The following is a 72,089-nucleotide window of genomic DNA, read 5'->3' on the forward strand; positions in this document are numbered from 1 at the left end:
CAAACTTTTGCATTTGTGATTTAAACTTAAAGCCATGTATTGTATAAATTATTGGATTTACTGCAGCGTGAAATCCGTACGGAACCTCAGATACCGTGATTAAAAACCGTATTATGTTTTTACTTTTAATCTTATTTTAGCCATAGTGGTCGCTAACAATCCAAACAACGCGACTTGGAAGAACTAATATTGCGAACGAGGCTAAAATTAAAATCAGCATAGTAAGCGTTCTTCGATTTTTTCTCACACGTGATTTTAACTGCTCGTTATTCAAAACTTTGCTTCTTAAAAAAGTTTTTTCAACCAAACAATCATTATGTAGTAAAGAAAACTTAATAATAATATTGGTATAATGTAATAAATTATCAGCAAAGTATAAGAGTATACAGTTGGATTGTTGTTAGACCATTCTTCTGAACACGTGTTAAATTTGCTTACCTGAAGAAAAGTTGCTTGAGGAACAACTAATAATATTCCTGCCAAAACATTCACAAGTACAACTAATAACAATCTAGTTTGATTCCATGCAAGACTAAATGAGTATACAATACAAATGTATCTCTCTAAAGCAATAATAACTATAAATCCAACTGAAATATTAACACTTGCATGATTTATTGCCCGAAGAAATTTACAAATATATTTGCTGAAAAACCAATAACAAGTCCATATTTGATGTGGACACATAATAGTTTCGGTGATTGCAAAAACAATATCAGAAATGGCTAGGCCCAAAATTAAATAGCGGAAGGTAGAGAGCTTTTTCCTATTACATAACCCACGACCAATAACAAGACCATTACCAATCAATGCAAGAATTGATGATAGTAGTCTTGAAATGCCTATTTCCTCATTAATATTTACCTAGCAAATAATCTCTTCAAAAGACATGGTGGTGTTGCTTTTTTCAGCTTTTGACTGAATGTTTATTGTATCTGAAAAAAATTATTAAACAACAAAGATATGTTTTCATCTCTACATTCAATGCAAAACATCATTGTTAACGGCATTAAAATAGTGAAAAAATCCATTTTTAGTGATCTCTAAAAATAAGCAACTTTAGTAAGTATAAATTTTACAAACTCGGGCCTTTAGTATGAGATCAGCTTGCATATACAGTTGATATAATTTTTATTTAGTAGTTTTTTTTTTGGTTAATTTTTATATAAGAAAAAATAACATTAAGATACAAACGACAAATGATAAAACTTGAATAGATAATCCTCATATTAAACAGTTAATCTTACATTTGAGAGTCTATATAAAAAAAACCTCTGCTAAAAAAAAAAAATTTCATAATGCTAAAATGTATTATATATATATATATATATATATAATACATTTATATATATATATATATATATATATATATATATATATATATATATATATATATATATATATATATATATATATATATATATACATATAAACCACCACAATAATATGGTAACTAACCAAGTGCTACTTTTTACTAAACTAAAGTTATAAACATAAGTGTGATCATTTAAAATCGTTATGCATAAAACTTTCAAACAGACAGTATTATTATTTAAACAGATAGTATTACTATTATTATGTCAAACAGACAGTATTATTACTTAAATGTCTCATAAAATTTGGCATACCGTAAAATTGCTTAAGTTCGGTCATCATGGAACTTTGGTCATTTAAGAAAAAATATAAAAAAAGCATTCGAAATTCAAATTTTACGAACTTCTTTTTCTCAAATAATATTTGTAATTAGTTTGTAAATATGAATCTATAAAAAGTATTGTCTATATGCAACCTGCTGAAATAATTCTGTATCAAAACAGCTATTTGAAAAAATGCATGCCATGAAAATTTTAAATAAGCAAATTATTATAATAAACAAGACCGTAGACAACTTTTTTTAATGTTTGAACTAAGCAACTTTGAAACATGAAGAAAACTCCATATTTAAGTATGTTCATATATATGAGGAATGAGGATGCTAGGCAAAAAATTGCGGTAATTGGAGACTGGGAACAACAAAAACCCAAAAACGTTAGCCTCCTTTTTGATCGGCTTTTATGACCTTATATTTTATGACCTCAAATTGAGGGGGAATGGGGGGGGGGGGGTGTAAACTTTATAAAGTCATAAAAGCCGATCAAAAAGAGATTATTGGATCAAATTTGAAATTTGTCGATGAATATAAATAAAATTTAAAATTAAAAAAAAATAACCAATTTGACTCATTGCCCTTCAATTTGGGACTGGGGGTTAACATTTTTTGGTTTTTGTTGTTCCCAGTCTCCAATCACCGCAATTTTTTGTGTAGCATCCTCATTCCTCATATATATGAACATACTTAAATATGGATTTTTCTTCATGTTTCAAAATTGCTTAGCTCAAACATCAAAAAAAGTTGTCTACGGCCTTGATAAATGATCAAATTTAATCTAAGTATTATTAAGAATCGCCAAATTAATTATATTTACAAAAAAAAAAAAAAAATTGAAAATTAACTACTTTTTTTATAAAAATTAGTGAAATTTTGAAATACTCTAACTTCGGTCATTCAAGAATAAAAAACAAAGGAGACAATTAACAGTAATATTGTGAAATATTGATAAGTGTTGCGAAGGCAAAGTTTACAGATAACTTTACTTGTAAATTTACCAGTAAATTTTGACATTTTTATAATGGATACACACCATGATATTTTACTTGAATAAAAAATTGGCTCATAATTTCAAAATTAACTTCTTTGAGTTCTAAAAAATGTCAAGCTTATGACATTTTTTTTGAGATAAAATTACAGCTCAACGACAATTTCGGAAACGTTGCGAATCCTATGACGATTGGTTAAGTGGATCTTGCTGTTCTACTATGGTCAACGATATATGCAAGAATTGCCAATGAATATACAAAGGTCATTTAAAGCAAAGTAGTGTTTTTTTGTTAATTAAAAAAACCTTTTAAATTAATTGAAAAATATATTTTTAATTTTATTAACCAGTGGAGTAGCAAATGTGATAATGGCCAAAGTAATAAAACAATTGACTAATTACAATAAAAATTAAAAATACTACTACTTATATTTAAAAATGGCCTTTTTTATGTACTCCTTCTTTTTTGCTTTGGTGCCCCAAAATACTTTTTTTTTATGAGCCCGGAGCAACGCCTTTCTTTATTACTGGTATTACCTGAACTTATTTCATAATTTTACTATAAGACAACATTTAAAAATTATTTTTCATTATTTGTGACATTAAGTTGGTGAGTATTTATATAGCGGCCGAACTTATGTGATGGTATTAAAAGTTTGGTCAATGTAGATGTTTTTATTTTAAATTAAATATTGAGTACTAGTTTTTTTTCATTTTTATCATTTCTACAATATCAATTATCAATATAATTTTCGGTATGTTTCAGGAAAAAAAAATTGAATTTTTTTGCTTATGTGTGATAAATAAATGTTCAAAGCTTAAGTGACCGAACTTAATCGATTTTACGGTATATATGGAGTTCTTTTTTTACGCATTTTTTATTTTTAACAACTACCCAAATAGCAAAAAATATTGTTATATATATATATATATATTTATATATATATATATATATATATATATATATATATATATATATATATATATATATATATATATATATATATAAAATTAAAAAAAATATCAAGTTTTGACTGTAAAACACTTGCTAGATTTTTCGAACGTCATTTTTGTGAGAATGTTTTTTTCATATTGAGATGTAATTTTTACAGTGTTGCATAAATTAGAACTACGAAAATTTCAACCTTTGATTATTGTTTGATCTACAAAAAAAAAAAAAAAAACATGATTTTTAGATGTCCGACTGAGGCCTAAATTGTTTTCAGCCGATTATAGAAATTTTCGTATTCAACCGATTCGAGATAATATAATTTAACCGATTATAGGCGATTTCATTTAAACATAATGGTCTGTGTTTTTAATTTTTTTAAAAATACAATTGGCAATAAATCAATAAAAGACAAGTTTTTTTAGCAGGCATCAAACCTAATATCTCTCAATTCTGAAGCCACCACTCCACACCACCACTAATCAATTTTGAATTAACAAAATATATACAAAAAAAATACCAGAAAAAATGTAGTTATAAAGTCGAAAATATAATACTTAGCGCAGTGAAGGAGAGGTCCGATTGATTTGTATTTCTTAAAAACAAAAATTTATGTTTTTAAACTTCAACCTTTTGTGTTTTCCGCTTATTTTCGACTATTACTGTAATATTTTTTTAAAAAGTAGATATTATGCTTTTCTTATACAATTTTTTATTTTTTATAAATCTTTTTTTAACCAAAGCATCAAGCAAAACAAAACTACTTCTAAAATGTATAAAACGCGACGGGGCAGCGTCATAAAAACAGTTGAAACAAATGTGTTAAGTATTAACATTCCAAAAATGTTTTATTCGCAAGTAAAAAGTCTCCTTGTTTACAGCTTTAAAATATTCAATAAATTACTAAAAACCTTTTGTTATATCCTAAAGTAAACAGTAAAAGCGTTAAAATCGAAGTTTTCACATTAGTCTTCAATCAAAGCACTTCCATACAGGGCCGTACCGAGCCAATTTTGCGCTTCGGGCAAGAAAAGAAAATTGCGCCCCCTCTTCCCCTCCCCCTCCTTAAAAAAAAAAAAAGAAGAAAATCAAACGAAAAAAATGATTTATTGATCACAAAATTTATCACATCAAGTTATAAGTAAAATTTGTCATTAAGGTTGCACAAACTTTAGTTCAATGCCACTTTTCTGGCTTTTCTTGAGGGAAATTCACTAATGACATCATCAAAATCAATGTTGTTTGCCACTTCATTTTCAATTGAAATTATAGCCAAACTAGACAAACGTTCTTGGCCAATTGTTGACCTCATATAGTGTTTTATGAACTTAAGTTTACTGAAACTTCTCTTACACGTAGCAACTGTGACTGGTATGGTGAGGAAGATGCGAATAGCAATTGTTGTGTTGGGATAAGCATCGGTCAAAGAATACTTATGAATGAGCTGCAAAATCTTGATCGGGCTAGATTTTTCAAAGTTGTCCATCATTGCGGCAGCTTGATATTTAAAGCTTGCCATTTCTGACTGGAAATCGGAAGAATCTAAATCTGCCTTGTCATTTTGAGATAAAATTGCAGCTTTTTTCTTGAGTTCATCCTCTGAACTTTTAGAGAGTGAATGCCCACTGAGGTAGCCAAAATCAGAGGATACAGCAGACATCAGCCTCAAACCGCCACCCTATTTGTGTAATAATGCTGTCAAACACAAGGTTGCACTGAGATCCGAATTCTGTTTCTGCTGTGAGAAGGTGAGAGTCATCTTCAGCTTCATAAAGTGCTATTCGCTTCACTTTGCGCTTCCTCTTAATTGGAAAGTCACCATCAATTCCGCTCTGGTTAGCTTTTTCTGTGGATAATATTTTCCACCCCAACATCTCAAAAATTCTGAATGAAAGCCTTCAACCATTTCATTTTTTTTACGGCAATGTCAATTGAAATGGTTTTTGACTGAAGCAGTTTGTTTTCCCGGTCAATTAGAGAAAGAATTTGACACCAGAAACCCAACAAACACAAAAAACTGAAATCAATATGAATGAGAAGTTATTTTGCACTGCTAACTGTGACAGCATTTGTCATGGAATTGTGGATAATGGATTCCAAAACTTGAAGAACATCTTTGATTTGTCTGTGCAATGGTGTAATTGCTTCTTTTTTGGTAGACCATCTTGTGTCACTATTTCCTTTTAATGAGATGGTCAACGTTTTCATCAGTTTTTCCTATCTTGGCTTGAAGCTTGAAAAAAAGTTAAAGATGGCTTGAACCTTTCCAAAAAACGTAATCATGAGTGGGGAAACCTCAGCAGCATGAACACCAACAAGATTTAAAGTGTGAGCTGCGTATGGAATAAATCTTGCTGACTCATTAAGAGAATGGATGTGAGCTTTGACGCCATTGTATTTTCCAGACATATTGGCTCCATTGTCATAGCCTTGGCCCCGGCAATCGAAAATGCTTAGACCATCCTTCTCCAATTTTTCACTTATCTCTGTTGCAAGACCTTTTCCAGTTTTTTGGTGAGATTCAATGAAGTCTACAAAGCTTTCCTTAATTGTGCAGGTTTAATCACTGATGCGGACATACCTGATGATCTGAGTCATCTGCTCTTTGTGGGAGGTATCTGGAGTGCAGTCAAACAAAACAGAGTAGTATTTAGCTTCTTTGATGTTTGACAAAATTTCTTTCCTGACTTTCTGCCCAAGTAACTCAATCAGCTCATTTTGAATTCAAGGAGAAAAGTAGGATGTTGTGGTTTTTTTTGCTTTAACGGACGCAATGTGTTCAGCCACTAAAGGATAATAATGGCTAATCAACTCAATTAAGCTCAGAAAATGCCACTATTTTGTTGACCGATGTCTTCTGTTGTTCCCCGAAGGGCAAGATTGTTCTTGGCACAGAACAAAATTGCATAAACAATCACTTTTAAGATATCTCTCCGCTTTTTCATCTCTCCACTAATAACTCTCTACAGATCAGAATTCAGGGTCTTTCCTTCCTTGAGGTTTTTTTCAAGAGTTTTCCGATCAGAATAGCATCTTTAATGTTCATTGTTGTTTTCATCCTCAGGAATTCTTGGGTTTAGTTTTTTCCAGTCACAAAACCCTTTAGAAATTTCTGAGAGATTGTTGGTTTTTGTTGTTAAAAATAACAAACAGCAAAAACAAAATAAAGAATCTTTTTTATTGCTGTACTGCAGCCAAGTTACCATTGGGATGAATTTTTTCATACCATTTTGAGCTGAAGTGTCGCATTCTGTTGTCAAAATCACGCAGCGTGTTTGGGAAAAATTCTCTTCTGTCTTGCTCTGGCCTATGCTCAATCAAAAAGTATCTTGTTTTGTCCGTTATTTTAGGCCATGTTGCTGGATCCCTATGTTGAAAATTTTCTTCCGAGGCCACTGGAATTTCTGAGATTTCTGAATGAAGTTCATCCTCGTCCTTTTCAGCTGGGCCTGAAAGCTAGGCATTTTCATCTTCCCTGTTTGGTTCTGAATCAGTTGTGCAAAATTTTTCTTGACTTTGGCTGATGAAAATCTTCTCTTCAATTAATTCCAAATGATGATCTGAACTCAATTAAAGTCAATTATAGGATCTGTTGAATTGTCATTAATTTCAATACAAATATCCTCTGAAATAATTTGTTTCTCCGCTGAGTTTGTTACCAACCACTTTTTGAAACAGTTTTGCAGTTTCTCGTCACTTTCTTGGCGCTGTTTTCTTTTCTTCTTAAATTCAGCACCAGATAACTTTTAGGTTCGACTCATAATAGAATTATAATGCTCAAAAGTTATCAAAGGTATATTAGTGTTATAGGGCGCTTTTTTATTCAGTATATGAGCTTTAATATATTTAAGAGTTTGTGTCAAGAGGCGGAATTTTAATTAATTTTCTTATCAACAGCAGCGACGCCGTAAAAATTAGTTTCATAAACTGATTATTGTTTTTTTAATTTATTGAAGTTTGCGCCCTCCCAATTTTGGCCGGCCCCGCCCTTGGTACGGCTCTGCTTCCATAATCTCATTAAAGTTTGAAAAAATTACTAAACAGAAACGTTTCAGCTTTTATATAACTTCTGCCCCACAGTATTAAGCTAAAACTTCAAACTCGTGGATAATAAAATCACCGAATATTTGTAAACAAAATAAAACAAGGAGCCTCGTGATTTTTTAAAAAAGTAAACCAATCAAAACGCATACAAAATAAAACGGCAATTTTTGAAAACGAAAAGGCCTATACGCCATATTTTTCTTTGGATCTCTGCTTAACTACGCTGAGTAGGTCAAACACACAGTAGGTTGAAAAAGTAGTAGGTTAGAAATACAGTTGGAAAAAAAAAGCCGATCAAAATCTCAGTAAGTAGGAAAATTAGTAGTTTATGTTTTAACTAGGTGTAAATTTGAAAAATTAAAAGTTGCCGATTGAAAATCAAATTCGTCATAATCTACGGTTTTAGAAATTTCAAAATTAGGTTAAGTTATAGGCCAACATTTTTACTATTTGAAACATTATATTATGCAATTAAATTAACTATATGCTAGCTGCAGTTTAATAATTCTTTAAAACATAGTTAAGAATAATAAAATAGTAAAGCAACTTGTTGTCAAACATATTTTTTTTTTTCAGCAACCATTTTGAAAATCTCAAATCCTCTAAATCAAACTGCGCTTAAGTTTAAACGACTGTAATGGAACAACTTTTGTTTTACGGTTAAATGCTCCTCTGTGCTGCTCTCTTACGAAACTATTAGATTAAGGTCAACAAATATTACCGCTTTGTACTATGTACAGTACCGTATTGAACATATCATATGGTACAATGCTTTACATCAGCTAATTGTTCATTTTAACAGGATATGTGAAGATAAACCGGTTACATTTCAGTACAATTTTTTTAAACTTGAAAAGAAATTATAAAAATACGTATAATTAAAATAACTTAGCTTCCTAAAAAAAAATTTTTTCCGGCTCTTTGTCACTTAAGAAACAGTGTCAAAGTGCCAGAAAAAGCAATTTGTTTAAAATATTTTAAACTATTATTTAATGTGATTTTAAATATCTGATAAAGATTGGTATAAATATGGAGTTCTTTTTTTATCTAATTTTTATTAAAAACAACCACCCAAGCTGCAAACAATATTAGCGCAATTTTGTTCGCAGTATGTAAAACATATAATGAACATTGCGCCATTATTTTTGCTTCTCGGGTACAACAGTTGTCTAAAAAGAATTAAGATAAAAGTTATTTTTGTCGTTGGAATAAAAAAGAATTCCACATATTGTCATTAAATAACAAGAAATGCTTGATCAAATTGCTGCGGAACATACTTTTTTACATGAATTAACCATGAAGTAATTGTTTTAACTAACACAGATGCGTCATACGATATAACATAACGTCATATTATAACACGTCTTGAGCTATGGAAATATGATACCAGTTTTTTTTATCAACATAGACTCTAAAAAATCATTTTTTTAATCTCAAAATATAGTAAAACTACCTGAATTCACTTTTTTAATTAGGAGATTTTAATTATTTTATTCCAAAACAAGGCCCGTTATTTATCAGGCTGTTAAAAAATCAAACTTGCTATTCGAAATTACTGGCAACACATGATAATAAATCTTTTGCAAATGAAGTGATAGCTACTTGTAACACGCTTGGCCTAAATTTTTTTTATAGTGATGATAAAAGGGGAAAAAATAAGTTTACACGACCTATGGAAGAATTGCACTAATGGTGGCCAAAATAATTTTTTTAATACCTGCTCAAATTTATTATTATTTTAAAAAAATTCATACAACAAAGTATGTATGTTCAAAATTTCACTTAAATTTGATCTGTAGTTCAAACGAGAAACTTAACTTTGTTGCAATAACGCTCATAAGATTTTTTCCACGGGGAGGGGGAGGGGAAATTAATGTATTTTTTTTATTTTAATAAAAAAATTGTTGTAATTTTTTTATTTTTATAAAAAAGTTGTTGCAATTTTGTTTATTTTTATAAAAAAAATATTACAATAATTTCTTTTATTTTTATAAATATTTTTAAAGTTACTTGTAATTTTCAAATAAAAATTTTTGAATTTTTCTTATTTTTTATTCTAACCATCATCAACTTCGACGTTTATATTAAAGTTTTTATTAAATTGATTAATATTGATGCCATCATCAGATGTGTCAGCAGTTGTCTTCGTAGCTTGTATTTACGTCTAACTTTTCTAGTATAAAAGGTTAGTAACTTCAGTTCGAAGAATATATATATATTTTTTGGGACTTGAACTTAAAGATAATGAACAAAAATATCTCAAAAGATTCTCCCCCAGCCTTAGTGCAAAGGCAATAAGTTACTAAAATATTTTAATATACTATCTAATTCTAAATTCAAATTCACTATCATGTTCCAAATTTTATTTGGATATCTTTTAATGTTTAAAAATTTTTGAACGAGTTTTTACCCCTATCAATATGAAGGGTTTGTAAGTTTTACAATTTACAAAGATAATTAAATAAAACTTAAAACCGGTGGATAATTTGGAAATAAGTAAAAGATAGTAAATTAAAAAATTTTATAAACTCATTTTCATGTCTAAAATATCAACGATCAGGATCTGCCACTAATTTCAACGCAATTTCAAATGCAAAAAAGATGTTTTACAAAGACCTTGCATCACTAAAAAATATTTTTTTCAAAAAAACAGATAAAAGCTACACTTTCACTAAATTTTTTTAGAGCACATTTTAGGGGCTCAGTGGAAAAGATGTCTAAGCCACAATTACTTCATTTTTAGTAAACTGAAAAAAAACTTTAAGTACTTTTTCAAAAATAACAGGAAAAAGTATCACTATCGGAAGAATAGTGTTTATCATACAGGGGAAAAAATACATTGTTATATCTATTAAAAAATTAGGACACCTTATTACTGTGCCTTGCAATATCCAAAAGGTTAAGCTCCTCCTAACAGCGCTCTTTTCTTAACTCTATAAATAAAACATTATTTTGGTGTTAAATAAATCACATTTTTGACATCTATCTAAATTAAATTTTATATTAAATATGTGTCGAAATATAAAAAGGAAAATAGGAGTGCGATCATTTTAATTGGTATTGCAAACATATTTTGCATACATCGTTGACATTCGTAAAGTTAGAGGTAGATACTGGCATGTTGGAACTAAGTAAATTAATCTTTAAAGATATTCAGTGCCTTCATTAATAATTTTATTTTGTGCAACTAATTTACCGCTGCGGTCTTCAAGAGGTATGCTATCTGTTTTTTTTCTTGCTAAAATATATGTTATTTTCCCATCAGGGATCTGCAATGTATCTTTGAAGTAAGTTTTGCAAATCTTTTTAGCATTTACGCCTGTATTAGTTAGTTTATAGGTACGACTGTTTGTCCTGTGTTTATCTTTTACAATTACAGAACTCATTACAAAGATTGTGTTAAAAAAAGTTTGATTACAGCAAGCAACAGTTATTTTACTGCTACACTCTAGATTGTAACCACAATCTCTGTTAATTTATTTTAACACACTCTTTTCCTGTTGACTTTATCAGAACGCTTTCTTTGTGTTGATCTGGATGGGCACCTCTATTACGACTATATTTGTCAGTCTTCTTTTTTTCTTCTCAAAAGAGACTGGGTTTCTTTTCATACTTCCTGGGAGAAGTTCTCTTCCTCTTCTACTTCTCCAAAAAGGTTAAATTTAAATCTACAGTAAAAATACTATTGGACAATAACAATTAGGACTCAAAAATTCCTTGGGTATTAATTTTAAGTCAATTTGTACATGCCATCAACGCCTGTAAAAAAGGCATAAGTCTGGCGTTTTCTTCAAGATATTGATCCCCATTTTAGGTTTTTTTAAGTAGAATTTTACGTTTCGAATAATCAAAAACATGATTTTTCTGTCATATATTTTTTTCTTATCTGAAAGCTGTTTTACTAATTTTACAGCTAAACGAAAAGGGAGAGATTGGGAAACAAAACAAACTCAGGAAAAAGTTATTTAACTTATCAAACGATGCTAAAACATTACAGAGTAAAAACTCAAACCAAAGTTGCTAGAAAAAGGTGTAGACCTTTTCCTGTCAAAAAATCTTGAAACTAGGAAGAAGAAGTTGTTGTTGATAATGTAAATTTGCTCCAATTATAGATATTTTAATAATGACTGATGGTTCAAGGTATGTATGATGAATATAAAAATGATGCTTTTGATACTGTTATAAATATCTAAACATCATATTCAAAAATACAATAACTTGATGTAGTTGAATCTTCTTATAATACTCTACTGTCTAGGTAGTATTGTAGATATAATCTGGGTAATCCTTTAGTGAAGCGGTCTAAAATAATTATATTTTTTTGCTTATTGCACTCCCATCAGTGGAGACTTTTTAAACATAAAGAATATTTAATGGCTTTTGTACATACATCGACTATCTTATAGTCTACTATTGCAATGGAGTGCCGCTACATCAACTTAGAGTTTGTAAGTAAGCAAAAAGATATAATTATTTTAAACCACTTTAATGTAGGGTTACCAGTTATCGAATATTTTCAAAGAACTCACTCGTTCAATGTGCCACAATGAAGAACCCCTTGTCTTATCTGTCAACTTTAAAGATCGATATGAACTTGCTGCTTTTTAAGTTTTAAAATGTTCAGAATTCGTATTTCTTAAACGTTTTTAAACTTCAAAAAATATGGTAAGCAGGTTTATGACATAAATAAACGAGTTGCTTGCACAATGCGGTCATTGGGTCATGGTCATGCAGAACTGGAAAAATTCATTTCACTTATAAATATTCCTTCGTCAATGACTAGAAACAATTACGACAAGTTTTCTAATACAATCAAAAAAGTTGTAAAAAAAGTAGCAATCAAAACTGTGGCTGGTGTGGAAATCAAACATGATTCAAAATGTTATTGTTGAGATTGGTATTTATTTCATGTGATAGAACATGGCAACGGCAAGGCTTTTTATCATAAAATAGCGTGATGACGGCAATAGCTTTTGATAGTGGGAAAGTTTTAGACGCAGAACCAATTAGTAGAATTTGTGAAGCTTATGTTTTACTGAAACAAAAACAAAAAAAAGTGAACCTTTATATTTTTCTGAGTGAAAAAACGTACATAAATGTGCAAATGACTACAATGGGTCTGCTGGAGGTATGGTGCCATTTAGTATTAAAAAAATATTTTAGCGTTTTATAAAAGAAAGCTATTTTCGTTATTTAAATTATTTAGGTGATGAGGACAGTAAGAGGTATTTGAATGTTAAGCGCGTCTAACCTCGTTTGGAAATAAAAAAAATCTGAGTGTGTTAGACATTTACAAAAATGTATAATTACAAGATAAAAAAAGTGAAAAATTTTTTAGAAACTTTGGTGATAGAGGTAAATAAACAGACGCTACAATTAATTTGATTATATTTTTGAGTGTATGTTGCGGCATCATACACTCTAAAATCTCTGGCCTCGATTCCATGAGCATATACTCTTAAAGGTTGTAAAAACTTGAAATACAAATAACTATAGCATGTAAAATATAAAAATGTTGATAAAAACAGTTTGCAACAACAAACTATTTGTGACTAATAACACAATAAGAATGATAAAGTAGAAGAAAAAGAAAGAAAGTTGTATAAAGCAGGAGGTTTCCAGTACTTTTATTAGATTTTTTTCAACTATAGTATGTTTTTTCCTCAAACTTAACCTGTTTTAAATCTGATCTTAAGATTTTTTTATTTTTGTTATTTAGAAAAGCATTTGGTAAAAACACAGTGTTTAGATCTTTAGAAAAGCATTTGGTAAAAACACAGTGTTCAGATCTTTAGAAAAGCATTTGGTAAAAACACAGTGTTCAGATCTTTAGAAAAGCATTTGGTAAAAACACAGTGTTCAGATCTTTAGAAAAGCATTTGGTAAAAACATAGTGTTCAGATCTTTAGAAATTTGGTAAAAGGTCATTAAGAGAGCTAGCACGGTTACTTGGGTTTAAATATAAAAAACCATTTTGTATTTTTTTCCAAAGATTTTGTATATTAAATTTATATTAAGGGTTTATATTCTTGATTTCATTTCAAATGTTTAAAACTTCTGTGTAGGAGAGGGGAAGAGGGAGGGCATTTCCTTTAAATCCAAACCACACAAGTGTAGAACCATGGGCATAAAACTTGAAAAAAAAAAACTAATAAAAACTAGAAACTAAGCAAAATGCTTTACTTCCAGTGTTAAGTATTCTGAAATAGAGGGTGGAATTCTTGTCCCAAGCCCTGGTGGAGAAAAAAACGGTTCATATAAAACTTGAAGACCTTTTATTTCAAAAAAAGTATTGCAAAAAATAAAAATAAACTATTATTTTGAAGTTTAATTTTTCATAATTCCATTTCTTGCATTATTGACCAGCACATTTTTGACTTAAGTAGTGCAGCACAAAATCTCACAATAACATCAAAAAGGCGACATTGTTTAAGGAAAAACAAAAATATAGACTTTCAATTTATTTATTATTCTTTCAACACGTACCCGCAAGTTGGCTGTTTTTTTTAGTTTTTTTACACTCAGTTGCGAGACAATGCTAAAGGTCATTTTTAACACACATTTACAAACACTACCACCACCACCACCACCACCACCACCACCACCACCACCACCACCACAACAACAACAACACCAACAACAACTACAACAACAAAAACAACAACAACAATAACAACAACCACCACAACAACAAAAACAACCACAACAACAACAATAAAAACAGCAACAACAACAACAAATTTCATTACTCGATGGAGTTAACGTAATTTATGTTAAAAATAACTACAAAATTGTTGATTACTCCTTACTGAATAACTGCATCTATCTCTCAAACATGGGGTAATTTCGGATCAGCTAACGTAGCATATATTTTTCAAATATATAAACGTTGTATTTATATTTGAAAGCGGAAATGATTATATTGCTTCTAACTACATATGAATTTCAGTTTTATCATGTTTTCTCGCAAATATTAGAGTGCATAATACGCACAATTATCTTGTCAATTATCTTGTCGTTTAAACAATAATTAATATAGTTTTCAAAAACATCATTCAACAGAACGCGCTGTAGTCAAAGTCTGTTTTCAATTAAAGTTTAAATAAGTTTGATAACAACAAAAAACACGCTAGGGGTGTTCTTTGTTCTTTCCAATAATTTTAACACAGTTAACTACGAGATTCTTCTTTATAAACCAGATACTTGTGAAATAAGAAACAACATCTGTAATAATTTCGCTGTTAACTTGATTATCGGAAACAGTTCTAAGCCATTTTTTTTTTTTTTTTTTTGCTTTTAATAACGATATCTACTCAAATTCCAAAATATTTTTTTATTTTTGATGTTACGCACGCGTTTTTTAAACACACAAATATCAACCTATTGTTTTATACGATTCATCAAGAACTTGAGAATGTCAACAAATGGTTTAAAGCTAATAAACTCTTTCTAAATGTTGAAAAAAGCAAGTATATTACTTTTACAAAGTCATTCCAATCAGGCACTCTAATGATCTGATTTTTGATAAAACTTAAACAAAACTACTCAATCAGGTTTTTGCGCATAATTTTTAATAAACATGGTTCTCTTTAATGACCATTGGTCAAGAGTTATATAAAAATGGTAAAATCTAAAACTCTCGACAGTATGCTTAAAACCAAGCACCTAATTAACACTAATCATACACAAAAAGTTTATTTTGTATATACTCACAGCTACTTCAATTAATGTAACATAATCTGGGCAATTACTTATCTATTAAAGTTAAATAAAATTTTAATATATTAAAATAAAATAATAAAATACACGGCGGTTGCCTAATATCAAATGTAATCAAATACACAAGTGGGAGACTTTTATTAGGCCACAATTGCAAAGTTTTTTACCGTCCTAAAAAAAAACTGTAAAGCAACCGGGCGGGCGAAATATTTCCATTATCCATTATTTCAATTTTTTTTTTTTGTTGATAGATATGTAATTTGTAAGGTTCTGCGGGTATTTTTCAGACCAGTGCACAGTGGACCGGATATAAGATATATGGTGGACAAAATTATTATGCTCTTTTTTTTTACAAAAACCCTTTAAATGTCTAAACAATCACTTTGTATTAAGATATCTTATTATAAATGTAATTAAATATTTACTATTAATAAAAGTTATTTAACAATCTTTATAAAATTTAAAAAACGCGGATTTATTATGATGTAGATACCTAAGAAATATATAGCCAAGAAGGCTTTTAAAATGAACCATAAAGAACATAACTGACTCATACCATTTATACTTATAGAGAACAGGAAAGCGGTTGAATAATTTTTAGCGAGAAGCTACAGCTTAAAGCTAATCAGCTTATAAGAAGGACTCGTAGAACTGTATATTAAAAATGTAAGAAAAATAAATCTTTAGCGTTTTCAGGTAATTATGTTTGATCATTTACAATATTAGTACTATACCTATAATAATATAACAAGCAGTAAAGAATAAGAATTTAAATAGACATAATGAGCCTACATAGATATTTTGATCGTATTACGTACTCGACCTATAATAATCTAGGTCGAGTATGTAAGGTACTTTTTTCAGAGTTGTTAGTCCTTGGCCATGCCTTAAGTTAAAAAATTGGGTTCTTGGCCTTGACCTTCCACCACATCCTATTGAATTATAAATTTTCTTGAATATTTCATAATTATTGTCATTTTTTAATTTCTTAACCTATAACTGCAACTGACCTCAAGCATAAAAATTTAATAAAATTGTGTGGTGAAAATTTTAAACTGTGCTTTATAACAAAATAAAACTTCTTATGTCTAAAATCTTTTAAAAAGAAAAGTATACATTTGAAACGTATTCCTTTCTCTTTTCAACATAAAAATAATAAAGAATTAAAAGTATTATTATAATATTCTCTATAAAATATAATTATAATCAATATAACTGATACTTTAATACAATAATGCTCACAGAAATTATATTCGCGATATATTACTTCTTCCTAATAATTCTGGAAGAATATTTGGCTGATAGCAGCATTCGTCACATTGAGGAAAACAGTCTTTTTTTGTATTGCTAATGGTAGACCTACTGAGCAATAAACACAAATATCAACATAGTTAGCTGAGTTTAAAGGTTCAGCTGGTTCACCACAATTCATTGATCGAACAAACATCACATCTTGCAAACCTTCAGGCAATTCTGCATCCTGCAGTAAGGAATCACAAGAAAAACACAGACTATCTAATGCATATTAAAGCAGTTGCCTCTCATATGTTTTCGTGAAGCATAGATGATTCTCCACATACCACACTCATCACAACAAAGCATCATGCTACTATTCTTGGCATGTTGTACACTGGAAAAAAAGAAGAGAACTGCCTTTAGCTTTCTTGAGTGAAGGTCTATCATTTTCAGAAGTTTCTGTCCCATAAACATCTTCAAAAGATTTGAAATGCCCATAATCTTTCATCGTTAGGAAGTGACGCTGATGGTTAGGAAGTGACGCTGATGGCAACAATGGCTTAAAAATTGTTTTAAAATTGGTGTCAAACAATTCAGACTAATTTTTTCACAAAAGCTAAAGTTAAACTCAGAATCTATTCTATTCAAACAACTCCACACTTCATTTTAAAGTTCGTCTGACTGCATAACATTAAAAAGCTGACTGCATAACATTAAACTTCTTTTAACTGTAATCTTTCAGTTATTTTGCTAAGAAGTATATTTACAGGCTCTATTGAGTCCAATAGATCTTAATAAAAATTATGCTTTTCTGCAATTATTCTTATTTTCGCAACACTATTACAGCTGTTTATAGCTTCTTTGCTACTGTCAACCATTGTATCACGTGCAACACAAACTGATCAAAAACTCATTTTCAAGACTGACATAACTTGTTTAGCAGGGTTTCTATATGAATGATATAGAGCTGTGCGAGTAGCACACAAATAGTCAAGATCAAGAAATAAAAAATCATAAATAGCTTAACACTCATGTAGGGTACTCTGTGGTCAGAACCACCATCAGAATACATAAATAAAACCGACTATTTTAGCAGCCTCGGATATAAGATTTTACCTATTAAAATTTTACCTATATTTGTTAAAACATTTTTGCTGTACGGGGGGTTGAACCAATGTTTCTATTTCTATTACGCTTTTTTGCAATTTTTTTTTCAAATTTTAGCTCGAAATTTTGAAAGCCACATTTTTTAAGGGCATCTTCATAAACGCGTTTAGAGGAGTTAAAAATATTTTCATTAGAAGAGTTTTGGTTTAGCCTATTGTTAATTGAAATTAGAATTTGTTTTAGAATTTGAGGGGGAATTCGAATTCACATTAATATACAATAATTCGTCATTAGGTTTTTTGTAGGGCTTATAGGAACTTTCTGAGAGGTAAAATTTGAAAAAAAAATCAGGGCTTATAAGAACTTTCTGAGAGGTAAAGTTTGAAAAAAAAATTGCAAAAAAAGCGGTCTTAGTATTGGTCTGATACTTCTCTATTTCTCTCTTCGAACTAAAAGAAATAGGAATGTTCCGTGTCTATGAAATTAATATTTACAACATCCTACAATTTTTTTGTTTAAGTAAAATATTGTTATGCTACCAAAAATTTTTCAAAATAACTTTATCATTTAGCAATTTTGGTAGCATAACAATTATTTTATGGTACATGTTTTTTTTTATAAGCATAACGCTTATAAGCATATGGAGGCTCAGATTTAGAAAAAAAATAAGCATATGTAAGCATATTCCTGAGCCTCGATAAACCATTTAAAATATTTAAATTTATTTAGTTAAACATTTTAAATATATGTATTTCTACATTTAAACCAACAAAAACAACAAAAATCAGCTTTATAAAGTAATAAAGTCATTGTGTTGCAAAACCTAAACCTCAATTCTTGAACAGAAAAACATAAAGTTTTTTATTTCTTCTAGCTTTTAATGTGTAGTTTATTTAATACGTTATTCAAAAGTTTATTTTATTTCTAAATCTTTTTTTCAGATACTGTTAAAAATAGAAGTAATAATGTAAAAAAGAATAAAGAGAAAGCTGCCTACATTGGCGATCCGATTGCCGTTAAAACTAGTGTTGAATGCGAACATTGCAAAAAATTCTTTAAAAGCCAACAAGGACTAGCTTTTCATGTTAAAATTATTCACGGAATCAGCATACAAGATTGTAAATTTCATTCACAACCACAAGTTCTTCAAAGTAACGAAGAACTTTTCACTCTAGAGTGAAAGATGTGCTCAATAACATAGTTAACATGGTTGTTAGTGCAATGAAAAAAAGTGAAGAGTCTAGCAAATTAGCTGGTAAGAAACGCCACCTCGCGATGGCTTAAAAAAAGAAACCTTTATTAAAGATGCCAAATCATCCTATCACAAATTGTTTCGGAAGGAAAGACGTTCCACAAAATATCTTGAACTATACGAAGTTATTTACAAAGAATTTCTAAAAGCCAGATCAAAAGGTCATATTGTTAACTTTGTATATTTCTGGCTTTGGAGTAAAGCCAGAAATATACAATTAAACATTGATCCAAACGTGGAAATAAAACATCATGTTATAGTTCAATTTTTACAAAAAAATGAGTTTAAAATGAGATCGAAACAAAGAAACAAAAGGAGAAATAAGAAAGAGATGGAACCATTCTTACAGAAATGGCATGCGACATACAAAGAAAAGTGTATAAGAAGAGGTTCTAAAGATCCAAGTTACGACAAAAATTGGGGACGGTACCAACCTGAACAAAGGCTTAATGTTGACCAGAGCCCACTTCCCTTTGTTGTTCATGGTAAGAAAACTTACGAGTATGTACCCAAGGGTCAAGGTGCAACACATAATACATGGATCTCACAACCGAGCTCAGAATTCAAAAAAAGACTATGTGTCCTTCAAATTATGTTTCGACCAGAAGAAGAGCAACCAAAGCTAGCCATCATTTTTAGAGGTCAAGGAAAACGCATTTCAAAAGACGAAAAGTTAGTATGGCACAAAGATATTCACGTTTACTTCCAACAAAATGCTTGGTTAGACCAAAACGTTTGTAAGCACTGGTGTGATAAAACACTCTTTCCATTTGTCAAAGAACAAAAGCTTGTAAAGTTTGTTCTTTTACTGCACAATTTGAAGGGACAGATGCAGGAGGTTTTGAAAATCCTGTGGCTGCTGCTAAAGGAATTCTCTGGTACGGTCTATCGAGTGCCACTGACTTTTGGCAACCAGTTGACGCAGGATATGCTGCCACTCTGAAAAGTCCTATTGCCATTGAACATCAAATATGGCTTGATAGAGATAATCATTCTGATATATGATTTAGTAATGAAATGCTCTACACTGCAAAAGAGAGACGAACTTTGGTTACACATTGGGCAGGTGAGGCATGGAAACACTTTTAAGTAGGACAAGCAAAGGATAAAATTTTGAACAATAGCTGGGTGTTTAATGGTTTCTGATAGCTCAGAAAATTTGCTTGTTAAACTAGTAGGCCTTGATAGGTACAAAGTGCCCCCACCATCCATCATTGATCCTGGTAGTCATCAATCCATAGGAAATTTTACCTTTACTAATCCGGACGAGAAGGAATGCGAACTATATATCTATGGTTTCATTGGCAAAATTTGTATATAGTATATATGTTTTATTTTTTATTATTATACTACGCCATTAATTTAGCTACATTAAAACCAAGGCAAATACAGAGCATAAGTCAACTTTTTATTTTTCTTATAACAATTAACCTTTAGTAACGCTTAAACTTTTAGAAAGTATTGAAAGAAGCATATTTTATTAGAAATATGTTTAAGCTTAAGCATATTTTTGAACCTCTTTTTACTTTTTGCTTAAGTATACCTGTGTCAAAAATTTTATATGCTTATAAAAAAAAAATATGTAACATAAAAACATAAAGTTTATGTTTTTAAACCGAGTAACTTTATCATACCAAAAACTTTATTAAACTAACTGAGTTTTCAATTACTTGCCCTAGGCCTCGATTGAAAACTTCGTTCCAACAAGTGATATAGGAACTACAACTTCTATTCAACATTTGAAACGTGCAACAAAACAACAGTTATTTGGCTTTTAAGGAAAGGAACTACTATTCTGTTTCTGAAACTTTTATTAACCCTAGTTATTGAATGTCTTATATGATATATAAGTCATTTAATAACTTATTTAAAAAAAAACAGTAAACTACTTTTATTATTAAATAATAAAAATAACACAAAATTAAAAAAAAGGAAAAAAACAAATAAAAGAAATTGCAGATACTCAATTGTCTGTTCAAACATAGGCTGTTCAGCCATATTCTACTTTCTTCGCTTTTTTTTTTTTATGATTATTATTTGATTTTAAGTTGGATCAACCGGGTGAAAAGGACAAATCCACTTTTTTTTCTTCCCAATTTCGCTCAGAATCAAATTTTTTCTTTTATATTTTTGTTCAAAATTTTTATAAACTAATAATATTATTTTGCGCTACCAAGTCTATCAGCTGTGATGGCCGAGTGGTTAAGGCGTTTGACTAGAAATCAAATGGGATCTTCCCGCGTAGGTTCAAATCCTACTCATAGCGTTACTTTTGTTGAATAAAATGTCACATTTTTATTGTTTACAATGTCGTATTTTATGTTGTAAATAGTAACGGACTGGTGGGCTGCCTCTTAGACCACTATTAAGTCACATTACTATATATTAATTATTACTATATACGTTACATTAAAATATTAATTATTACTATATATGTTAGATTAAAATTACATAAAATGTGGTCGATACTTTTTTTCAGTAAGCAAATCCAGCTCTCGCGTTTTTCGTAAAATCAAGACCCAATTATTTAAATTTATTTAAACCGTTTATACTCATTTTCTAATAATGATTTGCAACAGATAGATAATTTAATAGGTTTATTATATTAAATAATTCTTTTTAATATAAAATTGCAAAATTTGTTTTAAATTATACACTATTAAAAATGAAATCAGTATTCAAGCACTTATTATATTCGTGCCAGGATTTTATAAAAAAACGCGAAATCTGGATTCGCCCACTGGAAAAAAGTTTCAACCATAAAATGTCGCATCTTTTATAGTTTACAATGTCATATTTTATGTTGTAAACAGTAACGGACTAGTGGGCTACTTCTTAAGTCACTACCAAGTTCAAGCCAACAGTGTTGGCTTAGTAGTGGCTTAACATGTCTATTAAATTTGTGTATTGGTATTAAATTTCTCTATTGGCTTAGTACTGGCTCAATATGCATATAAGCCACTACCAAGCCATTATTATTTTTTATATATTATACATTATTGTTATTATTATTATTATTGTTATATATAATATATATATATATATATATATATATATATATATATATATATATATATATATATATATATATATATATATATATATATATATATATATATATATATATATATTGTTATGGTTTTTTGTGAGATCGTCTAGTGTTTCTGCCAGAAACTTTTGATTTGCAATGGTCATGTTTTTGTCACATTCTTTAGAGGTGTCATGCCTATACAGAATGTGACAGAGTTTTAATTGGTAATGAAACAGTAATACTGTCAAGTATTACTGTACAATGTCGTATTTTATGTTGTAAGCAGTAACGGACTGGTGGGCTGCCTTTTAGACCACTATAAAGTCACATCACTATATATTGATTATTACTATATAAATATTATTATTATATATCACCTTATTATACATTATATATATATATATATATATATATATATATATATATATATATATATATATATATATATATATATATATATATATATATATATATATATATATATATATTTGCCTGTTGGTCACACGAAATTCTCTCCAGATGCAGGATTTGGGATTCTGAAATTCATGTTTAGCATGCATAGAAGCTAGTACTCCAATTTTAAAATTCAATAAATCAGTCATCGTCGGTGACGAGAATGGTTCAATTTTTGTTCCAACATATGATTGGCAAGAACAGCTTTCACCTTATTTTAAAACGACTCCTAATATTAAGCAATGGCACTCTTTCACATTTCAATTTGATAAACATGGAGTGATTACTTCTAAGATTGATTCGGACAGTGCAGAGGTAGAATTCCAAATATTGCAACACCAACTCATCTTAAAAATTACAACGCCACAAATATTACAACCTAAACTTCTCTCACCAGAAAGACAATGGTATTTCTACGATAGCATCCAGATTTTTGTCCCAGAACGCGGGAAAGATTTAATTTGTTCAAAGCCACAAGTTGACAGGATAACGTTTGCCCAGGATTTTTATTTTTTAACCTACCATTATAAAGAAAATTAAAATACAGATTTATTTAACTTAATACTTAGGCTTTGAACAATGAGAACATCACTAATTATCTTAAATTATTTTTTATTTCTAGGTCAGAGCAGCAAATGTTCGCAAAACAGTTCAAGATTACGGTTGGCAATCTAGATTTTTCGATGGGTTTGCCTCCGGTTATAAGAAAGTCGTCCACATGTTCTTACTGCAAACAAGTTGGACATATAAATTAAATGCTAAAAACAGTTCCAGTTTGCCCCAAACGAAAAGCAGATACAAAATTTTGTATTTAATTAACCCTTTAACTACCAAAAGCGGCCGAAAATAAAAAATTATTTATACCATTAAAATAACCGGTTAAATCATCCGTAAAATTAGTATAATTTTTCAGAAATTCCGTAAAATGTTTTGTTTACAAAAGCTGCATTGTTGGTAACCCTTATTCTTATTCATAAGTTTTAATATTTTAATAACTATTATTAATAACTGAAATATTAATGCGAAAACTATTTTAAAATAGGCAGTTCAGTTTACGTAGTTAAAAAATAAACTGTTTTTAAATTTTCTTTTTTTAGCAAAATAACATGACTGTATTATTTTTATGTAAAAAAAGGTTGAAGTCGCAAATATAATAAAATAAGAAAAGAAATATAGTATTTTTTACTAAAATAATATCATAAAGTTACATAGTTATATAGACTCAATTAGTTCAACTAAAATAATAACAACTAACTTGAAATATTTTATTTTCTTAAGTTCTTTACAATTTAAAAATAGAACACAATTTTTACAGTTAAAAATTTTACATAATTATAAAAACACTGCTTCAAGATGTTTGTTATTAGTACGAAAAGCTAGTTATTTCCTAGTTAATCTCCATACTCTATTTCAGTATGCCATAATTTAAAACATGGTGATGCACAAAGACCTGGTTTGCCTGGACATAAAGGGCAAATGGTCTTGATATCTCTTCGCACACCTTTTCTAGAACATACACGACATCTTGCCTGTGGCTTTTTCCAAGTTGCTGTAGGAACTAAGGTGTCAGGAAAATGTCTATCTTTAAGTCTTGATGGAGCATCCCCATTTTCTCTTTCTCTTATAAAATCAACTGAATTGTTACCATCAAATACCAAAGATGCAGCAACATCATGTTGAAACTTTAAGAGTTTAGTGTTGGGATTTTTTTAGTGTTTAGTTTTTCTTGTATAAGATGTAACTATTTAACAAGGCAATATGCAACAAATGAAATGTTAATTTTTTATACCATTTCATACTTTTTTTGGCAATTGAGTAAGGTTTTAACATTTGATCGTGTTTGTCAACTGAACCCATATTATAGTTATACTCTACAATACATCTTGGTTTTGTGTTTACTAAGAAAGGAGGCCTTCCTCTACGTCTTTTTACTGGAGAGACAGTTTCATCATGTTGACTACTAAGCATATAAACATCTTTTTTATCTTTGTACTTTAAACATAGAAGTGGGCCAAAACAAAATGCAGCAGTTTCATTATTCAGAACATTTGCATTTTTAACAACTAGTGGAATGCGATTTGATCGAATTGTTCCGCATGCTGTTGTTCCATAGTGGTGCAGAAAGTGGAAAAGCCTACATGAAGAATACCAATTGTCCATCCAAATAGTATAACCTTTATTCAGAAGTGGCAACATCATGTATACAACAATTTTTTCAGTAGTATTAAAGCTTTTACATTCTTCTGGTAGTTGAATATCAATAGCATCAGTTGGACTTTGTTTACCGGTATAAATTCTGAAACGGTACATGTATCCAGAGTCTTCACATAGGCAAAATAGTTTTATTCCAAATCTGGCTCTTTTAAGAGGAAGATATTGTTTGAAGAGCAGTCTACCTTTCCATAGTAACAATGACTCGTCTACTGCAATACATTGATTTGGAGTATAAACACTTTGAAATTTTTCAAAAAGTTTCTCTATAACTGGTCGTAACTTGTATAATCTATCTCGATTTGGATCATTAGGGTTTTGTAAATTTTGGTTATCATTTATATGAAAAAACTTTAATAGTAAATTAAAGCGATTACGAGACATAACTGTATTAAACACAGGTGTTTGAAATATTTTATCAGTTGACCAATAAAAATGTGGAGCAGGTTTATGAACTAAACCCATAATCAAAATCAAACCTAGAAACTTTTTTATTTCAGAGAGAGTTGTTGGGTTCTAAAAACGAACATAGGAATGTTTTGGTATATTTCTGCACGTTTCAATAAATTGAGCAAAAAGATTAGTTTGAACAACCAAATGATGTAATAAATCATCAGTAACAAATAATTGGTAGTATTTTATTGGTCTAGAGTCAGAAATCTCAACATTAAACCCAGGTTGACCTAGGAACTGATGTAGTGTAGGTAATTCACTATTTGCAGGCTTCCATGTACTGTTTAAAAAGTTGGGACAAGTCCATAGGTTGCTGACTTGATTTTTATTTAATATATGATAATCTAAAGGAGTTTCAACTTTTATTTCTTTGATATTCTTGTTGTCTACATCTACAATAGCACGATCTTCATCAAAATTGTTTATATTTATTTCAATGTCTTCAACATTAGTACAATCTTCATTAAAATTGCTAATATTTAATTCAATCTCATCGTGAGAACCATCACTAATATCTTCTCCACTGTCTTCGTCATCATTGTCACAATCCAAACTACTAAAGTAATTTATTACCTCTTGCAGAGAGTAAACTTTTTTATTGAACGCCATTTTTGTAAACGTAATAAAATATAGCCGCAATATAAATCCGTATTATTCCTGTCAAGTGGTATAAAAATAATTTTGGTAGCCGGAAATATCCGGCAGACTTTCCCTTAAAAAATATCCGTGAATATTGTAATAGAAATACCAATGAGGGAACAGGCAATAACAAATAATAAAACCAACATTATAAGAAAGTCTATGTAACGCTGCCGGAATATTCGGGCTTGGTATTATTTTTATTTTCAAGCGCCGGAAATAGTCGGCACAATTTATTAAGCGGTAGTTAAAGGGTTAAGAGTTGATACCTTTTTGATTTTTCAGTTATGTTTCTATTTTTTTATTTTTAAAGAGTTACTGAAATTTATTTAATGTGAAAATTTGTACCCGTAATCTAAACTGTATTATGCATTTAAAAACAAAAAATAACCACTAACTTCTTCATCAAACTGAATTTATAACATTTTTAAATTATGCGAACTTTCAACTTTAATTTTCTCAAAAACGCTATTCCGGTTGTCGTCCTGCACAAGCAGCTATAACTTGGTCAAAAATAAAGACATTAAATTATTTATTTTTTTTTTGATCATTTTTCTTTCTATTATACAGTAGTGGTAATAACTCCATTTCTAAGACTTGGTCCCTTATCCTGTGAGGTGCCTCATATTTAGCCAACACTGATGGCTTAGTAGTGGCCTAATATATATAATGTATAATAATGTGAAATATAATAATAATTTATATAGTAATAATCAATATATAGTAATGTGACTTTATAGTGGTCTAAAAGGCAGCCCACCAGTCCGTTACTGCTTACAACATAAAATACGACATTGTACAGTAATACTTGACAGTATTACTGTTTCATTACCAATTAAAACTCTGTCACATTCTGTATAGGCATGACACCTCTAAAGAATGTGACAAAAACATGACCATTGCAAATCAAAAGTTTCTGGCAGAAACACTAGACGATCTCACAAAAAACCATAACAATATATATATATATATATATATATATATATATATATATATATATATATATATATATATATATATATATATATATATATATATATATATATATATATATATATATATTATATATAACAATAATAATAATAATAATAACAATAATGTATAATATATAAAAAATAATAATGGCTTGGTAGTGGCTTATATGCATATTGAGCCAGTACTAAGCCAATAGAGAAATTTAATACCAATACACAAATTTAATAGACATGTTAAGCCACTACTAAGCCAACACTGTTGGCTTGAACTTGGTAGTGACTTAAGAAGTAGCCCACTAGTCCGTTACTGTTTACAACATAAAATATGACATTGTAAACTATAAAAGATGCGACATTTTATGGTTGAAACTTTTTTCCAGTGGGCGAATCCAGATTTCGCGTTTTTTTATAAAATCCTGGCACGAATATAATAAGTGCTTGAATACTGATTTCATTTTTAATAGTGTATAATTTAAAACAAATTTTGCAATTTTATATTAAAAAGAATTATTTAATATAATAAACCTATTAAATTATCTATCTGTTGCAAATCATTATTAGAAAATGAGTATAAACGGTTTAAATAAATTTAAATAATTGGGTCTTGATTTTACGAAAAACGCGAGAGCTGGATTTGCTTACTGAAAAAAAGTATCGACCACATTTTATGTAATTTTAATCTAACATATATAGTAATAATTAATATTTTAATGTAACGTATATAGTAATAATTAATATATAGTAATGTGACTTAATAGTGGTCTAAGAGGCAGCCCACCAGTCCGTTACTATTTACAACATAAAATACGACATTGTAAACAATAAAAATGTGACATTTTATTCAACAAAAGTAACGCTATGAGTAGGATTTGAACCTACGCGGGAAGATCCCATTTGATTTCTAGTCAAACGCCTTAACCACTCGGCCATCACAGCTGATAGACTTGGTAGCGCAAAATAATATTATTAGTTTATAAAAATTTTGAACAAAAATATAAAAGAAAAAATTTGATTCTGAGCGAAATTGGGAAGAAAAAAAAGTGGATTTGTCCTTTTCACCCGGTTGATCCAACTTAAAATCAAATAATAATCATAAAAAAAAAAAAGCGAAGAAAGTAGAATATGGCTGAACAGCCTATGTTTGAACAGACAATTGAGTATCTGCAATTTCTTTTATTTGTTTTTTTCCTTTTTTTTAATTTTGTGTTATTTTTATTATTTAATACACGGGTTGGAATTGTTTTGAGTTTGTCCGTTGATTTACGCATGCGCAAATTCTTGGCAGTCAAAACAAATCGTTGTGGGTTAATTTTTTGCTGGACTTTGTATTAAACTGATCTGGTCAAAATCTTTTTATTTTACCATGCTTAACAGTAGTGATTTTTTTTTCCAGCAAAGCATAATCAATAAAAAATTAGGCAAATTTACAGAAGGCTATTGAATGTGTTTGGTGTAAGCGTAAATCTATCAGGAATAAAAGGGTAGTTTTTAAACCTTGTTATATAATTATAACATCTTATTATAAGACAAGAGTATACCAGAACTTGTAGAAATTAATGTTATTACCGCATAAAGATAAATTGTATTTTAGTCCGAGCAATTTAAAATAAAAAATAAATGAAGGCAATTAAGTAAGATTTTGATAAAACAAAGTCAATAATTATTTGTTAACAAAATCAAAATATCTATCTTGAATATATTATTTTGCTATCTTTAGTACACTTTTACTGGTCAAATAAAGAATTTCAACTACACAAAATCTGACATTTACCCACACACACACAAAAAAAAAATCTTCAAAAATATTTTAAAAAATAACAAGATTAGCACAAAAAAGACACATTATCTCTAATTGTAGACACAATTAATATAAAAAAAAAATTACTTCAATTTTGTTAACATTATTTTGACAAGGAGATATTTTACAAAACTTTTTTATGAAATATCAAATATAAAATATCATAAGTAACTTTAACTCATATACCAAAATATCCTTAAACCAAGCCTTTAAGGTCTTTCAAAAAAAAGTTTTAAAATAAAAAACAAAGTTTAATGGAAAAAAAGGAAAATATTTGAAGCTTTGTAACAGAATTGATAAATGTCTAAATCTTTAAAAAAATTATTTCAAAGGCAAAATTAAATACCAAATCATGTTTTTAACAATATGTGGCTATGAAAATAAACTTTTTTTATAAGCCGAAATACATTGCAAAGTAATCGTGTAGACAGAAGAACCCTATTAAACATAATTTTATTTCAAGCAACTATAGCATATCCAGGAACCAACTGGAACTTGTGTAATTTTCACACAAGAATAATGAAACCACTCAATTTTACAACCTGGTTTATCACGTGTTATCATTGGTTCAAAACAGAGTCTTTTGTAAATACAGTAATACTTTTGTTTATTGTCTAAACATACATCATTTTTGTATGTAACAACTTCAGGAGGTAAACACTCAATGAATAATTTCCAGAGCAAAGGCATCATTTCATCAATAAACTTTAAGTCTCTTGTAACTCGAACTAATAAATAATGATTTGAAGCCCAAACAAAAAAATCACAATATTCTTTATTTAGAACATATAGTTAACCCTGCACTTGTGCATAATATTTATGATTTTTCTTCATGTTTTCAAACGAATCAATAGGGAAATTTTTATCTGTTTCCAAATTCACTAAACCATTTCGATAATTGAATGGACATTTTATTTCTAGCAAACCGACAGTATGGCAAGAACAGCTTACTATAGAGTCAGGTGAAGCTCCTAAGTATGGTTTATTGTATAAAATGCGAAGGTCTGAAGTTGTCAATTGGAAGTTTTTGTGTTTTTCTTTCATAATGGTTTCATAGTGTTACATTCCATTTCTTTGCCATAAGTTAAGGAAGGTGTGTTATGTGCTTTCGTATAACACATTAGCTTATTAAGCAATGACTTACTTGAGTTGTTATATTTGAAATGCATTACTTCATAAAAATTAGAGGCTGTAATTCTCCCTGCTCTGTGAATTTTTAATGTACTGGATAAACTCTGCAGTTTAGTAATTTCAGATAAAAAAATCAAATGAATCTGAGGTGTAAGTTAATTTGTATTTTTTGTATTTTAAAAAACATCTCTCTATTAAAACAGAACCGTCTAAATTAATTGCTTGAATCAATCAAACAGACTTGTTAATGGTTCTGGACATAGATTTTCTTCTGTCTCATCAGATGTCAATATACCGTCAGTATTTTTCTAAGATATTTACGTAATTAAAATACGCTGATTTAGGCATAACCTTAGGTAGTTCTTGAACTTTATCTAGACCCAAATTTTTTACGGATTCTTCTGCATTGATGGAATAATTTTTACAGTACTTTTAGCTGATCTTATTTCACATGGTAAATCATTACATTTTGGTCTATAAAAGGATATATTTTGCAATGATGATGCTTCAGCCTTTCTCTTTACTTGGTTCCATTGACACAGTTTACTAGTAACAGCAGTCTTATTGGCTTCAGTTCGAACGTTTATCGATTGGATACTGATCCGGTAACGTTTCCTTGTTTGCTAAAGTTAATTTCTTTATGTAATCTAATTGATCACTACCGTTTAACATGCTAAAATACAAAGATTTTGACCACATTTTCAGAAGTTTCATACGAAGTCCAGCAAAAAACTAACCAACAACAATTTGTTTTGACTGCCAAGAATTTGCGCATGTGTACATCAACGGACAAATTCAAAACAATTCCAACCCGTCTATAATAAAAGTAATTTACTGTTTTTTTTAAATAAGTTATTAAATGACTTATATATCATATAAGACATTCAATAACTAGGGTTAATAAAAGTTTCAAAAACAGAATAGTAGTTCCTTTCCTTAAAAGCCAAATAACTGTTGTTTTGTTGCACGTTTCAAATGTTGAATAGAAGTTGTAGTTCCTATATCACTTGTTGGAACGAAGTTTTCAATCGAGGCCTAGGGCAAGTAATTGAAAACTCAGTTAGTTTAATAAAGTTTTTGGTATAATAAAGTTACTCGGTTTAAAAACATAAACTTTATGTTTTTATGTTACCATAAAATAATTGTTATGCTACCAAAAGTTTTTCAAAATTACTTTGTGATAAAGTAATTTTGAAAAATATACGGTAGCATAATATTATTTTACTTAAACAAAATAATTGTAGGATGTTGTAAATATTAATTTCATAGACATGGAGTACTCCTATTTCTCTTATAAAGTATACGAAGAGAAAATGGAGAAGTGTCAGGTCAATACTAATAATAAGTTTTATATTATATAGCTTTACGTTTTTTAACTTTTGTTGTTTTATATTTACGGTATAGACTAAGGGGATTGGTGATGAGATCAATTATGCCTTCTTCTTGCCCCTGCTATTTGTATTTAATGTAGGTGCCCAGGGTATGTTACATTAATTGAAGTAGCTGTGAATACAAATATGCAAACTAAACATTTTTTTTATAATTTGAGTCATGAATAAGTTTTATGCTTAATGTCGAGAGTTTTAGATTTTATTTTCTACCATTTTTATATAACTCTTGACCAATGGTCATTAAAGAGAACCATGTTTATTAAAAATTATGCGCAAAAACTTGATTGAGTAGTCTCGTTTAAGTTTTTTCAAAAATCAGATCAATAGAGTGCTTGATTTGAATGACTTTGTAAAAGTAATACACTTGCTTTTTTCAAAATTTAGAGAGAGTTTATTGGCTTTAAACCATTTGTTGACATTTTCAAGTTCTAGACGAATCGCATAAAACAATATAATGATGTTTATGTGTTTAAAAAATGCCTGCGTAACATCAGAAAAAAAAAAAGTATTTTGAAAAGTATTTTGGAATATGAGTATACTCATCGATATCTATAGATATCGCTATCAAGGCAAAAAAAAAAAAAAACAATGGCTCAGAACTGATCGTTGTGGGAATCCGCAAGTAATACTTTCAATCTGTGTAACAGTATTGTTATAGAACTATGATTGTTTCCGATAATCAAGTTAACAGCGAAATCATTGCAGATGTTGTTTCTTATTCCATAAGTGTGCCGTTTATAAAGAAGTTTATAGTTAACTGTGTCAAAATTATTGGAAAGATCAAGGAACACCATTAATGAAAAAAGTTTGACAGCGCGTTCTGCTGAATAATGTTTTTGAAAACCATATTAATTATTTTTTAATCGAAGTCGGTTGACAAGATAATAGTAAAATCTATTGTGCGTATTATGCGCTCTAATATTTGTGAAAAACATGATAAAACTGAAATTCATATGTAGTTAGAAGCAATAGAATCATTTCCGCTTTCAAATATATAAACAACGTTTATATATTTGAAAAATATATGCTACGTTAGCTGATCCGGAACTATCCATGTTTGATAGATAGATGCAGTTATTTAGTAAGGAGTAATCAACAATTTTGTAATCATTTTTAACATAAATTGGGTTAACTCCATCGAGTCTTGAAATTTGTTGTTGCTGTTGCTGTTTTTATTGTTGTTGTTGTGGTTGTTTTTGTTGTTCTTGTAGTTGTTGTTATTGTTTTTGTTGTTGTTATGGTTGTTGTAGTTGTTGTTAAACGTTTGGATTAGTATTTAAAATTGTGACGTGGCGCAGTAGTTAGAGCGCTTGCTTTAGAAGCAAGAGATCCATGGTTCGAATGGAGCTCCGGGCATGCTCTGCGCCATCGGTTAGGAAAGAGCTTTTTAATTAAATGTTTTTTCGCGGTGCTCTATGACAAAGTTAACGCAGCTTTCCTTTACGATCGTTTAAATTTAATAAAGAAGTGACAAAAAATCTACTTGACAAAACATTACTTTTCTTTTTTATTAAGGTTTATGTCTTAACTAATTATTAAGCTGAAAGTAGTGTATTGTTAACTTAATTGCATAAAAGCATATTGCATAGTCTAATGTAATAAGAATACATAAACTATAACTCAATACGAACGAAAGATTTTCACAAAATGAAATACCTTCATGTTTATTTACAAACTTTAAAGTTAATTCGCCAACTTTTTAGGGTCCAAAACTTTATACATCTATTTTGTTTATTTAGATTAGAAGTATCTTTTTATATTGTTGAATTCAATATAATTTTCTGTGGGTGAAAAATTCTAAGGTAATGAAATGACACATCGTTTTTTTTCATTGCAATCGACTTTTAAAATACTTTATCTAAGGAGTATGAATAAATACCGAGTTCATTTATAAAACTTGTTTAATAGTCTAGTTATGATAGTTTGTAAATTGTATAACAAATCAGATTTCTTCATAACGAAAATATAAAGCTTCTTTACAAAATACGTTGGTACTTTTTCTTTAAACTTACTAAAAAACATCGATAAAATTGTTCAAAAACTTTACGTAGATAAAACGTGAGAAGTTTGTGGTGAGAAGAGAAAATATGAGTGGGAAACTTGTTTCAATATTATTATCTTCAAAATCACATAATTAAATACTTACATTTTAGAATAAGCATTTTCAGTTTTGTTTTCAGCAGTTGTATTTTTTGTTTCATAATTTTAAAGGTAGATAAGTATTTAATTGTGCAATTTAATAAAAAAATTTATTGTGCTTACCTTTTTTTTTTTTTTTTTTTACCAATGTAAATGTAGCTAGTGCGACCTTCCTATTAGTACCTAAAACAGAAATTTATTTAATACCTTCATAACTTCACTAAAGAGCCTAATTCAAAATTTATCTCAACAGCTGATATTGAAAAATGTATTTTAAATCTTAAAAATAATAAATCCTACTCGCAGTTACAATCTACTAATGTTACTCGCTTCTTTTTATAACAGCATGTTAACAAATGGAAAGGTTCCCCAATGTTTATCAACAGCCACAATTATTCCATTAGTTAAGTCTAATAAAATATCATTGAAAAATCCAAATAACTACAGAGGAATCAGCATTCTACCTATTTTTACGAAACTTCTTGAATATCTTATCGTACACATATGTCCAGATATCACAGAGAGTCATTCACATCAACTTGGGTTTAAAATAGCTCTACCCTTCACGCAGAATTTCTTCTGAGTGAAACAATAAAACACCACAAACATAACAACTCACCTGTATATATATGCAATTTAGATTCTAACAAAGCTTTTGATAGTTGTAACTGGGAAATACTATTTGAGAAACTATATTATCAGAAAAAAATCCCACTATCGGTAGTTCATACTATCTCATCGTTATATCGGGCAGGTACTGCTAATGTATCATATCTTGGATGCACATCAGAAGAGTTTAGGTTGTCTCAGGGAGTTCGACAAGGGTTCCTTGAAGTTCCTTACTTTCGCCTCATCTATACAATATTTATACTGAAAATCTTTTAGAGAAAATTGTCTCAGAATCCAAAGTATAATTTTGATATAATTTATAGATATAATTTTATATAATTTATATTATTATAATATATAATTATATTATTATAATATATAAATATAATTTAAAGATATAATTTTGCAAAGTTCAACTATATCTGGTCTTCAAAATCTTATTAACATCGTCCAAAAGTATGGAATATCAAACTTTATCAAACTAAATGCAGAAAAAACTGAATTTTTAATATCTAGAGTAAGCTCGATCATCAATAACGTGATTTATTTTAACGACGCTCCTATTAAATTTCAAAGCAATTTAAAACATCTTGGTTTCCTTAGGGATAATAAGAACAAAAATATGACGGCAACACTACAAAAAAAAAATGATAGGATAACGCAATTTTTATCTGTTGCAAAAGCTCTTATAAGAAACGGAATTCGCTTCTGCCAGCCTGCTTCGATTATTTATTTATTTAATTCCCTAGCTATTCCAACGCTATTATACGGACTAGAACTGGGTGGTTGCAACAATAACTTTCTACAGAATATTGATAAAGTTGGACGATCTGTCTTAAAATCATTTTTTAATATTTCTAAGCATAGTAAAAATTACCTCCGTTTTTTTTTCAAAGTAGACTCTGTACCGAACATTCTTATTCATAACAAATTAAACTTATTTATCAGGCTACTTAATGACCCCATATGTTACTCCATTATAATGATTCAGTTGCCGTATATAAATAATCAAAGTTTTTTGTTGGTGAGATATGGCTAATATGCAAGCAATTTAGTATTAATATGCTGCAATGTATGATCGAGGGCAATAAAATTAAAACTGCACGCCCTAAGGAAGTGTTAGATGCTAATATTGCCGCAATCTTAAAACAATCTGTCCAATTATGGAATTTAAAGGAATAAAGACTTATATTTAGAACTTTGATGGAAAAAAACATTCCAAGAACAATACAAGAACACGCACAGCATTTTCTTTATTTGTTTTTTTAGGTAATTATTATTTTCTACAATTTATGTAACTATTGGGTGTTTAAAAGAATATATATATATATATATATATATATATATATATATATATATATATATATATATATATATATATATATATATAAAACAAGAAAAAAACAAGCAAGAGTTAAAAAACAACTGAACACCATAAATAATAATTATTAGCAGAATCGCGCACCTATTCTCTACTTCTGCAAGTAACCTTTCTATTTGATTTGTACTGAAGAGTTTATTTCGAATCACGCACCTATTTTTACTTCGGCCTTTTATTTTTTTTGGGAATATTTCGTCCTGTGGAAAACGTGACCTTTGAAAAGGCCGTTTTCCACAAGACGAAATATTCGCGCGAAGCGAATTTTTTTTAGGTGCCCCAGGAAGCCCTAACGGTCTTGTCACAGAGCACAGCGGAAGTGCAGTTTACAACGAAGTTTACGCCTCCTTCTTTACCGTGACGCGAAAATATGTCTAAAGATCGTTTCGGGCCTCGATCTCCTGCTTTTATAGCAAGCGCTCTAACCACTGCGCCACGGCCGCATAATTTTTTCGTCGATAAGCATGCGCAGATAAAACATTTCTGGCAATAATACTGATACAGCGTTTCGCTACAGCGAAAAAAAAACTCGTATTCATTTCGACTTTTTGCGAATCACCATTTGCGAAAACCAATCAATATTATATCACATGATGTGAACAGTAAAAAAAGCGAAAGCACGTTGTTTTGAAAATGGCAAAAAAACAAAGTTCTCAACCTGGCGTTCTAATTGAATTTCTATGAACTCACTCTGAACAAGCATTAGTAAATTCATCAATTTAGGAGCAAGACTTAAATCAAGAATTCACAAATGTATATTTGCACACTGTCAATTCCAAAAGTTACACTTTACAAGAATGTTTATCTTCGAGTGGCTACACGAAGATAAACCTTTTTGTGAAAAACCCCACATGGTGTTAAACCTGCTGTTTGTTTTTGCAGTAACAGTTTTTTAACAGAAATGTTCATATCAGAGTTTAGCATTTAGTTTTTATACTTTCTTAAAAAAAACTTTATATTAAATTATTAAATTACAAAACCACATATACCACATCTTATATATAAAAACAAAAATGTTAAAATTAAAGCATGGAATGAAATTTCCACATATTTCTAAGTAGAAAGTATGGGAAAAAAGTAATAATTGCTTTTAGTTAAATATCCAGCGAAACTTATTGCTGCCATTTTTATTGTTGACAAAGAAAAAAAGTTGCGCAAAATAAGTGGAAATCAAAACTGCGTTTCGTCATGGCGAAAAAATTCGCTTTGCGCGAATATTTCGTCTTGTGGAAAACGGCCTTAATTGATTTGTACTGAAGAATTTTAATTCGTTTATTTCGAATTGCGCACCTATTTCTACCTTAACAAATGTAAACCATATACAAAAACAAAAACATTAGGGTCATGGCACCACCTACCGCGACTTTAAGAAAACTTTTAACTTCAAAACTTCTTAACTCCAAAACCATAATAAATTTTTATTTAGGGTTTTCGAAATAATATTTTATACTCAATTATTAGCTAAATTATATAATTCGAATTTGAGTAAAGTTATTTTTTTAATGTTATTTTTAATTTTTTGTAAGATCTAGTACGTTTCTTCATCTACTTCACATAAAGCACCACCTACCGTAATCGATTCTCCACCTACCGCGTATGAAAAAAATCGTATATTTTAATTTTACTTTTATATATTTAAATCGAGAAACAAATACATAAATTTAATATGATTACAAAACAAAGAAGACATTGGTTATAAAATTATTCACCAAAGCTTTTTTCTGAATTTAAACTTTTTTTCTTTTTAAATTTTGTTTTTTAATGTTTTATTTTTTGTCTTTTATTTTAATTTTCCTTTGTAACAGCTCGTTTTTTTTTTCTTGTTTTTCTTTTTCTTTCAATTCTTTTTTTTTCAGCTTTATTTTTACGTTCAATTTTTTTGATATCTTCTTTTCCTTTGCATTTTCTCTAGTTATCTGAATCTCTAACCATTTGGATGAAGTTACAACGCTCGGTAATCGTTTAACTTGTTTCAGCATTTTTTTCGTGATTGGTTGTTTTGGCCATAAAAGAAAGTCGTGTAATGGGTTTACATCTTTTATTATTTGTTTATTTGAATCTGGTGGATCTGCTGCTTATTTACTTTTACGGGATTCATCAATTGTTACTTTTTTTCCAAATTCGCTAACATTACTAGATACGATTTCATTTTGCATACTGCTAATATCTAAATACGATTCTTTATTGATTTCATTGTTCAATACATTATAGTTGGTTCCTATTAAATTTATGGTTTGTTTGGAGCTATCGCTAAATTTAAGTTTTTTCCAAAATTTAAATAATTCTCTGAAGTCAGTTTTCCCTCCCCATTCTTTATTTCCAGTTTTTTCAAACTGTAGCAATACTTCAGGTGCAACGTTGTTTTCAAATATGTTTCCCGCGTTATAAAGGCTTGGAAGATTTGTTTCATTATTATCAATTGTGGAATTCAATTTAACACATTGAATTACTTTTTTATAATCAACATTGTTCGTATTAAATGGGAAGATTCCTGTCAACCTAATTCCGTTAATAATATTTTTTTTCATATTTGGACCCATAACAAAATTATTCAACAACATTGGTATATTTTCTTTGCGAATTTTATTAAAATCGTTATCGAATTTAAATTGCCGACAAATGTTCACCATTTGCATTTAAGCAAAATAGAGTTGTAAGGTTTTCCTTATCGCTGTTGTTGCAGTCTTCATAAACACTTCTTCCTCTGATGCCAATTTCTTTTACAGCTTTTTGGTGCTAACTCAAAACCAGTTCCGCCTAAATTAAAAATACGAGATGGATTATTAAGGTAATGCGCATCATCGCCTAATAATTCATACACTTCATTAAACCATTTTCTTATCGATGCTTCAGTTATAAGAGCTCAAGCTCGACTAATATGCTTTGCTCGTTTTTGCGATAATTCCAAATGACGACGCATAAATTTATAAAACCAGTTTTTACTTGGGATATCATCTTTAAATGGTGTTTTTATACCTCGCCCATTTTTTGTACTATCTTAATAACTTTTTTGTTATCGCAAAACCCATGTTAGCGCACTGCATTAACAAAGCAACCAATTCATTCTCTATTTCTTCTCCAAGATATGATTTAAAGTCAGAGTTTTGCTGTTTGGGTTGGCTTTTACCAGATAATTTGTCGCGTAAGGTACTTTCAGGAACATTAAACTTTTTGCTGACACATAAATTTTTTTCACCTTTATTTAAAGCTCTAAGTGCTACATGCAGTTGTTCTTCTGAATACAAAAGCTTTTCTCGAATATATATATATATTTTTTGAACCTTGCATCTTTGTAATCGGATTCATTTTACATAATAAATAAAATATAAAAAACATATCAAATAAATACTCCCTAGGGTTAAATTACCTTTAATTGGTAATTGAGTTGAACTGAAATGGTTTTTTAGAGAGAAAATTTCACAAAATAAAACACGTCAGAAAAAATATTTTTATAAACGGTAAGTGCTAACTATTATAATTTTCGTAATCACCTACCGTGTAAAAGATTAAAGTAATATTGTTTTATAAAATTTTAAATATTCAATGTTTTTACAACTATTTTAAACTTTTATCAAAAAAATTATATAAGTTTTAAGCCGTAAAAATACTAGACAAACTTTTTTTTACTGCTAAAGATTTTCTTAAGAAAGCAATAAAAAATCATTTGCGGGTAAAAAAACATTTCAAATCTTTAAAAATATATATATTTTAAAATTATTTATTAGTGAAATAAGTTAGTTTTGTATAAAACAATACTAAAAAGATAAATTAAAAAAAAAAACATGAAAAATTTATTAATTTTTTCAAAAACCACGGTAGGTGCTTCTTCACGGTAGGGGATGCCATGACCTTTGTTTTTAATAAAAAAAATATTTATAACTAGTCATGCATCAATGAAAACAATCAATCAGAGGTGCCAAAAGCATTTTTTGGTTTTGAGATAGCTAACTTCCAGACTTGGAGCAAACTCCAAACATTTATATGTTTATACTTATGTCAAATAAGGGTGTTTTGCAAAAAAAATGCGATGATTGGAGCTTGGGAACAAAAAAGCCCCAAAATTTTGTCCCCCTTCTGCTCCAAACGTGAGAGCAACAAGTTACTCAAATATTTTTTGTACTATTTTCCACTAGACTTATATTCATCATTAAATTTTAAATTTCATAGTAAAATATTTTAGCATTCAAAAATTATGACCATGTAAAGTTTAAACCCCCCTCAATTTGAGGGGGTTGCAAATTTTATATTGTCATAATTTTTGAACGCTGAGAGATAATACTTTGAAACTTAAAATTTATGGATGATTATAAGTCTAGTTATAATTAGTACAAATAATATTTCATCAACTTGTTGCTCTCACGTTTGGAGCAGGAGGGGGAAAATTTTTTTGGGACTTTTTCGTTCCCAAGCTCCAATCATCGCAATTTTTTACAAAGCATCCTTATTTGACATAAGTATAAACATATAAATGTTTGGAGTTTGCTTCATGTCTGGAAGATAGCTATCTCAAAGCCCAAAAAAAAGCTTTTGGCGCCCCTGCAATCAATCAATGCATTAATGAAAACATTCAACAGTCTTGGCCATAAAAAAATTTTTTAAAAATAAGAATACTTTTTTTATTAAATGCTACCTTGATATTATAACAAAGGTATAAAAACTGTTCCCAACTTCTGTTTAATATTTTTTCTTTAGTTCATCAACTTGTTTAAACTGCTGTAAGAAATTAACTAAATTTAAAATATCGTCAGTCAGTAGTCAATATTCCATTATGGCTTTATAAGTTTTTATTTTTAAATTAAAATTTATATTCATTGGTTATATGACTGTTTAGCATTTAATGAGTTCTTCAAATTAAATTTAATAAAGACAATAACAATAACAAGATAGGAAATAAAACTTTGCTGTCTTGTTATAAATATTAGTATTAATTAACCGATAGAAGTAATACTTTTGATGTCAGGCTTGCTACATTTATTTATACATTATTTTGACCCCTTAATATATTTTAAACATGAAATTGTTATTTTAAATTATTTGCAATAATTTTATTCTTAAATTTGTGATTTCAAATTTATTTGCTTTTTTTATTAGAGAGGTTGTGTTACCTGCAGATCATATTTAAAAAATGCTTGAGTTTTTAGAGTTTGGTTGTTAATAACGAAATATATTGCTTGCTACAAAGTGTGGTGTAGACTTAGGATACGCAAAATGATAATGATTTCCTTTAAGTATTTCTTAGTAATAAAATTTCCATTCTTTGCATTCCATTCATTCCATGCTGATAATTTTTAAAATAATAAAATAATAATATTTCCATTCATTGGTGATTTGCTCATCAATAGAGATAATAAAATGAGTTATATTAAAAAGTAAAGCACATTTTTTATTTTTCACGTAAAAATTTATTTAACGTAATTAGAGTTGAAGACAATATAAAACATAAATTAAAAACAATATGGCGTGGTTTTTTCATATTATTACAGACTATTATTATTAACATCCATGTGATATTTGTCTTATAGTACAATTTTAATAAAATAAAATAAGAATGTGTATTTAATATAAAATACAATAAGATTAAATGAAAAACTCCGTATGTTAATTTTGTTTACATTTTTTATGTTTACGCAATGTAAAAAAAAAATCCATACAGCAACTACTTAGACACCATATGAAGTATAAATCTAGGGGTGCACTGATGCCTACTTTTGGCCGGTGCCGATTGGTTTAAGCTGATGCATCGGCATCGGTCCTATTTCGAGTTTTTATTTTTTCGAAATTCTTTTCTTTTTTACTAATAGGTAAATTAGGATTTTTGTTCAAGTATAATATTAACTTTCAATTTATTTCTAACTATATTCTAGGAATGAAACTTAGAAATAAAATTAAATAAGAAATATCAACAATGTGCAAAGTAAGTAAAGGTTTTATAGACTATTTTGATAAAGATGAAAATAAACGTTGAAAGCAATTTGCAACTTTCTCAAAATAAAAATATCAAGAAGAGGATCATCTGGCAAAAAATTTTCTTATACATTTTACATTATACTTACATTTTTTGATTTTAAACTTATCTCTTTGTATAGTTTGGATCCATAAGTCAAATAATTACTTTCCTAAATTATAAAAACAGTGGCGGGATTTAGGGAAGAGGGGGGGGGGCAAGGGTAATAGCCTCCCCTTGGGACTTTTTTTTCAGAAATATTCTGTTGTAAATTGACTATTATACTGAATTGGACTTTTATGCTGACGAATAAAACCGACTTTTATACGTAATTATACGTATATGAACTTGATTATTACGCTAAAGTACAAAAAATTAAAAAAGAAAGTTACTTATAAATTAAAATATGCGGAATTTTTTTTAAGCCCTTTTTAGCCCCCTCCTTGGCGAGTGACAAAACCTGCCCCTGTATAAAAAGACATTAAATGCAGGGAGTTCCTGATAAAAAACAGTTTAAAAAATATTTAAGTTATAAAAGTTAAGTGGTTGCAGATATGTCTGTATAATAATTTAGGCTTATGCATGCTTTTTGGTTAATGGAAAAATTATATTTTTGCATACAATATATATTTTATGCAGCCATCTGCAAAAAAAATCAGGCCTTTCATTTTTGTGTTTCTATATACAGAAACGCAAAAATGAAAAATCTGTTTTTTCAAAACAATCGGTATTGGCCGATGGTTACCAAAACCGATACCAATGCCGATGCATCAGCTAAATGGTCAATGCATCGGCAGGCCAATGCCGATGCATCGGTACACCCCTACTTAAATCCATCTCATTTTGAGGAATTTTCAAATTATGCATGGTCATAATTTTTGAGCACCAAAAGGTTATAAAAGAAAGTTAGAAGTCTATTGATAAATATGAATTAATTTGAGAGTAGAAAAATGTTTTTTGTAATATTAGTTCTTCCGTTTAGGTTAAGGGTAAAGGGGAGGAGGGGGGCAAAAACTTTAGGTAAGAGATTTACTTAAGATTTATAAAAACACGCTAATAAGTTTTTTTAATATTAAAATTGATAAAATTGAGTATAAACTTTTTAATCTTTCATGAAAAAAAAAATTTAAACACTAAAAAGAAACCAGGGATTAAAAATCATTTGATATTATAAGCGAGAAGTATTTTTTTTGTTTTTTGTTTTTATTGTTTTATCTTTACAATTTTGTGATTCTATATAACTTATACAAATTGACAAAGTTTATAAAATATATAGTGGTAAGTGGAAAAAAAAAATCTCACAATTTTATAGAATACAAAAAAATATAACTGCCGGGTATCGTTAATATTAAAAGAACGCGGGAAACTTGCAGAAGACCAGATGGTCTTGTCATCAAGAAACCGCTTGTACTAGTAATATTTTCTGTGTTTTCGTTTTACATGTTTCTAGTTTCACAAAATATAATGGTCATTTTATATTGGATTCACATATAATAAAATGTAAGATAACAAATAATTAATAAATCCTAGATTTTGTACACATAAATATATCATTAGGCATAAATAAAATTTCATTGATTTATAAATTTTTATACTGATATTTGTTATTGAGGTTTTTGAGATTTTCGTTTCAACATTAATTTTGGTTCTAGTTTCAGTATTAGTTTAGTGTAAGTTTATGTAATTGTTTATATTTAAAACGAATGTTTTTAGTAAGATTTTTAAACAATTAGGTTATCTAATTTTGTAATTATGGTGTTTATGGATATCAGTTTATTATAGAAATAGTGACTGCAATATGAAATTGCGAAACGCGATAGTTTTGTTTTTCTAAACAGTATATTAAAGTTTCCTACTTCTCGAGTGTCATATTTATTTCTATTTCTTTTAAAGAAATTATTTGAGAAATGTGATGGAACAAGCCCGAGTTTATTTTTCAGCATAAACAATAAGTTTTGATAAATGTTTGTTCTATAGATGTTTTGTGCATTAAGGAGTTTTAACAAAGGTTCAGTATGAGTGAATTTATCTTTTTTATTGACAATTCTAACGGCTTGTTTTTGATGTCGATAAAGTGATTTCAAATTGGATTTATTGGTATTTACCCATGCTATATTACCATACGTATAATAGGTCTGTATAAATAAGAAATAAAGATGTTTTAGATTTTGTTGGGATAACGTTGGTCTAGCTTTGTATAGCCCGCTAATGTTTTTGGTTATTTTAGTATTTAAATAGTCAACGTGCGTTTTCCATGAAATATTTTCATCAATTAGTAAACCTAGAAATTTAGTTGTTGAGGTTCTTTCAATATTTTTGTTTTCTATTTATAGCAATGGTAATATATTTGGTATTTTTTTTCTTTTTTGGTTGGGATGGAATAAGATATAATTGGTTTCTTTCTGTGTTTAAAGATAATTTATTAGATTTTAGCCAGATATTAGGTTTTTCAAGTTCAATATTCCTTGTTTCAAAGAGTTTTATAATAGACTGAGATAAATAAAATAAATTAGTACCATCTGCAAACATTATGACATCAAGTTTGTTTAAGACTTTCGGAAGATCAATAATGTCTATTAAGAACAATAAGGGAGCTAGAATGGAACCTTGGGGAACGCCACATTTAATCTTAAGCATTTTAGAACAGATATTTTCATCAGTATTAACACATTGCTGTCTGTTTAGCAAAAAGTTTTTAAACCAGAGTAATGAAAAATTTTTAAGCCATACTTTTGCAATTTTTTGAGCAGGATAGCATGATCAACAGTACCGAATGCTTTCGATAGATCTATAAAGGTTCCTAGAACGAATTCTTTAGTAACAAATGAGTAATTAATACTATTTTTAAGATCCGCGATTGCATGTTCGGTTGCATGTTGCTTTTGAAAGCCGAATTGTTTTGTATTTAAGATGTTGTTGTTTGTTATATATTTGTATAATTTATTATAAATTATTCGTTCGAGGAGTTTTGAGAATACAAGAAGAATTGAGATTGGTCTATAACTGTTTAGTAAGTATGGTTCTCCAGTTTTATATATTGGTACAATTTTTGCAATTTTCAATTTCTCTGGAACGGTTCCTGTTGTAATTGAAGATTTAAATATTTTGAAGAGGGGTTTCTTTATTATCGGAAAGATACTCATTACTACACTGCTACAAATTTCATCAATTTCTGGTGCTTTATTAATTTTTAAAGAGTTATTTGCATTTTCGAGTTTTTCATAGCTTATTCGGTTGAAAACTAGTTCGTTATTTAAGTTACTAAAATAATTTTCAAACGAGTTATTTGGGGGTTGATTTTTAGACGCCATGTTAGGGCCAATATTTGCAAAGAAATTGTTGAATTGTTCGGCAATAGAGTTCTTATCGTTGTGTTCTGTTTCATTTATAATAATTCTATCTGGTAAGCTGTTTGTTTTTATATTTTTTTATCCGATTATTTCTTTCATGATGTTCTATGTTTTTTTGGTATCTCCTTTTGTTTTTTGAAGTAATTTAGAATAATAAATTTTTTTAGAATATTTTCTGATTTTTTCGAAAAGATTTTTATATTGTTTATAAGTAGATAGGTTATCTTCATTTCTGTTTTTCAAATATTTAACATATAGTTTTTGTTTTTGAAGATTTTTTGATTCCGCTGGTGATCCATGGACAGCTCAAATGTTTTACTTTGATTTCTTTTTCTTTGATTGGAAAATGATTATTACAGTGTTTAAAAAAATATCTGTGAAAGTATTATATGCGGAGTTTGTGTTCCCATAGTTACATTCTTGATACACTTTAACCCAAGCTACTGCCGATAGTGTGTCTTTAAAACATTGAATAGAATTTTTATTTATTTTTCTTTAATAAGTTTTTTTTTCGAGTTATTATTTATTTTTGTATCATGTATTATTGTAAAGTAAATAGGAAAATGATCTGTTATATCAACTTTTATTATTCCGGCTTTTAAGGAGGTCTAGAAAAGAGTTTGTTAGTATATTATCTATAGCAGAAATAGATTTCGAGATTACCCGTGTGGGTTTATTAATAATTGGTAAAATACAATTTTGGAATATGTTATCAAAAAATAATTTAGTAATCGGATACTCTTTGTATTTTAAATAATCTATGTTTATGTCCCCGATACAGAACAACTTTTTTTGTTCTTTATTGATTTTGAGAAAAATTTCTTCTAGATAATTAAAACATTTTTAATATAACCTTCAGGTGTTCTATAACAGGTAGAAAATATAATATTTTTAAACTTGGAGTTGATGATCTCTATTGTAAAGACCTCACTATCGGGTTTAGAAATGGAGTGATCTTCTGTCACTTTTATCACTTGATCATTCCGAACTTAAGTTGTGACCCCTCCTCCTTTTTTGTATACTTTCCTTTCAGAAGATAATAATTTATAATTGGGAATTTGAAAGTTAGAGTTATTTTGGATTGATTCATCAGAACACCAAGTTTCTGTAAGGCAAATCATACTGAATAAATAATTGCAATCAATTAGGAAATATTTAAGTTTGTTAAAATTTTTATTTATGCCTCTTATATTTATGTGTAGTATTTAAGTATGAAATTGCTATTTGTCGAACTAAATGAACTAGAGAAAAAAACACTTTCAAGTGTTTAATATCTGATAGCAAATTGATGTCGCTATCAGATTTTATGTTATCAAGCGGATAACATAAAATCTGATAGCAACAGCAATGGTATTTAAAACAGTGCTTGCCAAACTTGATGATGGAGTCATGGGAACAAATTAAAGTTTAATAAAGTCAATAAAAGCAAGAGCAACCTGAAAGTTACAACGCGTAAATTTGAAAAAAAAACTTTTTTATTTTTAATAGAATTTTTAACAGAAGTTCTAATAGTCATAGTAATGACTATCAGTTTTGAGAGTAAATTTCGTTTATTTATTTTGGTTATGGTAAGAGATGGATTCCAAGTAAACTAAACGGTGCCAAGTTTATGAGAAAGAACTCAGCTTGGCTTGAAAATGATTTCAATACCACATTAATAAAAGAGAGTAAAAATAAACAACTCGGCAGATCAACATTACCATTCAAAGAATCATCATTAAAAACGAAGAAAAGAAAACTTGCTACTTTGTCAGCTTCATATTCTTATTAGTTATTGTTTGCTAAGCTTGTACTACTTGTAGCATGCATTGTCAAAGACTTTTGGTGATTGTGAATGCATGGGAACAATATACACATACAAATTTATAAAATTTTTTAAACGCTCGTAAAATCTGCTAACTAGAAAAACTAAATAATTAAGCTAGAATATAATTTTTTTAAAAAGAAAACAAGTTTATCTACCAACGTGTAACAGCACGTGTAACACTAGTTAATCATATTAAACTTAAATAAGTTTTGCTTTCCACGAGCGAGGATCAAAGCGAGAATCTCATAGTAAAACACGTGCAAAATAGTGTACATAGCACAAGTAAAACATATGCAACTAATAAAAATTAGTTGTTGCTAAGCAAAATTAGATATCCATAGCAACTTAATAAAAATTATATTACTTTTTTTAAAAGCGCGACCTCATATTGTATCCATTTTGGTATCCATAGCAACGAATTAAAAAAATAACTCCTTTTTAAGAAGCGCAGACATCATATTATTACTCACCCTAATTTTAGTCAGTATAGCCCTAATATTAAATTAGTTAAAAGTTTTGTCCAGTAAAAGTGATTTCTGGACCACTGTGCAATAGAAGGTACACAAATTTTGAAAAAAAGATGCGTTAATTTTGCTTTTAGCAGGGAAAAATATAAAAGAAATGTTCACTATTTTTTACTTACCTAATTTTTTGTTTTTATCTAATTTTTTTTACTAATTTTTACTTTTCTTGTTACTTTTTTTTTTAATTTTTTTTTTTACTTAATTTTTTATTTACTTTTTTAAAAATACTTTTTAAACATGTTAATGAATAATTAGATTAAAGTCAATGAGCGCTTTGTAAGTAACAAACTTTCTCTGAATTCTGATAAAACTAAATTCATTTTGTTCCTAAAATTGAATAAAACTGATAACATCCCATTAAAATTACCAAACCTTATTATAAATAAAGCTATTATTTAAAAGAGAATCATCGGTAAACTTTAAAGGTGTTGAATTGGACGAACATTTAAGATGGAATTTTCATAAAAGCGGTCTTAAAAAAAAAAAATTCTAGTAATATTGGAATGATTTATAAAACTAAACAATTTCTTATTTTCAAATCACTAAAATGTTTATACTTTGCTTTTATCAAAGTTACCTAATATACTGTAATATCACCTGGCCAAGTACAAATCATACAAAATTAAAAAAGCTTTACAGTAAACAAAAAGATGCATGTCGAATTATATTTGGAGCAAATAGAGCGAAACACTGTGAGCCTTAATAGTGTTTACTAAAAGCTTTAAATATTTCTAAAATATATTTACTTGAAATTTTAGTTTTTATGCATAGAACTAAGATAGGAATAGTGCCAAAAATATTTGAATTCTATTTTAGTAATTTCTGCCATAAATATAGCACACGATTCTCAGTCAATAACTTTGCTGTCCCAAGATATAGTTTAAAATTGAGTTCATACTAAATTAAGTATCGTGGGCAATTTTTATGGAATTTATTTCAGATATTATAAATAAAAAAAAACCTACTCTTTATCGATTTAAAAAAGAATCTTAATAGTTGTTCTTATTTATGGAACTCACTATGCTAGATTTTAAATGTTTCTTTTAAATAAAGTATTTATGGACCTCACTATGCTAGATTTTAAATGTTTTTTTAAAATAAAGTAATTATGGATCTCACTATGCTTGATTTTAAATGTTTCTTTTAAATAAAACAAAGCTCTAATAAAAAAACAAGATAACTTAAAAAAAAAATTCTTTTAAAAGAATGTTATAACCACAATCCACCATAACAAAAGTTTATTAATGATATTACTCTTTCATCTTTTTTCCATCCTTTTATTATTTATTTTATTACAAGTATATAATCATTTTATTGCAACTGCAGTTTCATTTTCTTTTTGGAACTGCAGATAATGTAAGCATTTTAGCAACTGCAGATAATGTAAGCATTTTTGCAACTGCAGATAATGTAAGCATTTTTGCAACTGCAGATAATGTAAGCATTTTAGCAATTACTAATTACTATTACTAATTTACTATATTTACGCCATAATATGATATTTTTAAATCATGATTTTATAAAAAATGGGGCTCGGTGATATGACAGAATTATGTCTTCTTCTTGCTCCAGCCATTACTTATTTTGTTGTATATATATAAAAAATTGTATTTATTGTAGAAGGCGAAATGAACATATTAAAAAAAATAGAAAAAAAAATTTAAACGAAACGATGATAATGAATACAATGTAATGTAAGAAAAATTTGATCAGTTTTTCAAACCATGTAAAAATATCACGGTTGAACGAAATTGATAAAAATGAAATAAAAATATTTTAGTTACGGCCAAGTTCTACATTTTCTATGTCTCAACCTAGAAAATGTAGAAATTTGTTGCAACATGGAAAAAATAATTTACAGATGGTATCGAATCGGTCGACCATTTTAAAAAAATTAACAAAGTCACTTAATTTTGACCAGAAGGACCGATAACCTTCGAGGATATGTTTGACAAAATAATAAATCACAAACGACAAAATTTATTTTTTTTATTATGCGTGCAAAAAAAATGCATACATCTTTTTTAATTTTTGAATTAAATTTAACAATTTGGGGAGCTCTTCTAGCAATTTTTAAAAAACTTTAAAAAAAATCTAAAACATGAATTATTTTGAACTTTAAAATATCACACTAACTAAATTGATTATAACTATTTACATGAAGCATATAATTAGGGCCGTTTCTACCATTAGGCGAAATTAGGCGGCCGCCTAGTGCGGCAAGATTTAGGAGTGAAAATTTTAAAAACCAATTGTTTTAGTATAACTTCGCATAAGAGATCAAAATATAAAGAAATCAAAATCGTTAGGTATCTTAAAAATCAATTAGGACCAGGCAATGACGAGTTTAATAGCCAAAAACAAATGTAAACAATGGAAACTCCAAAAGAGATCTTTGAAATCAAAGATGGTGCTCTTACTGAAAACTGATTTATAAATCCTTTTGAGAAAACTTATGAATAAGTAAAACACATTTGATTGAAAATAGCCAGAAATAAGTTTGCATAGATATTTTTGTAGGTGTGGAAAAAGGAAGTTTTCAGCATTATAAAAGAAAACTTCTAAACCATGAATAAGTTTGTTTGGAATGCCTCCAGTGTTCTCTACCAACTGAAAAGGTTTTCTGTTTTTGCAGCAAAATTTTTGAAAGAAAAGGTTGCAGATTCATAAAAAAAGATTTAGAATCAGATCTCAGAGGAAGTCTTCTAAGAATGAGATTGAATTTCTTGTAAGAGTTTTATCTCTTGTAAGAGTTCTAGGTGTACAATATTTGGCTTTTCGTAACAGCTTGATAATGTTTATACTCTTGACAATAGCAAAATTTTTGAATTCATTTCTTTGTTTGATCCAATTTTGAATGAAGATCTCAAAAGGATTTGAAATTAGAAAAGCGAATTTTTAAAGCGAAATTTTGAATTTAACAAATATTTTAAAAACAGTACTGTTAGTAAGCACTCGCTTAACAAATAATACTATTCGCTAAACTTCGATACCGAAGATTAACAAACTTTTAAAGCTATTTGTTAAACTTTGGTACCGAAGGCCAAATAGTTATTCACTACTTGTTTAATGAAAACATTCTTTGCCGGTGCTTAATCCAAAACAAAAACCATATGTCAATGAAAAACAACAGCTATACCAATCATTTGCTATACCAATCAATATGTGTACATTTTACTGCTCCTACGGCTATTTTAGGAAATGTATGCCCACTAGTATCCAAATTTTATTAATAGATGCAATAATATATTTACTTGTATTAAGTTTAAAAATACACACACACACACATATATATATATATATATATATATATATATATATATATATATATATATATATATATATATATATATATATATATATGGGTATATATATATATATTTATATGTATATATATATATATATTTATATATATATATATATATATATATATATATATATATATATACATATATATATATATATATATATATATATATACATATATATATATATATATATATATATATATATATATATATATATATATATATATATATATATATATATATATATATATATATATATATATATATATATATATATATACATAATTAATAAACAATAAAAATATTTAATATAAAGTAAATAATATGTATACCTTAATAAACAGTAATATAATTAATACACATAAAATAAGGTACAATTTGAAAAAAACTTTAACATTTGTAAAATTTCTGCGTAAATGACGCAGCCCACACCTCTCTTTTCATGATACATCGCGATACCAACTGGGCCAAGTTAATTTCTTTGTTTAGATTGAGTAGCTTTTTTTTAGTTTGACAAATGACTCTCTGATGTTGTTCTTTCGTCCAGTTGGGAAGTATTCGCTTCAAAAAAAAGAAAAAAAATGTACAAATTTGGATATTTTATAATTAATTTATCGGCTCAAAACGCCCCTCTTGATCGTTTGTAGCATTGGATCTTCCTTTGCCTTGTACTGAGATCAAACCCATTTCATGAAGTTAATTTTGAATTACTTTAAAGCTAATTTATTCAAGAACTTCAAAATATGACATATGCGAAGTAACAAAATAGAATTAATAATAAAATATAGTATTCCGTAAAGGAACAAATAATACGATATAGTATTCAGCAAAGTTTACCCTATAGTATCTAATAAATCATAATCTGTAAAAATATTATTTAAAAAGTAAAGTTTAGTAATATATTTAAAGATATATTATATTAAGATAATATATACATCAACTATAGAAATAAATAGCAACTGATATGAAAAGAGTTTTCAAGTATTGAGTACATATTAGTCAAAATCGTTCTCACTAAAAATACAAACAAAAAAGTTTGGTGGAACCTCTTTCAATCCCTGACATGCATCAAGGTGCCACTTATAGCATTTCTGGCATTCAGTTCAGTTTCGTTTACTTTTATATTTACAAAAAATAACATCGCATGACCCACAATAAATTCAATTTTTGTTGCAGTATTTTTTGTCAATCTCCCTTTTTTCTTTTGATAACTTGCCTCTTCGATTTCAGATTTTTTCTTATTTTCATTGAACAGAATTCAATTTTAGTATTATGAGTCTACTTGCAATCTTGTTTTCTTTTAGCTCAAGATATATACATTCAGAATCTCAGCTTTTTTTCGTCTCAGTTCTCGGTCCATACGAGACAATATTTTTCCGAGACGAGATCTCATTCGAAACTTTCATAGTTTTTACATTTTTTCAAAAATGTAAAAACTATGAAAGTAAACTTAAATTTTCCAAAAAATTTGTCTTTTATAATTTTTTATTTATTTTTATTTTAATGAACCACAAGTTTTTTAAATTTATCAAATTAATGTTGACTCTTAAAAAACTTTTCAAAAGACTTAAGTCATTCAAAGTCGCAGCTGTCACTCTCTCCCGTTTCTTACTACGGTGGTTGCTTGAAATTGAAAAATTTTGTTTAGATCGAATCGATATTGGCTTAATTAATTTCAACACATTTTCTAACATGCATAACTTTTTTGATTTAAATCCAGTCGTAACGTAGCTGTTAAATTCATCAGCAGTCAAATCATTAGGATCAGTGACTTGGATTTGTAGTCGAGCATTGGATTCTCTTTTCTTTCTAGGTGGGTCTTTGAGCTTGGGAACAAAGTTTGAAGTTGTTCGAGGATTTAAGGAAGCGAGAAGACGTAACTTAGGATCATTGGGAGTCTGTTCAACTGTCTGATGAGCTTCAGATGCAATTTCTACAACATCATCACTGTCATCATTACTGGATGGAGTGAAAAAATGTTTAAGCGAGTCTTTTCGCATTTTCAATAATTTCTTTATTTGATGAAAGTAAGAATGGGGACACTTTCGGCTCTTCAAGAAATCCTGGATTGTTGAGAAATTTGAGCAGAGCAACAGTTAAGATTGGATGTCTTTTAAGAATCTCTATTTCAATTTCTTCAATCAAACGAGCACAAATAAAACTGTTTTTCGTTCGCAATTCCTCTGACAAAAATTCTAATGCGCCTTCTGCAATGTTCAAGTCAGCATCATCGCCACTCATGGCATCCATAGCCATTTTACATTGTTGAAGAGTTGCTAACAATTAAGGAATGCTTATCTTTAAATAATTAGGCTAATCATGCCCAAATGATTTAAGAGTTTTTTCATAGCTGGGATCATCTTTTTACGTTTTAGTACTTGTGTCACACAAAGATGGATTCCATGATCAAAGCAAATGTGATGAAGTTGTTGTGAGAGACGGCCAGATTTAGTGCAAATATTTGCCCTGTTCATAGTTTGACCAATGCAATCTCGGCCAGGATCAATGCTGAAGGTCATTAACTGATAACTTTGAAACCTCAAAAGGGTTTTAGCATCACATTCTTTTGCTATTTCGATCATACAAAGATTTTAATTGTTATTGTTGGGTCCAAAAATATGGATATTTATTACTTTAATTTGTTTAAGTTTTGTCTCATCACTCACATAGGAAAACTTTCCTCCATTGGATTTTATCAGCGTTATTTCCTTTGTCCCTCGCATACGCTGATGAGCTATAAAGTCTGACGACCTCTCTCAACGTTTTTGGGAGCTTCAACCTTTGTGTAATATTCAATCAGCATTTGCACCAATGGATTCACAATTTGGTTGAAGCTAAGTTCAATATCAGATGCTAGCATAGCAACAATTTCGTCAGTCAATGTTAGCTTTCACATTAAAAAAAGAGTCCATCATTTTTGAGCGAGATTGATGAGCGTTGATTTTTCGGATTTGTAAGCAGAAGGAACAAGGCAATATAGATGGAACTTCCGTAAATGAGCGTGAATTTTTTTTGTATTGTAGTCTGCTTGTTTGATGAATTTTACCTTCGCACCGTCAGAACACAATGTGCATTCCACGTGAAACTTGTCATTTTTCGGAACTAGACAGTAGTTTTGCCATTTCAAATAAGTTCCTTTCGCATTTTTTTCCATTTCAATATTTGAATCTTTTCAATTTTAAAAATCATTAAAGTTGCAGTCGCTATACCAGATGTCATAAATTAAAATAATTTTTTTTATGAAAAAATTTAATAAACACTTACTTTTCAGTTTAATACAGTCTTTTTATTTGTTATATTTTTACATTATAAAGAGTATTATAAAATGACTATTAAGTCAAACAAGTGGACCCTCGATTTCCACTTGTTTGACTATTAGTCAAACAAGTGGAAATCGAGGGTCAATCACTGTGGTTGCCTGCGTGCATGTACAAGGCAAATTCATTCATCTCAATTGATAGTAAAGGAAAAGACATCCAGGTTAAATGGGTTTTTATGCTTTTCGGTGCAACCACTTTTCTTGATTTTACGTCAAGCTATATATCAATTTTATCCATATTCCATTCCGGTTTAACCTCTCTAGTCTAAATAAATGTCTTTTTGTCAATGTAGTGGTGTGCTCATTGACTTATAAAAAATCAAAGGTAGTGGGCAAAATTGAATGATAGGCGAAATAACATAAAGTTACCCTAAAATAAATAGTATTATTCTTTATTATTTCAGCATAATACTTTATAATTTATTATTTAATTTAATTTTAAAATAAATAATATTATTATTTGTTAAAATTAGTTAACTAAATAAAGAATAAATATAAGTGAATATAAATAAATATAAAAATAGAATAAATAATAATTTATTAAATATTTAAATTATTGTTATAATATTAAAAGATTCATAGAATAAATAATATTATATTTAATAATACATTTATAGAATAAATAATATTATTATTCATTTATATCACGTAATAAAAAACATACCTCACAAACATAATAAAAGATTAACGCTATGAGTAGGATTTGAACCTACGCGGGAAGATCCCATTTGATTTCTAGTCAAACGCCTTAACCACTCGGCCATCACAGCTGTTCATTTCCATGCTATTTATACAATATAAAGACAAGTAATTTGCACAAGAGTTATTTTAAGGTTATTCATTTTTATATGCGCGTCTATTCATTTTTATATGCGTGTTTATTCATTCTTATATGCGCATTTGTTCATTCTTATATGCGCATTTATTCATGCTTATATGCAACCACCCATAATATCTCTAATATAATTTTATATAGACAATAATTTGGCCTTTATGTGTTTATATAGATTTCTTCAAAACATAAGTTAGGTTGTTGCCACTGCTATTTATTTAAAAAATGGTTGCCGAGCCAGCGCTGGCCCACTGTTGTAAAAAATGACCAAAAACTACTTTGAGCTGACCCGAGAAAACCGCTTTGACAGGGTGAAACTACAATGTTTCCTGACTCCAAAAATGTAAAATTTGAAATCTAATTATTTCGTCCGAGAAAATAATTTTGATTTTTAGTTTTTAGTACTTTGCACAATAGGGCGAAATGACAGCTCTCAAAAACTCTCCAAAATTAGCATTTATTACTCTAAAACATAACAGTCTATATAGCAAGTATAATTTGTATTTATTTTAACTCAGAAGATAAAATTTTACCTACAATTTCATGGTTGAACTATATTATAAACATTTTGTTGCATCAAAATTGTAAATAAGCTAAAAGTTCCGGGAATAGGCAGTGAACATGTTTATTTTGAGTTTTGCATCAAAATTGTAAACAAGCCGAAAATTCCGGGAATAGGCAGTGAACATGTTTGTTTTAAGTTTTGCATCAAAATTGTAAACAAGCTAAAAATTCCGGGAATTGGCAGTGAACATGTTTATTTAAAGTGTTTCACTTATCAGTTGTGTGAGAAAAATTTCAAAATGCCAAATTTTTCAAAAAATCATGAAGATTGTCGGAAATCTGTCTGTGTCTTGTGTCTGAAGAAGTGCTCTCGAGAGTTGACACAGTTCCTTGTTGAAAAGATCCTCAAGCATTACCATACAAGTCTTGATTTGACTGATACCAGAGTGCCAAGAGGCATTTGTGACTCATGTCGAACAATTCTTCGGAGAAAAGATGAAGGAAAAGATGTTAACCTGCCACCTTTGTTTCCTTTCTCATCTATAAAAGTTAGACCACCAACAAGAGATCAAGGTTGCAACTGTCTTATTTGTCAAGTTGGACATTTGAAGTTGAATGAGAAGAGCCCAGTGGACTATTCTAAACCTGTGGAAGATTGTACCCCTCAAAGATGTGGTGATTGTTTGAGTCTAGTTGGAAGAGGTCTGCCACATCAGTGCACTCCATTCACTTTTAGAGAGAATCTCAAGCAGCTAGCTACAGCTGATCCACTCGCTGCAGAGCAAATAGCTACTCAAGTCATCTCTACTAAACCTTCCACACCTGGTGGTACTGTCAAAATATCGCATCCTAAAGGCGGCCCACCACTTAGAGTTAAAACAGGTGATACTTTTATATATACATATAAAGATGGCAGGTTCAGAGGGAATACCTTTAATTTTAAAACTTAAAATTACAAAAAGTGTTAATATAATTTCAATTTTAGGAAGCTCAAGTGCAAGAGCTCTTTTTCCTGAACCCAGCATCAAAACTGAAGATCTTGTACAAGTTCAGCTAAACACAGGACTGTCCAACCTTGGCATGAAGAAATTGGCATCAACCATCAACAGAGTCAGTGACACCAAGATTGTGGAGACTAGTTTTCTTGCTAAGTTTGAAGCCATTGGCAAACAGTTGTCTGAGTTTTTTACTCAAACCAGCATCCAAGTTTTATCAGAGAGTAACTCCACTGACTTTGTGGTTGTGCATTGCAAGGATCTTGCGGAGCTTTTGAATGAAGTCCTGCTTTCTCGAAGAGTTTTCCAGAATCATATTGTCAAGTTGGGAATTGATGGAGGTGGAGGATTTCTGAAAGTTTCTCTTGGCATCATGGAGTTGGATTCTCACTGTGATTCAAGGTCACCAGCACGGAAAAAACTTTTAACTCAGAGGACTGCCAAAGACAGTAGTGTAAAGCGTCAAATGCTTGTGGCTTTATCAGAAGGACTACCAGAAAACTTTGAAAATATGAGGCAGATTATGTCTTTAATCAAGTTAGACAAAGTCAACTTTGTTGTCTCATGTGACATGAAACTTGCCAACATCCTTTGTGGCCTTCAAAGCCATTCAAGTACTCACCCTTGCTCTAGGTGCAACGCAGAATCAAAGCATCTTTCTCAATCAGGATCTTTGAGGACACTAGGCTCACTTTTTGCCTGTTATCAAGAGTTTGCTAAGTCTGGTGGTGATATCAAAAAGGCAAGATCTTTTGGCAATGTAGTGCATGAGCCTTTGCTATCTGGTTCTGAAAACAAACTCATCTTGGAGCTCATACCACCAATGGAACTCCATCTTCTCCTTGGTGTGGTCAATCACATGACAGAAAGTACAAAGTAAAAAACTTCTGTCATGGTACAAAGCCATGACAGAAGTTTGGCCCAATGTTGTCAAGTGGCCCTCAGCTCTCCACATTCAACAAGAACCATACCATGGTGGGCAGTTTGCAGGGAATGCCTGTCACAAGCTTCTCAGCAATCTTGACCTCCTTCAAAGAATTGCAGAGACTGAGTCTGCTTTTCAAGTCTTTGGAATTATGGATGCCCTTCGAAAGTTTAAGTCTGTGGTGATAGCATGTTTTGGTATAGTTCTGGAGGATGACTTTTCTGAAAAAATTGATCGCTTCAGAGACTCATATTTGGCAATCATGAACATCAGTGTGACTCCAAAAGTTCATGCTGTTTTCTTCCATGTGAAGCAATTCATTGAGATCAAAAGGGCTCCTTTGGGGATCTTTAGTGAGCAGGCAACAGAATCAATGCATCATAATTTCAGCTCACATTGGCAGAGATACAAAAGAGACCGCAATCATCCTGAGTATGCAAAGAGGCTTCTTTCATGTGTTGCGGACTACAACAGCAAGCATTTGTGAAGAATCAAATATTGAGAAGAATTTATTTTATGTACCATTTGCTCTTTATGTGTTTAGAATCAAGAGGTTGTTTTTGTGTTTTGGCTTAGAATAACTAAAAGAATTATTTAAGAAAGTGTTTACTATTTCCATCTTGTTAATGAAAAACTATATCAGTTGTGTCAGAATAAACTATTATTCAAGTGAATTTTAGACAGTTATGTTTTGGAGTAATAAATGCTTATTTTGAAGAGTTTTTTAGAGCCCTATTGTGCAAAGTACTAAAAACTAAAAATCAAAATTATTTTCTCGGACGAAATAGTTAGATTTCAAATTTTACATTTTTGGAGTCAGGAAACATTGTAGTTTCACCCTGTCAAAGCGGTTTTCTCGGGTCAGCTCAAAGTAGTTTTTGGTCATTTTTTACAACAGTGGGCCAGCTAGCTATTTACGCATATGATTGTAAAATGGAATAAATTAAACTCTGTAGTATCCATAATCTTTTTAAGTTTCTTGATTACCCCAACCGTATTTCGAGGCCTTTCTCCCTGTTTATACTTATGCTTTAAAGAAGAAGAAAAATTCTTCTATTGGATTAAGTTGTGGCGTGTATGCTGGTATATACTTAATAGCTATGCTATGAGAGGCTATTGTTTGCCTAAGCAAGCACCTCTTTCATTATAACAAAGAAAGTATTTACAATTATAATATTATAAATTACTACAAAATGAATGCAGATTCATTTTGTACTTTCATTGTAGTAATGAAAGTACAAAATGAATCTGCATTTCAGCCTCCAGTTTTTATTTCATAAGGCCATTCTCACTCCCATTGTTGAAACAGCACAAATCAAACTAACACTCTTGTCACAATTTGAAAACAACTGTAAAATTGCTAGCGCATTTCTTAGTGAAATAGTAAGCTGAGACATATTGAAGCCTGCTGCAAAAAGATTTTCTTTTATTACTTCTTGCGTACAAGGATTGTTTTCTTGTACGCATAATTCAATAATATTTTTTATTTGAGCGTTTTTAGGTTTTTTACCTCGTTTTTTATCGGAAAACGACTTAAATGCAGTCATGTCGTTGAACTCTCCTCTGTTAAACTTTACGTTAAAGTTATATAAATTATTATATATTATATAAAATTAATATATATTATTTAAAAACGTTAAAGCTTATATAAAAGTTTATATAAAATTATATCAGAGATTTTATGGATCGTTGACTCGCCTCTAAACGCGCATATAAGAATGAATAAACACGCATATAAGAATGAATAAACACGCATATAAGAATGAATAAATGCGCATGTAAGAATGAATAAACACGCATATAAGAATGAATAAACACGCATATAAGAATGAATAAACACGTATATAAAAATGAATAACCCTGTAATTAAAATTTAAAATGTATGATTTCAATTTTCAAACCAAATTCAATGTTAAATTTTATAACACTAGGAATGCGTTACAAAATAAAAAATTTATTATTCTAAAAACTTGAAATTTCAAAATTGATGGGACTTTTCTTAAACTTTGTCATACGTATTTTTATTTTATTTTATCTCGTTTCTTTAAAAAAAAAAAAACTTAAAACTTAGTAAATAATTCTGGAATCAAAGTCGAACATCTGCAAAAGTCAAATCACGGTCAAAAACGTTTCCTTCCATCTTGTTTTCATATTTTGGAAAAACCCTAACCCTGACCAGAACTTCTGGTCCATTTTTGTTTGTTTTTGTGTCACAATATTTAATACCTTCAATCTTCTTCAATCAGTCGCTATGTTTCGTATTCCATGTGCACACTTTAATTATGAATGTTTATTCCATATCCTCCATGCTTTAATTATGAATAATAAACAACAAATATTTATTTAACAATAATATAAAAGCTGAACAACAAACGTTTTATAACATTTTGAACGAAAAAGAAATATTGTAATAAACAATTAACAAATCTAATAACAAAAGACTGTTTGAATAAACTGTGGTTAGAACAATAATGTGGGAGAAAAATATAATTTTTTTTTGTTCAATAACTCCACTATCCTGTTTTTCTCTGTATATATAGTTTTAAAAATTAAATTTTTGCATAAAACATAAGAAAATTTTAAACTTCAAGGAAAATATCTTAGGCATATATTTTTTTTGTTCTCTGCTAAGTAAGTGGTCACTAAGTCAAATCACAAAAAAAACTTAATGAAGTCATCGATTCCTCATCTTCATCAATATAGTTTACTTTGAATAAATAATTTTGTTTATCTTTTTTCTCTAATAAAGAGGCATTGATGTAAAAAAAAGCTAATTTTTCCACATTTTCATTTAGTAGTCTATTTCTCCTCTTTCCATGAATGAAACTATAAGTGCCTTAAACCTTTTCACTAAAAGCAGAAGATGTCGAAACTGCAAATAACCTATTTACAATTTTTGATAAATTTGGAAATTTACTATTCTGACAATTGCCAGTAATGAAAATGTGTTGTAAATATTTGCTAAAACCATATTTATTACTTTCAAACTACCCAATATTTTTACAGGAAAATTCTACTAAGCTTTTGACTTTTTTCTAAAACTCACAATCAAAAACAATTTTTATAAATGATTTTTTTTTCTGATTCTTTAATATTTGCTACAATGTGATCTTCAATTAAGAGTTCAATAATAAATTTAGCATTCGTTAATTTTGATAAACAATTATATTAACCATACCAACAAGTGTTAACATGAATCACTAAGGTATTTTGAATTCTATACTTTTTTTTTAATTCATTAAACCTTTACGAAAGCAAATGTATTTTTTTAAATAAATAATATAATTTGTAGAGCAGATGACATTGTTTCTTTAAAATAATCCAAATAAATTATATCTTTAATGAGTAGAATAATAACGTTATTTGATTAGCGAAAATCTTTGGAAAACATTAAATAATATCCCATTCACTTCTCATTGAACTTGTGTTATCAGTTACATTTATCATTTCCTAATTCTTCTACAAACATTACAATAATTTCAGCAATAGTTTTTCCTTTTTGAGAAACACTACTAGTGTTAATAGATTTAAAAAAATGACTGTTTTCCAGGAATTACATAGATTACAAGGTGATCATTTCGTATATTTGACCAACCATCACTTGATTTTGAAAAATAATTACTTTAGCTTATTATTTTTAAGCCAATATTAAAATACTTTTCATACTGATTCCTCAGAAAAGTAGTTCTAATAACTTTTTCTGATGACATAAGGTTTAAATAAGCCAACCTCAAAGCACCTATAAAGTTTTTAAAACCTGAATAAAACGTTAAATATAATTCCAGTTCGAAAAACAAATTTTGACAAAAGTTTATCATAATGTAATTAGTCAGATTTGTTTAAAGTTTCCATATCATTTATTATGGTAGCATTTTTGTTAATTATTTTTTGGAATATCAGATCCTCAACCTTGTTGACTTACCAAATTAACAGTAATATGTTGTTTACTTATAACAATTTTAACATTTACAAATTTATGAAAAAAATCTATTTTTCTTTATCAGATATACCAGAACAACTGACTCTTTTATGACTGCCTAATTTATCAGATGACCAATAAACTTCTATGCCACATAAAATGCATATTCTTTTTTTAATTAAAATATTCTTGCTTTTTAGATATATTTTTGTTCATATTTTATCTAAATCAATGTTTAAATAAATATTATATTATATATATATATTTAAACTCATTGTATAAATATTATATTATATAAATAGTATATATTTATAAATTTATGAGCAGCCGTGGCGCAGTGGTAGCGCATTTGTCTCCAAACAAAGGATCCGTGGTTCAAACCCTACTTCTGGGCATGTTTTGAGACATCGGTTAGGAAGGGGGCGAGAACTTCCAGTTAAAAGCTCATCAGCGGAGCTCTGTAATTAGACCGTAAAGACTTCTTGGGGCAACTAAATAAAATTAAAAAAAAAAGGGTAGCCACGTGTTGAGGTACACCACCAAATATTTTCTGAAAATTGAAAAAAAAAAGTGAACTTTTGATATTAAGCTCATTTGATAGGCAATTTATTGTAGAATAGTAATTTAAAAAGTTTGTCCTTTTTTTTTAATTTTGCGATAAGTTAACTAAAAAAAAAAAAATTTATATTGGAATGACAACAATATTTAATCTTCTTTTGCCCTTTATTCCGTTTTCAAATTTTGCGAAACATTGTCTGATTGTAAACATGATATCTTGAGGAACAGAAGTGCAAACCACTTCAAATTTCAGAAAATGTCTATTATTCTATTTTTTAGGGCTGAAATTTTTTTTTTTACCTTATGTAAAAAAACTGATATAACTTTTAATATCCTTTGAAAATCTTAAAATCTATTTGTCAATACCTTACCTTAAATGTCAAGAACATGTGGAAACAATTTCATGGATTTTGTCCTAATATATTTCAAGTTATCGTGTTTTGAATTGACCCAATAAAATGAATGTTTATCAATAAACTTGAGGCAAAGTTGATTAAATACTAGAATGTTAAATATCATTAAATGGAATTGTTGAAGAAACTGTGGTCAAGATTTAATTTTTCTTCACAAAATATGTTATAAATTTGTCAATTCTTATCTAAATCCCTATATAACTTGGTATCTGTAACAGTGGGCTACAAATATGTAACAGCCTCTACCTATCCGGCGTAACCAGATCTAGAGAGATGCCGAAACTTTACCACCCAAAAAAACCAACTTTACCACCCAAAAATGGATATATCTTCCATAGATGAGCTTCTTAATGTGAAATTAGTAGTTTTTATTTACAAAAAGTTATTGTAATTTAAAGACCACCAAATATGATAGGTGTACTTTTATGTTAGGGTGGTTTAAGAAGTGGCGGTTTAGCACACCCTATTATCAAAAATGTTTCATTCATACAAATATATATATAAAATGTTTCATTCATACAAATATATATATAAAATGTTTCATTCATACAAACTTATTAATAAAAATCTAGTACTAAAATTGAAAATCATATTCCAATACTTAACAACATATACGATTGGTGAATACATTGACTTAAGTGGAGGGGTGTGTGTCTCCCACCCCCTCCTCGAACCGAAATTCGATAGGCGACTCTGGCTTACCTTAGCGTATTGTCTATTGTTAAAAATGATTATTATATAGTTTAATTATTGGAACTTCAATTTTTTATCATTTAGTAAAATTCATAACAAAACTAAGTAACTAAACACATCTTCTTTGTAATTAAAAATTAACGAGATTTTTATTACTTTTTTATTTTAAAGCAGCCAAACTATTCCATCAATAGCAGTTGTAAAATATTACTTTATAAGACTTTGTTGTATTATTTTATGTTTTAATGTACAATGTTATTTTGGTAACGCAAATTTATTACAATTTTGATTTCAAAAAGAAAAGTTTAATTTGATTGTGAGGGCGGCAAACGCCCGAACCAAAAAAAGTTTGACACAACACAGATAGGTAATTTTTAGGATAGTTTTAATAATTAATTTTTTCACATTCTAAAATGATACAAAAAATTGCAAAATTCTTTTATTTTAATTTCTAAAACGATACAAAAATTTCTAAAACGATTCAAAAAATTCTAAAACGATACAAAAAATTGCAAAATTCTTTAATTTTAATTTAAAGAAATATTTATTCTTAGAAAATTAAGATGGCGGAGCAGCTCCGACTCTGATTTTCCAAGCGACATGAGGTATTTTAGTTACATTTATATTTTGTTTTGGTAACTTTAGCGCGCAGTAACAGCAATTAAAAATATAATTTATTTTTTGGTTTAAATCAAAAGCGGAGGGGTAGTAACATACGCCATATGTTGTAATCAAGTATTATATAAATTTGATCTGTAATTCCTATAAAAGTTTTGATGAAAAAAAATATTTATAAGAATTGTTATTTTTTTATGAAAGGGTGTATTAAAGCATTACCACCACATCCACCAACTATTAGATACGCTTCTAACGTTTCTTTGGGATGTAAAATGAAATAATAACAACTTATTATAAAAACTACTAACTTCATTTAAATACACTTATTTATGGATAAAATTTACATTTATTGGATGGTAAAGGCTGTGTTTTAGTACCCCTCTAACTCCCTGGGAGCGCCCGTAAACTAGTGACCAACGCAAATACACAGTCCGTTCATACACCTATCATTTAATACCAAAATATAGTTTTTTAGATAGGTATTGACAAAGTTTAACAATTTTCCTGAAGAAAAATTAAATTTTGACCGTAAACGTTAATTAAGAAAAAGAATCTAATTATTGCGAGTATGAATAAAATGGTAATTATTAGCGTTTATAGTGCTTTTTTTATTTATTTCAACATCCAATAAGAGTGCTTGCCTCAACTATTCAGGTCAATGTTTTTTATACGGTTCTTAATAAGCATAAAATTCTCTATTGAAATTAATCATAAAAAGATAGGGGTAGGCTACTGAAAAAGTGCTGACAGAGAGGCCAATCGATTATTTTATTTTATATTTGATTAAGATTGATAAAAAAAAAAAGGAAAGTCAAATAACTGAAAGTTTAACGTGTTAACTCATATCTAAATTGAAATACAAATAGTTTACTTATTTTAATGTAAAGTTAATTAACTATTTTTAACTTTTCCTTGCTTTAACTTAAACTTTTGTTGAAAAAATCCAAGTTAATAAATGCTAATAAATGTACTTTAACTTAGCCAAAGATGATCCTGAATTTTACTTTCTGTTACTTAAAGTTGCAATTAATGAGAGTTGCAACCAACGAGAGTTGCAATCAAGTTGCAATCAATGAGAGTTGTAAATTATATGGAAATGACTGTATGGCAAACTTGATTACTTTGGCTATAAGTAAAATGAGATATAAAGACGTAAAAGGTAATCCACAAGTTTTTGTAAATTTTTTAGACAATAACAAGTTATCACGAGGTATCATTCCAAGGTATAGTGGAAACTGCATTCATATTCTTTTCCGTACTAGTTTTGATAAAGCATTACAGTGACTTAAAACAATATCTTACAACTGGAACAGTAAAGTGTAAAAGTTTGCAAGCCAATCTTCGAGATACATTTTGTAGTGCAACCACAATCAAACAAATATTTGTGCTTGCAGTATTTATGAATCTTCTTACTAGATCCTCAATGAAAATGTTTTATATACCATAAGAGCATACAACTTTTGAACATATTGCTAGTATCCAGGTTGTGAAAAATGTTATACAAACAGTTCAAGCTTGCAAATCCAATCCAACAGGGTTGTTTTGCAGACAGACTATTTTTTTTTGGAAAATTGATCAAACCAAACATGCTCTATTGATGAAGAACTTCTTTAAATAATTTCTGCATGTCTTATTACAGTAGAAGATGTTTTAAATAGACAATATAAAAGATATTTTTCACTTACTATTACAGATACATTTAAAAAGCCCTTACGGAAATATTCCATGGAATTCCATGGGTATTCCATGGAAAACCCAGGGTGCAATATGAGCTATGAATAAAAAAACCATAGTTCACCCTTGGAAATTCCATGGGATTTCAATTCTCATGGAAATTCACACATGGAAACTCCGTTTTCCATGGTAAAACCATGGTTTAAAACATTGGTTTTACTCATAGAATTCCATGGGTTTTACGAATGCACTTTTAAAGATGCCGTCGTATCTCGTAGAGTTACAATTATTTCTAACTTAAGTAATAATATTTGCTGCATTCTTCTGTTTTTCTGTATTTTATAAGACTATAAAACATATTAAATTTGATGCATTATAAAAAACATATAAGCATGTTTTTTATAATGCATCACATTTAATATGATTCAAACCAAACTTACAGACAATAACAACTAGACATATTTGCAATAGTTAGTATATGATAAATGAATGCATTTTATAATGCATCATAATATGATACTATCAGAGATGTTGGTCTCGAGACTTGAATCTTGGTCCCGAGACTTCTCGAGACTCATTTAACTGTCTTGTTCTTGGTCTTGAATCTAAATGTCTTGGTCTTAGTCTTAGCCTGTACTGTCTTTACGTCTCTGGATATTATCATACCATAATGCATTATAAAATGCATATATATATATTTATTATTTATATATTTAATTATATATTATTTATGCATATGCTTATTCTAACTACTACCAGTAGCTTTGCTTACTTTGCACAACTTGCAATAGTATAGCAAGTATATCAAGTAAATGATTTTTAATGTTTATTTGGTTTACAACAAATATTTTAGTTTTGATGTACATTAGATAACTAGTGAATTAATACACAAGTTATCTAATGTATATTAAAATTAATATAATTATTTTTATAAAACTTATTTAATATATTAGGTAAGCTTAGATAAGCAGTGTATCGGATAAGATTAGATAATTAATGTACAAAAGATAACTAGAACCATCTTTTTTAATTTTTTTAAATGGCTTTAGTTTGCGTAAAAATGTTTAAAGTTAAAACACTTTATTGTATGGTAAGTATTAATTAAGTATTAAAAAACTTCATTTTATGATAAAATGTTTTATTCAATTTTAGTTTTGTTAAGTTGCTTTCGTCTTTATGTTGACTATACTTATTATGTTTTTTCTTTACTATTAAATAACAGAATTACTAGAATATGTAAATAATGTAATAGTTTGTGTATTAATTTATTTTATTTTATTAAATTACTTCATTATAAGCCGACAGGTTTGACTGGCGGTATAAATGATGTTGTTCATCATTTGAATAATTTATAACACTTTCAGTTTTTATATGCATTTAATATTTTTAAAAATAGTTCAAAAGCTGTCTAAATAAAATGGTGAATTGCGTTTAAATTAACCAGAAAAGATATAGGCGTAATCTTTGGGATTCAACTTGTAAGGATGTTCCTAGAACAACTTAGTTGGAAAAGGAAAACAACGGAAATGTTTTAAAGGTATCAGAAAGGGGTAATTCCGCATCAAATCACCCAAAATTTAGGAAATTTTGAACCATGGGTTCTCAAATTTTTTAAAAACTTCTTTGGCTGTTGCATCTTAAAAAGAAAAGTTGACACATAAAATTTCAGCTAAAAATGTTAAGCGGTTGACAAGATACTTCATTTTTAATATTGACCTGGTTTCCCAAAATGACCCGGTTTTCATAACATCCTGAAAAAACATTTTTCTTAAAAAAATAGGAAATAAAAATGGCAAAACTATGAAAATAAACAATTATAATGTTTTTTTGACGCTGAATTCAATAAATGTACTTAAAATGCTGAAATATAAAAGGAACATGCTTAAAAGTTAATAAAACAACTAGTTTCTATAAACTAACTTTGGGGCCCAATATCTCAAAACACCCCCGCCAAATTTTTTTTTTTGTTGCTGTTAATATTTTCAGCTGCTTATATTCTTACTAGGCACAAAAAATCTAACTGGAAAAACAACTGAAACATATGGAACTTTAATTTCAAAGATATAACAAATTTTCAATAAATTATTTTAAAAAACTTGCAAATAGAGTTCTGTAAAATATTAAATTTGGTTTATAGACTCCTTAAAAAAACAAAAATAACTTTGTTATATTTAAGGAAGTCTTAATTATATGATAATTTAGTTATTTGATCTTAATAACTGAAAAAAACATTTTAATCAGTTTTTATATAAAAACAATTGCTTTTATATAAAAACTAATTAAGTGTGATACTGATGTGCATTTGTTTAAAAAAAAAATTTTGACAACTATATTTTGTATAGGTTTATAATAACTAGTTTATAAAAAGTTCAGGTATAGAACAGCATTTATTTATCGGTGAAATTTTATTCAAATTTTAACAGATTAACAATTTGACATATATATATAAATTGTATATATATATAAATATATCTATAAAAAAAATTAACAATATCTATCAGTGTAAAAAATTATACAACAGGGATTCTGATAAGATTTGAATTATTTCTATATTAAAAATTTTTTTCTTTTGAACTGAAAATAAGTAGGAAAGAAAAATTCTCTTTTTTTAAAAAAATACTAAGTATTTTATTATAAGATGTGTTCTATTGGCCTAATGACATCAGATGCATGCAAAGGCCAACAAGGTGTTATTGAAACTTTAAGCAATGAAGAAAAAATAACTATATCATTACGCTGTAACATTGAACTATCAAACTTAATAATGTTATGTGAAAGACATACTACAAAATATTTGAAAATGTACCCTATATAGCAGAAAGCATGCTGCGATCCATTCCATAAACATACAAAGAAAATCACAAGTAAGTAGAAGTAGAATTTAAATATTTTAATAATCTTTTTTAGAAGTACAAAATTATTTTGTACTTCTAATATCGACCAAGTTGGTCAATATTAGAAGTACAAAATAATTTTGCAGTTACAGAATACCAAGCAAAAATGGCTAGACAAATTTTTAATAAAAAAGGATTGTTAGCTATCTCTCCGTTGTATAAAGGTAAAGTCTTACACAAAGAAATAAAAGATTATGTTAAATTTTTTTATGACTCGAGTGATTTATGTAGAGCTATGCCTGGAAAAAAAGATTATGTTAGCATTCAAAAGAACGTCCATAAACAAAAAAAACTGCTTTTGTGTTATTTAAAGGAACTATATGTATTATACAAAGAAAACAATCCAGAAATACAAATAAGTTACTCAAAATTTGCTTCACTTACGCTAAAGTGGTGCATTTTGCTAGGTGCAAGCGGTACACATTCTATTTGTGTTTGTTATTATCACCAAAATACTGAATTGCTAGTAGATGCCTTAAATATTGGACTAAAGTATAAGGATTTACTTTCAATAACCATTTGTTCAGTAGAAAACAAAGAAAGCATGCTTTCACAGTGTGATAAAGATTGTCCTGGTAAAGAACCCCTAACCAAATATTTGTATGAGATTTTTGGAGAATACGAAGATGATTTTGAGATACACTACAAGCAATGGAAAACTACTGATAATGCAACACTATTGAGTTTAACAGCATGTGTTCCAACATTTGTTAAACTATTAGTATCTTGCTTTGAAAAGCTACAAGCTCATTCTTTTATTGCTCGCTCTCAATCACAGTACCTTAACCAACTAAAAAAAAATATGGATCAATCAAACATTAGCATTATTGGCAACTTTGCAGAGAATTATGCTTTTGTAGTCCAAGATGAAATACAAAGCTATCATTGGAACACCCAACAATGTTCTTTACATCCATTAGTAATATACTATAAAGATGATAAAGATGTACTGTAACATATTTCTTACTGTTTTATATCAGAGGACATTACACATGATGTAACTTACGTGAACAAAATATTTCAACTAATCATACCAATATTTAAAATAAAATTTTTCAATATGTCTATATTACATTTATTCACTGATGGTTGCGCAGGACAGTACAAAAATTGTAAAAGCTATTACAATCTATGCCAACTAGAGAGCGAATTCGCCTTTAAAGTTGAATGGAACTTTTTTGCCACGTCCCACGGAAAATCACCATGCGATGGGATTGGTGGTACTGTAAAAAGATTAACAGCACAAGAAAGTTTAAAACGACCATACAGAAACCAAATTCTCACATCAGAAGCTATGTATGAATTTTGCATTGAGAAAATCAAGGTTGTTAACTTCATTTACATAAAGGGATTGGACTTACAATTGAAACGTGAAAAGCAAAAAGAAAAGTACACTGGTGTAACAACTCTACCTGGTACTCGTAGCTTTCAACAATTTATACATCTTGGAGATGACAGGGTTGGGGCAAAGAGGTGTACTACGGACACTATTTATACAATAATCCACAATCTTAAAAAGAAACAAGATGTATTTCAAATTGATACTGTCACTTAAGGAAGTTATGTAGCTGTAGTCTATGATGATAAGTGGTGGATCGGCATTGTAACTGAAACCAACCTAGAAGAAGTTGATGCTAAAGTTAAATTTCTTCACCCAAAAGGTCCATCAATCTATTTTAATTGGCCTGAAAGAGATGACTAGTATTTTATTCCCAAGACCAACATATTGAAAAAACTATCTGTTCCACAAGCTTGCTCTAGTTCCGGTAGAAACTATGTGTTTAAAAATGCTGAAATAGAAGAAGTACAAGTAAAATGGGAACAATATCATGAACTATTACAAACACAGTCAAAATAACTTACATCTTCGATACCTTTGAAAATCTTGTTTATTCAAGTAACTTTTTAAATTACGATTAACTTATTTTCATTTTATTTACAAATATTGTTTGGGAATTTCTTGAAAAAATAACACATCTTTGAAATTAAAGTGTTATATTGTTTTTCCAGATAGATTTTTTTTGCCTAGTAAGATTATAAGCAGCTGAAAATATTAACAGGAAAAAAAAAATTTGACGGGGGTGTTTTGAGATATTGGGCCCCAAAGTTGGTTTATAGAAACTAGTTGTTTTATTAACTTTTAAGCATGTTCCTTTTATATTTCAGCATTTTAAGTACATTTATTGAAGTCAGCGTCAAAAAAACATTATATATGTTTATTTTCATAGTTTTGCCATTTTTATTTCCTGTTTTTTTTTAAAAAAAAGTTTTTTCAGAATGTTATGAAAACCGGGTCATTTTGGGAAACCAGGTCAATATTAAAAATGAAGTATCTTGTCAACCGCTTAAAATTTTTAGCTGATGTTTTGCATGCAATATTTTTTTATAGTTAGGAATAATGTGTCAAAATATAACACAAAAAGAAGGCACATGATTCAATGAACTGGGTGATTTGATGTGGAATTACCCAAAGGGAAGTTAATTAACGGACGAGATTTTACTTCACAGTTAATTATAAGCATACAAATGCAATGTTTATAAATAATGCACTATTATTTATTATAGTTATTTTTATATTTTTATTTGTTTATATTTAACTAATGTGAAGTGCTCGTCTTAAGTAAAAATAGATAAGTTTATGCACACACTTTAATATTTATTATGTTTTTGCATTATTATACTTAATAAATTACATATTTATTTGTTATGTTTTAAATTGCAAAGAAAAAATATAATAAATTTTGAATTTAATAGTGTGTGCATAAGATCTTTTATTTTAACCTTACCATTTTATTTAAATTACTGTATTATAAGGAGGTAAGTTTGACTGGCGATAGAAATAATGCTTTCAGATAGATCGGACAAAGAAGAAAGCTTTTTTTAAATTGCGATTTATAATATATTTGTTGCTGCCTTGTTCTATATAAATGTTACCAACATACAGGTAACATTTATATATGTGCATAAATCTTTTTAACTTTATTTTAACTTCATAATTTTATTTAAGTTACATTATAGGCAGGAATGTTTGACTGGAAATATAAACGATGTTGAACATCGTGCAGATAGCTTGGACGAAAAAGAGGTAATAATCTTATAATTGTTATAATAGATAATAATTATAAGTATATATGAATTAGTAAATAAAGAAAATTAGTTAGTATGTATATATTAGTCTACCTGGTTCAACAGATACAGTTGGCGGTGCAATTGCACTTATAAATGGTCTTAATGTTTTTTTGGATTGAATTTGTCGTACTGACAATTCTTTTTAGTTTGATGAAACTTAAAGTTATTAAATATTAAGTTTATATATACTTTTTTTATCAAACAGTTGTTATATAATAATAAACATGTAATTTGTTATATTTTCTGTAAAAATTGTTTTCTTAATCTATTTCAAATATTTATCACTATGTATATCACTTATATTATTATATTACTATTAATTATTTATTTTATTTATATTTAGTATGTTCATACATATGCACGCGTTAAATACTGTGGTGAAGTTTTAATGTTTTAGGTGCATTATAGCTATTATCTTTCAAAGATTTGTAGGATTACAAAAGATTTAAATTTTATTTTGTTTATTGATTTTATTCGGTGAAAGCGATACCATAGATTAAAAGAACTCAATAATATTAGCGATTTGCGTGATAAAATTTGCTTTTTATGGAATAATATGGCAATTCAAATAACATTCGAACAAAAAAACTGGAAAACAAAACATGCTATTTTAACATGGAAAGTCCATGAGTTTTCCTTGGAAAGGTGTTCCAAATACCCATGGAAATTCCATGGTTTTTCCATGAATGGAACACTTTTCCATGGAAAACTCATGAGTTTTCCTTTAAAAACTCATGGTTTTTCCTTAAAGACGTATTCCAAATACCTATGGTTTTTCCATAGGCTTTTTTCAAAGATTTTCCATAGAAATTTTCCGTAAGTAAGGAAACAACTAGTGCAAGTCTTCACAATTTAGAGCTATCAAAACTGAGTTTTAATGAAATTATAAATTCATATAAACACTTGTCCAACAACTAATTATATGGTTTAGAAAATGCCATGTTACGGAGAATTGTCTTTATGGTTTTGAAAATCAGTTGATATTCAAAACATTAAAGAGTACAACTCCGAATTGGTTAATGATCCATTTAGTAAAATAAGCGTTGATAATAATATCGTAAGAGTTCATTGTTTCAAACCCAGTAATGATGCATTAGGCAGCCCTGTTTTAGTAGAATTAACCAATAACGCAAACAGAGTAGAATCTTTGAATGCTGTTTGAAAGCTGAATAATTTCAGAAAAAAATCAATATTCAGGTTTACTAAGGGATCGTCCATAAGTTATGTAACACAAAACTTATTTAAAAAACTTTCGTAACGGTTTTTGCTGGACTTGAAAGGTTGTTTATATATTTTGTTTAACTAAAGACTCTGCGTAAGAAAACTTTGAATCCTTTATCTTTGTCTACAAGTTTAATTTCGCGTTACGTAGTTTATGGACGATCCTTTATATGTGGTGAATTTAATTCCCTTAGAATCAAATAGAGTGACAAAATCATTGGCTCAACAGCTGACCTGAATATTACCAAAACAGGTTACTGAATAATTGTTTTCTAACTCAAAATATATATTCCATTCAAATAAATAACAAGG

At 28.8% G+C, this 72,089-nt stretch overlaps 2 protein-coding genes and 3 non-coding genes across 5 annotated transcripts; 2 read left to right on the plus strand and 3 right to left on the minus strand.

The window, feature by feature from the left end:
* Positions 1-21,127: 21,127 nt before the first annotated feature.
* trnas-aga (transfer RNA serine (anticodon AGA)) lies at positions 21,128-21,209 on the plus strand. Its single transcript has one exon. It is a non-coding gene; the product is annotated as a tRNA-Ser (tRNA).
* A 2,609-nt stretch (positions 21,210-23,818) lies between these two features.
* Positions 23,819-25,103, minus strand: LOC136086302 (piggyBac transposable element-derived protein 4-like). Its single transcript, XM_065808594.1, has 2 exons — positions 24,227-25,103; positions 23,819-24,060 (listed from the first exon to the last, which is right to left on the minus strand). Exons 1-2 carry the CDS (start codon positions 25,101-25,103, stop codon positions 23,819-23,821), a joined length of 1,119 nt encoding a protein of 372 aa, XP_065664666.1.
* Positions 25,104-27,558: 2,455 nt separating this feature from the next.
* Positions 27,559-27,640, minus strand: trnas-aga (transfer RNA serine (anticodon AGA)). Its single transcript has one exon. It is a non-coding gene; the product is annotated as a tRNA-Ser (tRNA).
* A 26,450-nt stretch (positions 27,641-54,090) lies between these two features.
* On the minus strand, positions 54,091-54,172 carry trnas-aga (transfer RNA serine (anticodon AGA)). Its single transcript has one exon. It is a non-coding gene; the product is annotated as a tRNA-Ser (tRNA).
* Positions 54,173-54,879: 707 nt separating this feature from the next.
* On the plus strand, positions 54,880-56,613 carry LOC136086303 (uncharacterized). Its single transcript, XM_065808595.1, has 2 exons — positions 54,880-55,620; positions 55,724-56,613. Exons 1-2 carry the CDS (start codon positions 55,038-55,040, stop codon positions 56,611-56,613), a joined length of 1,473 nt encoding a protein of 490 aa, XP_065664667.1. The 5' UTR covers positions 54,880-55,037.
* Positions 56,614-72,089: the final 15,476 nt, after the last annotated feature.

The sequence above is a fragment of the Hydra vulgaris genome, chromosome 10 (genome assembly GCF_038396675.1).
Source record: "Hydra vulgaris chromosome 10, alternate assembly HydraT2T_AEP".
Taxonomy (NCBI): domain Eukaryota; kingdom Metazoa; phylum Cnidaria; class Hydrozoa; order Anthoathecata; family Hydridae; genus Hydra; species Hydra vulgaris.

Bases quoted from the DNA above. Each gene is read 5' to 3' on its own strand.
- LOC136086302 (XM_065808594.1), bottom strand. From the start codon at position 25,103: ATGGGTTTAGTTCATAAACCTGCTCCACATTTTTATTGGTCAACTGAT. The intron at 24,061-24,226 runs GTATGAAATGGT...GTAACAATTCAG, and splicing joins TTACTCAATTGCCAAAAAAA to TTGATTTTATAAGAGAAAGA.
- LOC136086303 (XM_065808595.1), top strand. From the start codon at position 55,038: ATGCCAAATTTTTCAAAAAATCATGAAGATTGTCGGAAATCTGTCTGT. The intron at 55,621-55,723 runs GTGATACTTTTA...TTTCAATTTTAG, and splicing joins ACCACTTAGAGTTAAAACAG to GAAGCTCAAGTGCAAGAGCT.